At 51.7% G+C, this 67,153-nt stretch overlaps 5 protein-coding genes across 16 annotated transcripts; 3 read left to right on the forward strand and 2 right to left on the reverse strand.

The window, feature by feature from the left end:
- CD37 (CD37 molecule) lies at window positions 5,701-10,802 on the forward strand. Of its 3 annotated transcripts, XM_018062768.1 has the most exons (9): window positions 5,701-5,899; window positions 6,003-6,075; window positions 7,094-7,218; window positions 7,346-7,420; window positions 7,931-8,035; window positions 8,720-8,956; window positions 9,297-9,380; window positions 9,652-9,772; window positions 10,408-10,802. In XM_018062768.1, exons 1-9 carry the CDS (start codon window positions 5,831-5,833, stop codon window positions 10,797-10,799), a joined length of 1,281 nt encoding a protein of 426 aa, XP_017918257.1. In that variant the 5' UTR covers window positions 5,701-5,830; the 3' UTR covers window positions 10,800-10,802. The 3 variants fall into 3 exon arrangements, with proteins under 3 accessions (XP_017918257.1, XP_005692765.2, XP_017918258.1); XM_005692708.3 differs by lacking the exon at window positions 9,652-9,772; XM_018062769.1 differs by having other exon boundaries at window positions 9,652-10,578.
- Window positions 10,799-25,099, reverse strand: TEAD2 (TEA domain transcription factor 2). Of its 2 annotated transcripts, XM_018062766.1 has the most exons (13): window positions 25,021-25,078; window positions 23,133-23,370; window positions 22,683-22,747; window positions 22,145-22,207; window positions 21,017-21,028; window positions 20,680-20,787; window positions 20,522-20,580; window positions 18,046-18,110; window positions 16,851-16,999; window positions 14,149-14,322; window positions 12,937-13,098; window positions 12,118-12,270; window positions 10,799-11,607 (listed from the first exon to the last, which is right to left on the reverse strand). In XM_018062766.1, the coding sequence occupies exons 2-13, from the start codon at window positions 23,362-23,364 to the stop codon at window positions 11,494-11,496; spliced, it is 1,356 nt and encodes a 451-aa protein (XP_017918255.1). In that variant the 5' UTR covers window positions 23,365-23,370; window positions 25,021-25,078; the 3' UTR covers window positions 10,799-11,493. The 2 variants fall into 2 exon arrangements, with proteins under 2 accessions (XP_017918255.1, XP_017918256.1); XM_018062767.1 differs by lacking the exon at window positions 21,017-21,028 and having other exon boundaries at window positions 25,021-25,099.
- On the forward strand, window positions 25,150-30,926 carry DKKL1 (dickkopf like acrosomal protein 1). Of its 6 annotated transcripts, none has more exons than XM_005692715.2 (5): window positions 25,150-25,201; window positions 26,835-27,009; window positions 27,413-27,553; window positions 27,686-27,778; window positions 30,537-30,926. In XM_005692715.2, the coding sequence occupies exons 2-5, from the start codon at window positions 26,854-26,856 to the stop codon at window positions 30,846-30,848; spliced, it is 702 nt and encodes a 233-aa protein (XP_005692772.1). In that variant the 5' UTR covers window positions 25,150-25,201; window positions 26,835-26,853; the 3' UTR covers window positions 30,849-30,926. The 6 variants fall into 6 exon arrangements, with proteins under 6 accessions (XP_005692772.1, XP_005692770.1, XP_013826959.1 ...); XM_005692713.3 differs by lacking the exon at window positions 25,150-25,201 and adding an exon at window positions 26,385-26,561; XM_013971505.2 differs by lacking the exon at window positions 25,150-25,201 and adding an exon at window positions 26,385-26,561 and having other exon boundaries at window positions 27,686-27,727.
- Window positions 38,853-63,278, forward strand: CCDC155 (coiled-coil domain containing 155). 4 transcript variants are annotated; one of them, XM_018062775.1, is made up of 20 exons: window positions 38,853-38,983; window positions 40,576-40,713; window positions 44,023-44,127; window positions 44,544-44,730; window positions 45,175-45,239; window positions 46,428-46,494; window positions 46,729-46,890; window positions 47,170-47,287; window positions 47,621-47,671; window positions 53,632-53,709; window positions 53,976-54,032; window positions 54,501-54,560; window positions 55,298-55,362; window positions 55,529-55,616; window positions 55,890-56,012; window positions 58,271-58,329; window positions 60,084-60,129; window positions 61,584-61,648; window positions 61,732-61,842; window positions 61,951-63,278. In XM_018062775.1, the coding sequence occupies exons 2-20, from the start codon at window positions 40,671-40,673 to the stop codon at window positions 62,087-62,089; spliced, it is 1,689 nt and encodes a 562-aa protein (XP_017918264.1). In that variant the 5' UTR covers window positions 38,853-38,983; window positions 40,576-40,670; the 3' UTR covers window positions 62,090-63,278. The 4 variants fall into 4 exon arrangements, with proteins under 4 accessions (XP_017918264.1, XP_017918260.1, XP_017918262.1 ...); XM_018062771.1 differs by lacking the exon at window positions 61,732-61,842; XM_018062773.1 differs by lacking the exons at window positions 60,084-60,129; window positions 61,732-61,842 and having other exon boundaries at window positions 61,951-62,070.
- Window positions 65,864-66,862, reverse strand: PTH2 (parathyroid hormone 2). Its single transcript, XM_018062776.1, has 2 exons — window positions 66,741-66,862; window positions 65,864-66,239 (listed from the first exon to the last, which is right to left on the reverse strand). Exons 1-2 carry the CDS (start codon window positions 66,860-66,862, stop codon window positions 66,065-66,067), a joined length of 297 nt encoding a protein of 98 aa, XP_017918265.1. The 3' UTR covers window positions 65,864-66,064.

The following is a 67,153-nucleotide window of genomic DNA, read 5'->3' on the forward strand; positions in this document are numbered from 1 at the left end:
CATAAACAAATAAGAATTTCTGAGCATGGGAGTGCTGTTAAGAAAGCAAAACGGAGTGTTATGAGGCGACAAGACAGAGAACTGTAGACAGTAGTCAAGTAAGACCTCTCTGAGGAAGTGATATTTGGCAGAGACTTGAAGGAGATGAGGAAAGCAACTAGGAACAACATGAGGAAGAGCATTCCAGGCAGAGGGAACAGCAATGACAAAGGTCTGGAGGCAGAAGTATACTTGACAGGTTCTTGAAACAGCAAGTAAGCCAATATAACTGGATCCCAGTGATTGAGGGGAAGATGGGTATTAGGTGAGATAAGAGAAGTGATAAGGGTCCGAGTATTTTATGGAGGCCCTTGGAGGTCATGGTAGGAAGTTGGGTTTTTTTTCCTGAGTGAGATAAGAAACTATTAGAGGGTTCTGAGTCAAGAAGTGACTCATGTTTTAACAGGAGGATCCCTATGGCTTCTAGGCAGACAATAGGATGTGTGTGGCTAAGGATAGTTTCCAGGCATTCCTTGGTTTATATCTGCATAACTCCAATCTCTGCCTCTGTCTTCTTCTCCTCTAGGAGTGCCTTTGCTTTGAGTGTCTCTTTTAAGAACATTTGTCATTAGATTTAGGGCCCACTCAGATTATCCAGGATGATCTCATTTTGAAATCCTTAACTACATCTTCAAAGACCACTTTTCCAAATAGGGTTAAAAAAATGAGTAGGGTCACATTCACAGGTTCCAGTGGTTTGGACAAAGACATATATTTGGGGGACCACGTTCAACCCACAAACAATAGGTCTGGGATGAGGACTGAGAATATTAACAAATGCCCAGCTGAGGCTGATGCTACCTGTGTGGGGACCACAACCAGTGATATAGAGAAGTCAAGTAAGATGGGGACCAAGAATTGACCACATGGATATCATTGGTGACTTTGACCAAAGTGGTTTTGGTGTACAAGTCAGAATGAAAGTCATATTGAGAGACTTGGAAGAGAAGAAGTAGCAGTGAGCATAGCCATATTTTTAATGGATTTTGTTATCAAGAAGAGGAAGAAATGGGACAGAGGTATAGAAGGATGTGTGGTCAATGAATGACTTTTTAGATGGAAGAAATAATAGCATGATTGTGTGCTAATAGGAAAGCGTTGGTAGGGAGGGAAATTTTGATGATTCACAGGATAGAGTCAACCATGTGATACCACACTAACAGAATGAAGGATAAAAAAGCGTATGATCATTTCATTAGAAAAAGCTCTTGAGAAAACTCAACATCCTTTCATGATAAAAATTTCCAATAAATTAGGTATAGATGGAATGTACCTCAACATAATGAAGACCCTATATGACAAACCCTCAGCTAACATCATACTCAATGGCGAAAGCTTAAAAACCTTTTCTCTAAGATCAGGAACAACACAAAAATGCCTGCTCTCACCATTTCTATTCAACATAGTACTGGAAGTCTTAGCCGCCAACAATTAGGCAAGAAAAAGAAATAAAACTTATCCAAATCAAAAAAGAAGAAAATTATCTGTTTGCAGACATGATCTATTGTAGAAAACCCTAAAACCCCACAAAAAAAAAAAAAACCCTGTTAAAACTAACAACTGAATTCAATAAAGTTACAGGATAAAAATCAACACACAAAAGTCAACTGCATTTCTATACGCTAACAACAAACTATCTTTAAAAAAATTATGAAAGCAATTCCATTTGTAATTGTGTCAAAAACAATAAAACACTGAGAGACCTGTAAATTGAAATCTATAAGACACTGAGGAAAGAAACTGAATAAGACACAAAAAAATGCAAAGATATCCCATGTTCTTGGACTGAAAGAATCAATATTGTGAAAATCCCCATAGTGCCCCAAATAATCTACAGATTCAGTGTAATCCCTATCAAAATTCTCATTGCATTTTTCACAGAAATAGAAAAAAAACTATCTTAAAATTTGTATGGAACTACAAAAGACCCTGAATAGCCAAAGCAATCTCAAGAAAGAACACAATGGGAGATATTGTACTTCCTGATTTCAAACTTTGTAATATATACAACGGAGAAGGTAATGGCACCCCACTCCAGTACTCTTGCCTGGAAAATCCCATGGGCAGAGGAGCCTGGTGGGCTGCAGTCCATAGGGTCGCTAAAGTCGGACACGACTGAGTGACTTGACTTTCACTTTTCACTTTCCTGCATTGGAGAAGGAAATGGCAACCCACTCCAGTGTTCTTGCCTGGAGCAAAGTTATAGTGATCAAAGCAATATAGTACTGGCATAAAAACTAGGACATAAACCAGTGAAACATAATAGAGAGCCCATAAATTTACTCATGCATATACAGTCAACTAATTTTTATAAGGGTGCCAAGAACACATGATAGGAAAAGAACAGTCTCTTCAATAAATGGGAAAACTACGTATCCAGATGCAAAAGAATGAAACTGAACCACTGTCATACACTACTCACAAAAGTCTAAAAGGATTAGACTTAAATGTAAAACCTGAAACTATAAAACTAGAAGAAAGCATAGGAAAACAGCTCCTTGAGTTTCACCAAATTGGTCTTGGCAGTAGTTTATTGGATAAGACACCAAAAGCACAGGAAACAAAAGCGAAAATAAACAAGTGAGAGAACATCAAACCAAAGATCTTTTGCAAACCAGAGGAAACAATCAAGGGCTTCCCTGGTGGCTCGGTGGAAAAGAATCCACCTGCCAATGCAGGAGACACGGGTTCCATCCCTGGGAAGGTCCCACATGCAGAGTAACTAAGTCCATGCACCACAACTATTGAGCTTGGGCGCTAGAGCCCGGGAGCTGCAACTACTGAAGCCCAAGTGCCCTACGGCCTGAGCTCTGCAACAAGAAAATCCACTACAATGAGAAGTCTGCATACCGCAACTAGAGAAAAGGTGGCGTGGTAACAAAAACCCAGCCCAGCCAAAAATAAATAAATACAATTTTTTTAAAAAAGGAAATGATATATTGAAGTATTCAAAAATTGATATGAAATGATATATTGAAATATTCAAATATTCAATATTGATATATTGGGATCAAATATTTGCAAACCATATATCTGATAAAGGGCTAACAACATTCAAATTACATAAATAATTCATATAACTCAACAGCAAAAAAAGCCAATAACTCAATTTGAAAAAATGGGGGAAGGATCTGAATAGACAATTTTTTTCTGAAGAAAACATACAAGTGGCCAACAGAGGCATGAAAAGGTGCTCAACCACTAATCATGTGTGTGTGTGCGTGTGTGTTTGCTCAGTTGCTCAGTCGTGTCCAACTCTTTGCAACCCCATGGACTGTAGTCCACCAGACTCCTCTGTCCATGGGTTTTCCCAGGCAAAAATACTGGAGGGGGGTGCCATTTCCTTCTCCAGGGGATCTTCCTCACCCAGAGATTGAACCTGCATCTGTTATGTCTTACATTGGCAGGCAGATTCTGTACCACTAGTGCCACCTCGGAAGCCCCACTATTCATGAGGGAGATGTAAATCAAAACTATCAAAACCATGCAATACCACCTCGTAAGAGTTAGGATAGCTGTTTTCAAAGAGAGATATCAAGTGTTTGCAAGGATACAGATAAAAAGGAATCATTGTATACTTTCGTGTGAAGATAAATTGGTGAAGCCACTATGGCAAACAATATGGAGATTCCTCAAAAAGTTAAAAATAGAAGCACCATATGCTCCAGCAATCCCACTCTGGGTACATATTTAAAGGAAATGAAATCAGTTTCTTGAAGGGATATCTTTTCACTCATGTTCATTGCAGCATTATTCACAATAGCCAAGATATGGAAGCAATCTAAATGTCCTTCAACAGATGAATGGATCAAGAAAATGTGATATATATATTTCTAATATATGTATTACAATGGAATATTATTCAGCCATAAAAAAGAAGACAGTCCTGCCACTTGGGACAATGTGGATGAACTTGAGGGGGACATTATGCTAGATGAAATTAGCCACAGATGGAAAGTTAAATACTGGTATCATTTGTATGTAGAATCTTTAAAAAAAAATTTTAAGTCCAATTTCATAGAAACAGATTATAGAATGGTAGGATGGGTTGGAGAGTAAGGAAAATGGGGAGACATAGGTCTAAGGGTATAAATGTTCAGTTATAAGAGGAGTAAGTTCTGATCTGAGGATCTAAATGTACAGTATGGTAACATAGTTAATAATACACTATTGTGTGCTGGAAAGTTGCTGAGAGTACATTTAAGTGTTCTACACACACACACACAAACTGTTTACTATGTGAGATGAAGAACATGTTAATTATCTTGAGCATGGTAATCATTCCACTATATATATGTATATATATGAAAAGTGAAAGAAAGTGAAGTCGCTCAGTCGTGTCCGACTCTTTGCGACCCCATGGACTGCAGCCCACCAGGCTCCTCCCTCCATGGGATTCTCCAGGCAAGAGTACTGGAGTGGGTTGCCATTTCCTAATACACATATATAAAATTTTCCTGTATACTTTAAATATACATAATCATACTTGTCAGTTATTCCTCAATAAAATCGGGGTTAAAAAAAAGAAAGCCTAGAGTTAAAAATCAGAATATTACTAATATGAATTGATTTTTGATGACATTAATAAGAAAATAAATTACATTCAGAGCAAAAAAAAAAAAAGAGTGAATGAGATTGCTCAGAAGAGAGAGAGGGAACTGGCTCTCTAAGGAGGTCTGGTTTTCCTGGGTAGATGTTGAAATGGTAGGAACATCCATAATGTTAAATAAACATCGATGGGGATTTGGGACTTGACAAGTGAGAAGCCTGCAGGATGTCAGGGGAGATTTCAGAGGCTGCTGGCTGTGGAGCTCAGGCCTAAAGATGATCAGGTACTGCAAACCTGGATCTAACGGCCAAGGTCCTGGGCTCAGTCTTGACTCCTGTGGGGCCTCCCCTTCTCGGGGCCTCGTTGCCAAAGCAGGAAGTACTGCCCTAGGCTCAGCTTCCGCTCTGGGTGTTTTGGTACTGCCAAATCACCCCTTTGCACTGGGGATCTTCCCACTTGGGGCCTGCAGCACTTTCACTTCCCCCAGGTGCCCAGCCCCTGCCCCAGCACATGGGAGCACCTTGGTCTACTTTGTGGCTAAGAACTGGACACAGATTCCGAGAGCGGGAAATGATAGGAAGGTGGGGGTGGGGTAGATAAACAGAGGAAGGAGGGCAGGCTCGCAGATAAGGGGCCAGAAACCAGAGAGGAAGAGGATGCAGACCTGGTGGGGAAGGGGACAGAGATCTAGAGGTATAGAGAGTGAATCAGATCCACAGAGAAAAGAACAGAGACCCAGAGACTGCAAAAGCCAGGAAGTGGTGGGGGGTGGGGGGGGAGGGCAGAGATGGCAGAGCTTTGCAGGCAGTGAGGTCAGAGTGTCTGTGAGGTCGGCTGCTGTCCAGGGCCAGCCTGGGGTCCTGGCGCCCAGAGTAGGTGGGCTGCAAGTACATCAGGATGCCCTATGGGTCCCCCAGCCTGAGCCATGGAGATCTGGGAGGAACTGCCTGGCGTGTCCTTGGTGCCCATCAATTTCAAGGCCCCTCAGGTACTGGGGTGTGCGTCCCAGTGGGGCAGGCAAGGGGAGATGGGGATGAAGACCCAGAAGAAAGTCACCCTGCATGTAGAGAGGCGGGGGGTGGGGCTCCAGCCCCAGCACTTCCTCTTTCTCTGAGTTCTTCCTTTCTCTTCTGTCTCGGCCTCTCCCCCTCTCTCTCTCAAGGTCTCTCTGCCTGTTCTCCCTACTGCCACCACCCCTTCTGTCCTGTCCCTCCCACCGGTGTCTCACCCCTCTAGGAGAAGATGTCAGCCCACGATGGCTGCCTCAGCCTTGTCAAGTACCTCCTCTTCGTCTTCAACCTCTTCTTCTTCGTAAGTTGCCTCTTGGCTCTGGAGCCCAGGCCCCAGCCCCTTGCCGTAGCCACCCCATTTCATTTCCCTGTGTCGCCCACTAGCCATACTCTCCTCTCCCCAGGTCCTAGGCAGTCTTATCTTCTGCTTCGGCATCTGGATACTCATCGACAAAACCAGCTTCGTGTCCTTCGTGGGTAAGGGGGCTGAGGCAGTCCGGGGCTGGGTGGGGACGTTGTTGGGGGGGTTGGAGCGGTCTTCCTGGAGCAGATATGAACAGGGCTCCACTCCTAGGGGACTCCTGGGGTCTCCCTCACCCCAGGGAGGCCCACGGTGCCCAGCTTTCTTGTCTGATCTTAGGCTCTGCTCCACTCCTTGCTATGGCCACAACTTCTGAGCCTCAGCTTCTTCCTCTGGCAAATGAGTTGTGCGTACCAATAACAATAATAGTGGCCATTTCTCAGGCACTTAGGTGCCAGACAGCTAAGTGTCACATCTTAGGTGACAAGTAGGTGTCAGATCTTGGGCAGAGATGCTTATCAGATTCTCCCATAAGTCTTCCCTCTCTTGAGGTTCAGAGAGGGGAAGTCACTGGATGTCACACAGCAAGGAAATAGAAAAGCAGATTAACACTAATAATCATTGCAGGAAAATAACACTGGGGTAGTAGTCAAAATCCCAATAACTCATGTTTAATAAATGTTTATAAGATTTATTAAATATGAGGAGGCCTAGAGGACTGGTATAGAGGAACGGACTGAACACATGTCTCCCATGTGTTCCTCAAAACAACTCTAGGAAATAGATATCATTATTCCCTAGGTCTCAGGAGGTTTAGGTGGCTGATCCAATGCTGCAGAACAAGTGATGAGGCTGAAACTACCGAGGGTGAGGAGGGGCTGAAGGAGGAGAGACTGAGAACAAGAGGGAAAGACAGAGACCAGGAAGAAAGAGGGACAGAGATCCAGAAAGAAGGGAACACAGACCTAAAGACAGAGAGGGCCAGAGACCAGAGAGAGGTGGGAAGAATTCCAGGAGGCAGAGATTCAGTGTAGGACAGGGACAGAGACTCAAGAGAAAAAGATGCCGGGAGCCCAGGAAGAGGCCCCCTCCCCCAGGTTACTGTTCCCCATCTGGGAGAGGTGTGGGTGGGGAATAGGGCTGTCTGGAGCTGTGCACATGGAGCCCAATGTCACTGCCTCTCATCTCCCCCAGGCTTGTCCTTCATGCCCTTGCAGATCTGGTCCAAGGTCCTTGCCGTCTCAGGAGTCCTCACCATGGGCCTTGCCCTCCTGGGTTGTGTGGGGGCCCTGAAGGAGTTCCGCTGCCTCCTGGGCCTGGTGAGTTCCCCTCCACCCTTCCACCTCTAGGATCATTCACATCTTGTCCTTAAATAGAGCCCCGGCAGCCCCTTCTTCCTGGAGAGTTCAGCCTGACCTGCCCACTCTGTCTTCCTCCCTGCTCCAGTATTTTGGGACACTGCTGCTCCTGTTTGCCACACAGATCACCCTAGGAATCCTCATCTCCACTCAGAGAGTCCAGGTGAGCTCACCTTCTCCTCTCCTCACCTGAGCTAGTGGGTGGGGAGGGGGAGAGTGGAAAAAGACAGAAGCAAAGGCAGACAGAGGCTAACACAGACCAAGATAAATAAGAGAGATAGAGAAGACAAAGTCAGAGACTGGTAGAGAGACACAGAGAAGGATCTAGAGACAGAGAGGGTCAGAGAAAGACTCACCAACACAAAGGAAGACAGAGATCCAAAGGGAAACAGAAGTGAGGAAAGAAAACACTTGGAGAAACAGCTCCAAGAAAGAGACAGAAACTTAATGAGATCGCGGGAGACAGTGGAGACACAGACAAACGGTAGAAACAGGCAGAGAGCGGTTTGGAGGGATAGAGACATAGCTAGCCATTCAGTGAAACACCGAGGCTGCCACGAAGATGCTCAGAGACTACCAGAGGCTGGAACGGCTACGGAGTGGCTGGAGTGGGTTGGAGCAGAGGGCAGTGGGGAAGTAGGTGGGGGATTCAGCCTCACTCTCGGCCTGTCAGCTGAAGAGGAAAGTGAAGGACGTTGTACAGAAGACCATCCAAACCTACCGCGCTCACCTGGAGGAGACGGCAGCGGAGGAGAGCTGGGACTACGTGCAGTTCCAGGTGCGTGAGGCCCCGCCCACCAGGATCCTTCCCTCTAGCTCTGGGATTCTGACTTGGCTCCGCCCTCTGCCTGGAGGAGACTTGGCCCCGACGGGATCCGAGCCCCTAGCTCTAGGACCCTAACCTAACCCTACCCACCCAAGCCACCTCCAGCCCATGGCGACTTGGCCCAGTCTCCCAGCTCCCAACCCCTGCAGTGACTCCGCCCTCAGTCCCAAGGCCCTAGCCTGACCCCACTCCCTGCCTAGTAGTGACTCTGGTTCCCAAGGGACCAGGCCCAAGTGAGATTCCTTTCCCTGGTCACTCACACGGGCCCCACTCTCCCATCCATTTTCCCCCTACTTACAGCTGGTTTGTGCTGCCTACCCAATCCTCCAAAGCACGGTTCTGCGGCTCTTTCCCCAGGCCCAAGACCCCCGCCCCCGTGACTCCTCTCTCCCAACCTCATGTACCCCTACTGTCCCTTGGCCCTGCTGTGACCCCACCCCAGCCCACAGTTCTGTTAGCCCTCTACTCCCCAATATGACCCAGTACCCAGTCACACCCATCACCTAGTCCCCTCATCCCCCAAAGCATCTTGCATCTCTCTAGTCCTTGTTCCTCTGATTTTCTGTTGTTGTTGTAGTTGCTTTACAATGTTGTGTTAACTTCTGCTGTACCCTGTTCCTCTGACTCTTCTCTCAGCTGCGCTGCTGTGGCTGGGAGTCTCCTCAGGACTGGTTCCATATCCCCAGCATGAGAAGCAACGAGTCCGAAGGGGACCGCGTGCCCTGCTCCTGCTATAACTCATCGGCGACCAACGACTCCACAATCTTCGATAAGATCTCCTTCCCCCAGTTCAGCCGGCTCGGATCACTGGCGCGGCCCCGACACAATGCAGAAGTTTGCTCGGTCCCCGCGAATAGCTACATCTACCAACAGGTGCGGAGGATGTGGAGCGCAGGACCAGAGGGGTCTGACAGGGTGGGGCTACGGGAAAGGGCTGTGCTACAACAGGGGCAGAACCCCTACAAGGGGCGGGATCTTTTAGAAGGGCGGGGCCTAAAGAAAAGGCCCAGGCGAAAGGGTAGGATCTGGAATGCTGATACCTGGGGATGGGGTCTTCGGCTTGGACGGACTGAAGCCCAGAAACTAGAGACCACTGATAACTAGGGAATGGGGTGGTACCTGAAAGAGGGGTTAAGGCTGGACTGAGGACAGTGGGCCCCGGGCTTGAGAATCCCAAAAGGAACCTACCTATAACCTATCCCTGTATCCCCAGGGCTGCGAACAGAATCTCTCCAACTGGTTGACCAACAACCTCATCTCCATAGTGGGCATTTGTCTCGGCGTGGGTCTACTCGAGGTGATCTGGTCCCGCCCCCACTCGCGATTGGCCTAGATGGCCCTGCCCCAAATTGCACGTCCAACCAGTCTCTGGGAAAGGCGCATGCATTGATAGAAATACAGCCAAACCAGGCCTTTCTGGGACTCCACCTGGCCTAGCCTCTGTGAGCCCTGATTGGTTGCACGGAGGAGCAGGCGTTCCCGCCCTTCCTCACGAGGCTCCCATTGGTCCTCCTTGATATCTGCGGATATACCTTGCTATTGGCCGCAATCTCCCCCTTTCCCCGCAGGTGAGTGTAGCCGGGCTGAGCCTGCTATTACCGCGCAGCCTGTTGCACCGCGAACCCCAGCCGCAGGTGCCGGGTGCCTACAATTCGAGCTCCGGGCCAGGCCCGAGCACCGACGGCAACGGTGGGCGCAGCAGCGGGCGTAGCGGCAGTCTGTGGGGTGGCTGGGGCATGGCGGACGCCTGCCCCAACTGGGGGGACAAGGCCCCGCTGGGCAAGCTGCCCAAGGTGCTGGGGCCCTGGTCGCTTTGGGATCAAGACGAGGAACAACTTGAGACCGGGAGTGCAGGCGCAGAGATGGAGGCCGAGATGGAATTAGAGGCAGAGACGGAGGAGGAGATAGATGAGCCTCCAGAATAAAGGACCCTGGGCTTTCTCCAGATCACACTCCTTCTCAGACTCTAGACCCTATGCTAGACGAAGCTGGGCTCCGCCTACCCCACCCTATTCGCCCTTCTTGCTTCAAACTCTATTCCCACCCCTCCCCAGCCTGCCTATATCTTTGGTGTCCCCACCCAATTACCCCTAGCCCTTTTACACTAATGCCACCACATTCTCCAAACTGCCGTCCCTGAGTCTTTCACCATCAGACCCATCTCCTACCTACTCCCTTCTCCACACGTCCCAAGGTGAAGCCCCGCCCAACTCGCGGGTCCTCGTTTTCTGCCTCTGGCCCCACCCCCTAGATTTTTTTCCCTAGGGACCCCTCGACTCTCCTGGCACCCTCTCGACCTCTGACCACGTCTCCTTTCTCTGTAGCTCAGCTTCATGACGCTCTCCATATTCCTGTGCAGAAACCTGGACCACGTCTACGATCGGCTCGCTCGGTACCGCTAGGCCCCGCTCTTCCCCAAGCCCCACCCCGACCCCCTCAAGTGTCCAGGGTATTTAGTTCCCTGTCGCCTGTAAATATTTGTTCAATCCCCAGTTGGCCCCAGCCACTGAGCCCTCATTCCCCTCGAGGGCCCAGGTGTCTGCCTTTCCCGCTGCTGTCACCTGCCCCCCCACCCACCTGTGGGACGTGGGGTTTCCGGCCACCAGCTTCCTGCCCCAAAAGATACCTCATTTCCTTGCCTCAGCTGTCAGCCTACCACCTCCCACTAGATTTATTTTTAGCCCAAGCCCCAAATAAATCCCCTACGTTTTGGTAAAAATAGCTTTATCCTCTGTCAAAACACAAACCAACACATTTGGGGGCGGGGCGCGGGGGGCGGGGGAGAGGAGAGGGAGGCAACACAGTCTAGCCCCACGGCACATTTAGAAGAGGGCATGAGATTAAAAAGCCTCACCCCACTGCTTGCCCAGCTGAGAAAAAGTCACGACCCTAACACCCACTTATAAATATCTCGTTATATTAAAAAAAATAATAATATATTTCCAGGGCCCACCTGACTCTGCCCCTGCACAGAAAAGGTTAACCTTCAATATTCGATATCAGGGTTCCCGGGATGGAGGTGGTAAGAAGAGGGAGATTGAGAAGAGGGCGATGTGGAAAAACAGGGAGGGACGAGCCCATGTGTCACTGGGGCCCTCCAAAACATCCAGAACAAAGAAAAGGGAAGGCACCTGTCAGAGACAGAAACCAGTGCTATCCCAGGGGTTGTCTCACTCCTGTCCTCAGTGCCTAATGCTCTGGGGTGATCTGTCCTTTCAGACACCCCTGTGAGGTTCCAAGATCAGGATCCATCCTTCCCTCTCAGTCCCAGCCCATTCCACTCACCACCCAGCTTTTACAGTCCTAACAGGGAGCAGTCCCCTCCCCACGTAAGAAGCATGGGGAAAGCTGGAGGTCCTGCCTGGGAGGAGAGGGTATTCTGGAGGGTGAGCTACTTTTGGGGTCCCCCTTCAGTCCCTGACCAGACGATAAATGTGGTGCTGGGCCCCCCGCTCACTGGTGGAGACTTCAAAGACGTAGGCGGTGCAGAGCAACAATTCCTGGGTGTCTCTGTTTGTCACCACCTGTCAAGGAGGCCAGGAGAAAGGGGTTTATGCTTGGAACAGAGGGCAGGGAACACTGTGGACCCCCCAGCCGAGATGTCATGGGATAAGGGGTCCCCACCATATCATGTTCCCCCAGGTCGACGGGATGCCCCACATGCCAGGCTCTAGGTCTGAGGGTCTGCAGGGAAGGGCCTCACATCAGATGGTCTATCATGTTACAGGGTCATCACACTCCCAGAGTTAAAGGGCGTCCTACCATACATAACATGTTCCATGGGCTAAGGTTAGGTTCCCTGTGAAGGGGGGTCCCCTAAGCTGAAGATCCACTGTAGGGCGTCCTTCAGGTCAGCTTTCCTCTTATGAGAATGCTGTGGAACCCCCACCATATCAGTTTCCTGGGTAAAGGTGTCCCCTAAGCGAAGGGTCAAGAGTGAGGTGCCCCCGTGTCAGTTTCACAGGCTGAGGGTCAGTCGTGGGCACTCCCCTCCACATCAGGGGCCCTGCTCAGGCAGGGAACCAGAGAATCACCTGCAGGATGGTGAAGTTCTCCAGGACGCTGTTCATCATATAACGCTCCGGCAGCTGCCGCAATTTGTGCAGAAAATTCACCAGGTACTCGCACATGGGTGAGCGCAGCAGGCGGTACACGAACCTTCCGTCCTCCAGCTGGGCACGCTCCGTCTGAACCAGGGGGTTGGGAAAGTAGGGAGGACAGTGACTCAGAGACACAGGGGTTCACCCCCAGAGTCCAAACCCACTCTGTGCGACTTCTCAGATGCCACACCCACTCCCCACTGCCATCTTCTCTCCATCGCCCCATCCGCAGTGACCAAAGATGAAAGCTTAAACCCTCAGGTACCCAGTTCAGGATTACTGAGCCAGCCTCTCAGAGCTGTCCTCTGAACCCTCAAAGACCTCTGAACTCATGTGATCTCCAGGTCCTCAGATACCCTCAAACCCTCCAGAGATCCCTTCATGAGCTCTCCAAAGCCTGTATGACCTCTGTACTTGAAACCCCTCAAGACCTCAGCAACCTCTAAGTGTGACCCCTAACTGCCTTGCCCTGAGGATTCTTCCATATCCACAAGAACTTTTTGAATCTTAGTGACAGTAAATCTCTGTACCACACAGTAACCTCAAACCCTCAAAGTGACCCCTATAGATAACTTTGGAACTCCATATTAGCTCTAAGTCCATGTGTGAAAGAGGCTAGGGTACCCCCACCCCACCATGCAGACCCCCAAAGGCCCAGAGCTGTTGTAGCTCCTGGTCCATTTAGTCTGCGCCCTCCCGAGTAGCAGGTGGCTGGGTGCCTACCCACCCAGAGCGCCACCCCTCCAGCCTCACCTCCACCTTCTCCACCACCTGCTTGCCGAAGGAGCAGACCTTGGAGGAACAGGTGAGGGTCATGTGTTCCAGGCTCTCATACTGGCTGCTCACTCCATAGAAGCCACCGCTGCTGCCGCCTGCCCCCACCTCCTCACCACTCGGGCCCCAGTTCAAGTCCGCCTGGGGGATGGGGAGGTATAGGCAAGTTGGAAGGGATGGCCCTTATAAACAGTGGGAACTCTTCTCAAGTAGGAACTCTGCTCCACAGCCTGGTGGCGCCTATTGCTTTGCAAGCACCCATCTCTCTTCTTTAACAAAGTCCCCACCTCTCCAGTTTCTGGAAAAAAACCCCACCCTTCCTTCCAGCAGTTGGGTCCCTCAATGTCCCTGACCCTCTCTCCCCAGTAACTTCCCCATCAAAGAGGCCCGGAATTCAAGTTTTTCTCCTGAAATCTCCAGCTCAGGAGCTCAGCCCCTGCCAAGAGCCTGGTTAATAAGGAGGTAGTTATTCCCTAGCAACCAGAGGCTCTCCCTCAAGGCCCTTCATGACCCTGGTTGCTAAGACAAGCGCCTACTCCCTAGCAGCAGGGCCTGGTGAGGTCTGGGGAAGCCCGACGCCTCTCTGGAAAACTCTCCCAGGCCCTTTCAGCCAACTCTCAGAGGTCAGATCCCGTCATAATCCCAGTGGCCAGGTGGACAAACAGCCCAGGGTTCGAACCCTCACCCCTTGCAGCGGAAGCATGGAGTCTCAACCACCGGACTGCCAGGGAAGTCCAAAGGCCAAACATTCTTAGCAACAGGGCCTGGTGGAACCCAGCAAAGCCTCATCCTCTCTTTAGAAACCAAACACTCCAGGATTCATTTGCTAAGGGGATAGGGCCATTCATCAGCAACGAGGCTTGGTGTGGTCAGGTGGGACACAGGGAAATCTGAAATGCCACAAGCCAATCCCCAGGGCCATATCAGTCGCACGACTGGGTGTGGCAAAGTCTAGTGGAGTCTGCGGAGGATGTAGGTCCCCACACCTGCACTGGTCCCATCCATCCCGCCCTGTGGGCAAAACTCCTTCCTGTTCCTTGCTGCTAAGGGAGCTGACACTGGGAGCCATGAGAACTGGTAAGGCTCAGGCTGACCTGGGCAGGTCCTGAGACTGTCTCCCTTAGAGCCAGTGGCCTGAGCCGGGAGGCCACGTGATTTATGAGCCCTTTTGTTTGCGGTGGGGGAACTCACCCAGAATTTGACCAGAAAGAAGGCATGGGGGGGCCCGCGATCATACAGCTCCCGCAGACCACCCTTTTTCTCGGGGAATTTGTCGTAGATCTGCCGGACGTCCACACTCTCGAGGGGGGGCGCTCCAGGGCTGGGGCAGTGCTGGCTGATGTGTACAAACAGGTGCCTCTGGTACTGAGGAGGGACGGCCAGGGGTAAGGAGTGGGAGGCGGGCTGGACCCCCAGTCCTCACTGCCCAAGCCCATCCCTCACCCCATCACCATCTGCCACAGCTCCTGCTAACTGTTCCACTGGGCCCAGCTCTCAGGCACCGTCCCCACTCCCTGCTGCCCTTTTACTCCCCTGGTCCCTCAGTCCCCAAGCCCTGTCCTTAGTGCCCAGTTCTCTGCCCTGTCCCCACAGCCCTTTCCTCTCCCACCCTCACTCCAGCCTTCTCCTTGGCCTCCCAGCCTCCAATCTCTCCTCTCCAGTTCATCGCTCACATGGCTCCAGAGCTGACCAACCCTGCTCATAATCCTCCCATGGCTCCCCAGTGCCTCCCAGGACAAAGCCCACCGCCCCTCAACCTGACCCTATATTTAAAAAGTTTTCATCGATGGATGGATGGGAATCCACACAGCCCACATCAGAACTTCCTATCTGTTCCTTTTTTTTTTTTTTGGCTGCACCAGGTCTTAGTTGCCATATGTGGGATCCTCAATCTTTGCTGTGGCATGTGGGATTTTTAGCTGTGGCATGTGGGGTCTAGTTCCCTGACCAGGGATTGAACTCGGGCCCCCTGCTTTGGGAGCGTGGACTCTCAACTAGTGGACCACCAGGGAAGTCCCTCTGTTTCTATTCTTATCACTTCTGTTCATACCCTGAAAATATTCCCCTTCTTCTTTTCCAGAACTAACCCCCCTCTGATCTTCCCAGGCTCAAATCCATCCAAATCTGCCTTTTCCTGGAAGCCTCCTTGGATCGCAATCAGATGGCATCTCTCTACCCTCCCTTTCCCATGGTTCCCCATAACCCTCTAGACAAAAGCCTGGATCCCTCACTCAGCTTGGCAGTGTCAGCTTCTCCAGAACCAGCTCCCACCATATTCGATTATTTGTTTTCCTGAAAACTTCATGCTGTTTCTCTCTCTGTGTCTGAAGCATCCAGTTCCTGACATGGCAAAATCCTATGTAACCCTCAAAACTCAACTCAAATGTTGTCATCTCAGGGATGTCTTCACTCACTCCCCAGATATGATTCCTCTGTACACTCAGAAACACATGAGCTATCCCAGCACATACTTGACATCTATCAAAACTGCAGGCACTATTCTGGGTCCCAGGGCTACAAGGCAAAGTCTCTGACCTCAGGGAGCTACTGGCAGAAACAGGAAAATTTTTACATCTTTCCATAGATGATAGAACCTTCAGAGAGTGATGTATGCTATGAAAAACTAAAGCACAGGGATGAGGGGAAGAGTGATGGTAGCTGGCATTTCCATAAAGTGGCTTGGGAAAGCCCATCTGAGAAGATAATCAAGCAAAGCAATGAATGGGTGGAAGGAGAGAATGGGGATATCTGGGAAAAGCACATTCAGGTGTAAAGGCTCTGAACCAGGAGCGGGTATGGCATGTTTCCGAACGGGCGTGGAGGTCAGTATGGCCAGACCAGAGTAAACAAAGGTGAGAGGAAAGGAGGTAAGATCAGAACAGGAATGAGGGTCAGACCACCCAGAGCCTTGGAGGCAACTGAAGGACGCTAGCTTTTGCTCCAAGTGAGACGGGAGGGTTTTAACCTGATCTGACTTGGGTTTTACCAGGACCACGATATACAGAAACTGGTGTTTAGATCACTATGGCAGATACTGCTGTGTTTACAAACCCCATTTCCTTTTCCCACCACTAAACTACACTTCCTAGGCTCCTTTGCAGTTAGATGTGACCGTGTGACTAAGTTCTGCCCAATGGGATGTGAGTAGACGTGATAGTTGCCACATCCAACCCAGATTCATAAGACTTGCATAGTTCTTGACTCTTTGCCTTCCACCATCTGCCAGCCAGATGCAGAGCATCCAGCAGCATCTTCTTGAGTCCTAGAAAATGGCAGAGCCACAAAATGAAAGAAGCCTGGATTTCCCAAATCATTCTGTGGAAGGCTCCTAACGACCAGCCATATTGAAATGTTAATGAGTGAGAAACTTCTATGATGTTCAACCCCTACAGGTTGGGAGTTATTACTTCTAAGAGTCAGTCCACTTGGGCTGTTATTGCCACCTGTCTCTATCCTAAGCCAGGAAAGCTCACACCTAGAAACAGATTTTCTTCCACAGGTTCCCAGTATCCACCACAAAGCCTAGTGCACAGTTGGCATTCAAAAATGTTTACTTAATGAATGAGTGATGTCCTGAGGGATTTCTCTGGCTTTCCCAACCCATGACCCCATGACCTTCTAGTTCCTTTATTTTAGTAGTTCTCAAAGTGTGGTCCCTGGACCAGCAGCACCAACATCACCTGGTAGCTTGTTAGAAATGCAAATTCTCACATCCTACACCAGATCAACTGAATCAGAAATTTTAGGAGTGGACCTAGCAAACGATGTTTCAACAAGCTCTCCGTGTTATTCTGATACATGGTAAAATTGGAGAATCACTGCTTTATGCTTGCCCTTGCTAGAACCCTCTTCATTCCAAAACCCTCCCATGACTATGCCAAAATTGTACTCACAGAGTCAGTTGCATCCGGTGGTTCCACAAAGGCCGAGAACTCTACCAGCTGCAACCGAGCAGTGCCCAGAGCCCGAGCCTGCCAGGCTGGGGGTGATGGGGCAGGTGGGGGCAAAGCGGGAGGTGAGAGGGCTTGGGGGGGCTCGTACCCTAGAGAGAGAGAAGAACAAACAGTAAAAATTGCTAATGTTGATGGACTCTGTCAAGCACTGTTCTCTCTTGCCTGCCTCCTCTTAGAAGCTGAAAAAGCTAAATACTCACTTTCCCAGCCTCCCTTGCAGCTAGAGGGGGCCATGTGACACAGTCCTAACCAATGAGACGTTATGGAAAATCTGCTGGGGGCCTTCTGGGAAGGAGTTTCTTCTTGAATGAAAAAGATAGAACTTTGGGAGGAGAGACCGTTTGGTTCTGGCCAAGTCCTCCTTGGGATATGATACCTGGAGTCACAATAGCCATCTTGGGATAAGACAGAGGCCACTAGAGAGATGCCAGCCCTGGTACTGCTGAGCTGCTGAACCAGCATAGGAGCAGTCCACCTCCAGACTTTTTGTTACGTGGAATCATAAAGCCTTTACTATTTAAGGCACTATTAATTTGGATATTCTGTAACTTGGAGCCAAAAGCATTCCCACTTGATGAATCTGTGAAACCTGAGAGTTCTTTCACCAATGTGAATTCTTAGGACCACCCAGCATGGACTTCTGGAAATCATCTTTGCTACCAGGTGGACAGAGCCTGCCAGAGAATGAAGCCGCCATAGAGGAAAGCAGAACCAAGCAACTCCTGTTGCTACCATTTGAGCTCCTGTATCCAGCCATGCCTGAAGCCCTAACTCCTGAAATGTCAGTTATCTGAACCAATAGAATCTCTCCTTTTTGTTTTTTTTCTTTTTTGGGTCATCTAGCTTGATTTGGATTTTTATCACTTGCAGCTGAAAGAATCTCGATTAATGTATCAGTGTCCCTGATATCCTTCAGGTTAACAAGTGATCAAACATAAACCCAGTAGATCTGGCTACAGAAGCGAGGATCTCAACCACTACAAATTCTGGGACATCTTTCCACACTCCCACAGGCCCTGCCTCAGAGCTAGATCTCAATAAGACAGTATCCCCTAATTCATGGAAGGTAGAAAGAAAGGCAGCTGGAGCTGAGAAGAGAGGGGAAAACAAGAAAGGGTGGAGAAAAGGCTCTTACCTGGGAGGTCAGTAGATGGAGGAGTGAGTGACAAGGAGAATGGTGTCTGCGAGAACGGCTTCACACTGAGGGAGAAAGGAAGCTGGGGGTCAGCAAGAAGGAAAGATACCAATCATACCAGCTAACAATCACTGAGGCGCCATGGCAAGCCAGACCCTGTGCAAGCACGTTATGGGCACCACTTCCTTGAAGACTCACAGCCTATCAAGGTAGGTGTGATGATTGCTCTTCTCATTTTGTATAGGAGGAAACTGAGACAAACAGGGGTCAACTGACCGGCCCAAAGTCACACAGCTGGTATGGCGGAACCTGGGTTCAAACCCAGATCAGCCCCAACCACAAAGCCTGTGATCTTAAGGGGCCCCCAACTTTTCTGGCTCCAGGGGCCGGTTTCATGGAAGACAGTTTTTCTCCAGACCAGAGGTGGGAGGGAGGGGAACAGTTTCTGGATGATTCAAGTACATTACATTTATCGTGTGCTTTATTTCTGCTCCTGCCTACATCAACTCCACCTCAGATCATTAGGCATTAGATCCTGGAACTTGGGGATCCCTGGTCTCGAGGATATTCTGGTACCTCTCACAAAATGGCAGAAAGAGAACACAAATGGGGTCTCAAGAGGTGGGAAGAAAACAAAACGTAGGAAACTTGGAGAAAGAGGAGGCTGAAGGCTCAGGAAGGTGGGGAGAAAAAGACCAGCGGGACATAAGGCCAAAGTTCAGGGTAAGGGAGCAGTACAATAGAATCTGAAACAGTGCTGTCCAACTCACAATAGCCAAACATGGAAGCAACCTGTGTGTCCATCAACAGATGCACGGGTGAAGAAAATGTGGTACATATATACAGTGGAATACTACTCAGTCATAAGAAAGAATGAAATAATGCCATTTGCAGCCACACGGATAGACCTAGAGATGATCAGACTACGTGAAGTAAGTCAGACAGAGAAAGACAAATACTATATTATAGCACTTACATGTGGAATCTAAAATATGACTCAAATGAACTTATCTACAAAACAGAAGCAGTCACAGACCCAGGGAACAGATTAGCAGATACAAACTATTATATATAGGATGGATAGACAACAAGGTCCTACCACATAGCATAGGGAACTATTTTCAATATCCTCTGATAGACCATAATGGCAAAGAATATGCAAAAGAATGTATATATATGTATAACTGATAACTTTGCTATATACCCAAGACTAACATTGAAAATCAACTATACTTCAATTAAAAAAAATTTTTTTTAATAGACACTCTGAAAAACATAATACTGAGAGAAGAAAACTGGCATATGGATCACACTTCAATTTTGTATTTACATAGGTGATGATTTAATTAACATTCACTGTCCCACATTTGACTATCAACTCCATAAAGATGGGATCCCAGTACCCAGTGCAATGCGTGCTGAACCACTCTCCTTCCAGCCCAACCTCCTCCCCTGCAAACCTGTGGTTCCTCTGGCCCCCAGAGACTTGTTCAGACAATTTTCTGTGCCCACATACAGCAATAGCTCCCAATGAACTTTCTTCTCTCCCAGCCTGGATCCCACAGCTTGTCTTTCTCTGGTAACACTCACCATGCTCCTGCCTCACCATCCTGAGGCCACACTGCTCCACCAATGCCCACCTAGCCTGGATCCACTCCCACCTCTCTGGGCTGAAGACTCCATGAGCCTCTGTGGCCCATTTCTAGTCTTCTAGACTCAAGGACAGGGAAGCCTGGCGTGCTGCAGTCCATAGGGTTGCAAAGTGTTGGACAAGACTAAGCAACTGAACAACAAACAACAGGACTAGAAGCATATCTTATCACCCTCAGGGCTCTCCGAGATGAAAAGGGGCCCATTTCCTTCCTTCTGACCCTGAAAGAAGATAAGGATCCCTGCTCTACCCTCAGGCCCAAGAATCACCTTTATGGGATGAGAATGAGCCTTCCTATGAGCCTCTGGGGCTCCCACTCATTCTTCTGAACCTGCAGAAGTTCCCTACACTTTGGATCTACAACGGCCTTTCCCATGAGCCTCTGGGACTCAGACAATCTCTCTGGGAGGCCACTATCCCCATGGGCATCCTACAAGACTCTCACATTCATCAAATCCCACACTGAGCTCATTTCTGCCCCAAACCCACTCCTCCCCCAAGCTGCACATCTCTGGATGGTCCCACCTACCCCAGTCACCAGCCAGATCCCAAACACTGTCCTTGCCGCCTCCCTCCTTCTTACCCCAGCAGACCCCAGCCTCATTTCTCCTCCTCCTGTCTCTCTGTCCCCACTCAGACCAGCTCCTCTTCTCCAGACCACTGCCCCAACCGCCTCCCTGGGATCCAAATCCAGGCAGCCTGACTCCAGAGCCTACGTTCACAGAGTTAGGAGCTGGAAGGTGGAGCGAGAAAGGTCTGGGCAGGGAGGAGGGAGGGGGTTGTAGGGGGATGGGGAGCAGGTGCTGAGCTGGAATAAGAACTTACTCAGGAACATTCCATGGGGGCCCAGAACTCCCCGACCAAAACTGGAAAAGCTCCGGGGTCTGAAGAAAAGACAAAGAAGGGTGGCGTCAATCAATTTCCTGTTGCAACTGTAACCCCATCCCTCCAGCCCTGAACCCCACAATTCCCACCCAGGCCACCTGAGGACCGGCGGGACCCAGTTTGGCCTGCAGGGAAGGTGCTGAGATGAGCTGGGCAGAGGACATGGTGGCCATTGTCTGGAAAGCCTTGTCCTTGGAAACCTGGTCCTGGAGGAGAGGTTGGAGGTCCATGTTAATGGGGAGTCCCAGTGGATACAGGAAGGGTGGGACAAGGATAAGGCAGGGCAAACCTGGGGAGATGCAGAGCTGGGGAGTTAAGACAAAGCGTTGGGGCGGGTTCAGGTCCCTCTCACTACAGCCCCCTGCCCCTCCTGGCCTCCTCAGGAATGTCTGTCTGGGTAAGGAAGCGAGTGGGAGGATGGGCAGGGGGACTTACCACATTCAGGGCCTGCCCATGGGCAGGGGGTTGGGGGTGCCAAAGAAGAAAAGAAAACATAACTTAGCAAATGAGGCCTGGACTCCTCCCACCCCCACCACACACACCTTCCTGCCCTCCCAGCCCCTACAGCCCAGCCACCCTGAGCTGAGCAAAGGGAGGAAGGGGGAGCAAGGGATGAATATGGAACAAGAAATAGAGAAGGCCAAGCCCAGAGGGGGAAAGGGGCTCCCCCATCCAGAATATAAGACAGCAATGGGGGTTTCTAGGTTTCAGAAAGAGCCGGAAGTGGAGGTTTCTGAATACGCAGACCACAGGAAATGAGACTATTAGACCCGGAGGGAAGAGATGCTGAAGGTTTACCAGCCCAGACAGGGCAGAGGAGGAACAGCAAGCTCCAGAAAGGACCAAAAACTGGAAGTGAAGGTTTTCAGACTTAGTAAAGGGAAGGGGACCTTCTGGGTACAAAAAGACCAGGTAGCGGTGGTCCCCAAGTCCTAGGGAAGAGCAAGAAAAGACCTCAACTCGGATGAGAAGAAAAATGAGGATCTCAGGCCAAGAGGGAACAGGAAATCCAGAGGATGCAAAAAAAAAAAAAAAAAAGAAAGAAAGGGATATGAACATCTCCAAAAGGAAATGAAGACTTCTGGGCAGAGAAAGTGCAGGCGGGCCACACGGGAAGATGAACCAGGAGACGAAGAGGAGATCTTCACAGCACAAGAGGGAAAAGAGCAATGAGGATCCCAGGGAGAGAAGAGGGAGGGGAGGGGAAAGAAGACAGGAGCAGTCAGAGGAGAAGCCCAACGCCCCATCCTTCTGGCCTGTCCTAAGCTAAATCTCAGTCCCCCTCTCTCTATGACATTTTTCTACCCAGGGTCTCCGTTCACCCTCTGGCTGGGCCACAAACCCCCCACCTTGGGTCTCTGCTCTCCTGCTCTGTATGCCTCTCTGGGTGACTCTGTCCCCCTCTCCAGGTCTCTGCCCCCACACCCTGGTTCTCCCTCTTTCTCTGGGTATCTACTGCCCTCTCTCTCTCTGGGTCTCTGTCCCCCTCTCTCTTGCCTGTCCTCCTCTCTCAGAGTGCCTGCTTCCTTCTCAAGGTGTTTATCACAGTTCCTTGACCTCTACCTTGAGCTTGGACTGGATTTCCCTCGATTTCCTTCGGGCCAAAACCTGGATGTGACTAGAGACCTGAAGGGAGGGACAAAGAAGCAGAGTCAGGCCACAGCCACTCACGCCTTGCATCCCCTACCCCTTCCCTCCCTCCCCGCCTCCAGGTGCCTCCACAAAGCTGGTGAATATGAAAGATGACAAATATACAGAATGGGTCCGTCATCTCAGCACTTCGGAACAGTTGTGTCCATAAAGACCTTTCTCTTCTCACGAACATTACTAATCATCCCCAGATCCAGTAAATCCAGGTCTTATTTCCCTCTCACACCTTGTTCTCTTTGGCCCTCTGTTCGGTCTTACCCTCTGGTTCCCATGCAACTGCTAAGAGAACTATACCAAAATAGGCATAGTTAGTGCACACTAACCAAGGTGCCAAGAGGAGAGACAAAAAGCACATGAACAAGCCTCTCCTCTAACCTGCATCTGCCAGTAGGATGAGAGCCTAATAAAACAAGCCCACCCCAGACAGAAGCCCACCAGACAGTCCTGAAACCTGTTTGCGAGTTCGGGTCTTTCCCGTTCTCAGCTTGATGTAGCGGGCAATCAGTTCATTCCGACCTGAAAAGTCAAGGTGGAAGAGAGTTAGACCTTCAGCAGAACTTCCCAACAGAGAAGACACCAGGAAAGGAGAGAGACGCAACATTTCCTCAGCAAGCCGCAGGCTACACAGGAGAGGAGTTATGACTCCAGGCTTTGGAGCCAGGCAGCCTGGGTTCAGATCTCAGTTCTTCCACACACTGGCTCTGTGTGGCCTCAGGCAAATCACTTAGCCTTGCTGGGCTTTGGGTTCCTCATCTGTGCAAACGGTGATGCTAACTCCTACCTGAGTTATCATGAGCACACAATGTGCTTTTAGGTGAACAGTGATTAGAGCTTCCGCCAATGTTCCTTAATATTTTTATTAACCAGTAGGGGCTAAGGCAAAACCGAGGGCTGGACTCACCATACATCTTGCCTTCATCAGACAGGATGATTTTCCGCCGGCCACAGGGCGGGTAGATGGCCAGTGCCTCCTGGAAGCTCTGCTCGATGTCTGGACTCCAGACACCTTCTGCGTCTGGGCCCCCGTCGCCCCCCGCCCCCTCACTGCCGCCGGTGCCCTCCTCGCTTCCTTCCTCACTTCCTGTCCAGCCGCTGCCATCGTCCAGAGGGGCCCCAGCCCGGGGTTCCCCCATCTGGGCCTGGAGGAACACAGAGTTCAGCAAGGTTCCCCGGATCCACCCAGAGAGACCTCAGAACAGAGGTCCAGATCACTGGGTCTGAGGGGAGAGGCTGGGGGCACCTGGACCCCTGGATCTGGGGGAGGAGGGGGCTAGAAGCTGAACTCCTCGATCTGAGGGAAGCAAGAGACTGGGAGCCTGGATTCCTGGGTCTTGGAGAAAAAGGGGCTGGATTTCTGGGGAAGTTTAGGGTGAGAGGGTTCTCCTCTGTGTTCTCAGTGGAGCCTGGATTGTGATGAAGTCTTGAAGACCCCAGTACAATGCCTAGGGTCCAGGAGGGCTGAAACTTTGTGGCTGTGGATTACTGGTTTAAAGAAGATAGGCGTCAGAGCCTAGCTGCAGGGAAGGGGGATGTGGGTGAGATCTTCTCAGTCCCATGCCAAGAACAGGTGCCAGGGTGTGAGCAGCAGCTGCTAGGAAAGGAGGGGCACCGGCCCTAGGAAGGCTGAGGGCAGATCCAGACATAGAGACTCAGAGAGGACAGAGATTCAGAGAGAGGAAACACGGACCTAACTGTCGGGGAACAGAGACCCAGAGGGAGGGGGACCAGAGATCCAGAGACAGGGGGACAGAGACCTAGAGAGAGAAGGACAGAGACTCAGGGCAGAAACTCAAGCCAAGACCAGGAAAGACCCACAGAACCACAGACTGGGGGGCAGGGGCGCCCTGCCATCAGCAGAGCCAGAACAAAGGGCCCAGGCGTCCCCTCCCCCAGTTTCCCACAACCCCTATCAGGGGAGGGACTGGCCAGCGAGGGCGCCTCCCCTCTGGCCCCCAACCCCGCCCCTTCCCTCCCCTCCCCCTTCCCCCCTCCCCCCCTTCCCGTGCCGTGGGCTCTGATCCAACTCAAGTTCCCAGTGACTTTCCGGAGGCCGGGAACAGGGGGAAACTTTTTCCAATACAGTCAGATCCCGCCTCCCTGGCGGCTCCACGTCTTCCACGGCTTTCCCAGGACCCCAGAGTCCGGACTCCCATCCCCCTCCTCCCTCGGACCCCGGAGCCCCGGTCCAGACAGACAAAGACCCCAGGCCGAGCCCAGTGGCGCTGCGGCATTCAGGACCCCCGTAGGCCAAAATCCCAGCCCAGCTCTCCCCCATGTGGCCAGACAAAGGGACGGAGGAGCCGAGTCAGAAAGGTTCCCCCTAATTTCCCGCCCCAGGTCCCAAACCTCCAGAGAGACAAGATGAAGATCCAGAAAGTCCCGGAGCCCCCTTTCGGCCACCCAGGAGGCCTCCTTTCTCCATGAGGAGGATCAGGCGTCCATAAATGACACGCACAAACCAATTCGGTCAGAAACAAGCATGGGGCCCTTTCTCACTTGAAACCGACACCTCCACAGACACTCACACCCCCCAGCGTCCCCAGCCCTTACTCCCAGGCGCACACTCCCAAACTCAGACACATCAACAGACACTCCAACTCTGGTGAAAGTTGCAACTCCACACTTAGACTCGGTCAAGAGCGCAAATTCCTGCCCCCCGGCCTAAGAAAGGCGGCAAGCAATTCAGAGACCGTCCCACGAACACCTCAACTCGTAAGGTGTAACTTCCCACTCGAACTCACACACCCCAAAGCACGATCCCCGACTCCCGCCGGCGCCTTCCTACCTACCTCCCGGCCTGGGGCTGGGGAGCCGCGGGCGGGCGGGGCTGCGAGGGAGAAAGTTGCCCGGGAGCTTTGTTTGGGAAAAGTGGGAGGGACCGGAGGGGGGGCGGGTCCCGGCGCCGGACAGCGGGAAGGGGGATCCTACGGTGACAGTTTCGGGGAGGATTTTCGCTTTGGCCAAAGAGAGGTGAAGTCTAGCTGGGGCCTGTGAGAATTCCGAGATTCTGATGCTTGGATCCATGAGAGAGGAGGGGAATAGAGGGTCTGGACACCTGGGTCTGAGGGAGAATTGATGGGGGCCCGGAAACCTGGGACTGAAGGAAGAGGAGACTGGGGGCTAAGATTCCTAAATTTGGAGGAGGAAGGGTCTGGGGCCCTGGCCTCCCAGCCACCCTCCAGTGTAGTTTGTGTGTTGCAGATGTGGAAGTGACTGATATTAATAGAAACACAAAAGAATCTTCCCTGTTCAACCTCAAGTGTATTTTTGAAGCTAGAAGTATGGAGATGGGTTTCTTATTGATTTCCATTGGTTTCTCTTGATTGATTGGCCTCCTTGTGACCTCATCAGAGCTAAGGGTCTTGGGCAAGACGACTGGGAGTTTATTGGAAGTTCACGAAGATGCAGACTCCCGCATCCACATGCACTAGTGGACTAGAGGTGGCCGCTGTCCCAGGACCAGGAGACAGCGTTGGCTGCCGGAGGAGAGAGATGAGAGTCCCTTAATTATATCCCTTAAAGATGAGTGACTAGACTAGAGGGGCTGGATCAAGAATCTCATGTCCTGAGGAAGAAGGGATCCCAGGTTCCGGGTTCCCTGTAAGGTGGGATATAAGGCTGTTTTTAGGGTTTCTAGGGAGGAATTTTTTGGTGGAACCGTAGAGTTCAGCATCCCTACATTGCCCTCTGTTGAGCGCATTAATCGTTTCAAAATCTAAAGAAGACGAGAAGGGACAAGGAGAAGCTTTCAAAGATAGATACAAAACTAAGCAGTGGGCGAATCAGAAAGACTGTTCGGATACCTGTATTTCAAGAGCAGAGGAAGCCTAGGAATGGAACTGAGGGCTCTAGGGACAAGATCCAGGGCACAGAGGCGTGGCCTAGGTGTGAGGCGTGGCCCTAAGTCAGGGGCGGGGCCACCTTCGACTGGAGCGAGACTCCAGCACGATGGCCAGGATCAGAGAATACGGGCCACACTGAGTCTGCAGAGCAGAGGTCAGCCGACAGGGACGCGGTCTGACTGTGGGGGTGTGAATTTGAAATCAATGCCCGGCTCTGGCTTAAGGGGCGTGGCTCCTACCTCAAGGGTGAGACTACCCAATAGCGGGCCGGCCTCAGGGGTGAGGTAAGCAGATGGGGCGTGGTCAGACAATAGGGGCGGGTCCAGGGCTCGCGGAGCCCCTCCAACGCTCCAGTATCTGACCTGGGCTCGAGAACAGAACTGTTTGGATTTAACAGTCCGTGGACGGCGGTAGTCTTGAGTCCGGTGACCGCGCTGTGGTCTAGTATAAAGGCGGGGCCCAGAATAAGGGGCGGGGCGTGGGAGAAGGTGAGGAGGAATGAGATCTGGATAAGAATGTGGGAGAAAGAAAGAAATGAGATAGATCCGTTGTGTGAGACCCAGCCCTGAAGAGCCGGGTCTGGGGGGAGGGGAGAGACCGGACTGGACTGGGGAGGTTGGAGTAGAAGGTAAGGCTGCTGCTGCTACTGCTAGGTAAGGGGAGGGGGGCAATTGGCCGGAGTCTGAGGAGTTTCCGGACCAGAAGTCGGGAAGTGTCCTTGTCGAGGGAAGGGGAAGCTCTGACCCCTGTCCTCGCCGCAGCCTCCCGGCCCGCCCCGCCATGTGGCACCAGATATTCCAGTTGCTGCTGCTCTCCTCTGCCTCGGTGCCCCCCTCCACTGCAGCCCCGATCCGAGATGGTGACGTCCAGGAGAGCTCCTCAGGTTTTCTAGGTCTTCAGAGTCTACTCCAAGGCTTCACACGGCTTTTCCTGAAAGTAAGCGGTGGCCTGGGCTGGGGGAAAGAAGAGGTACAGAGAAGAGAGGAACAGGGGTGACAGATGGTAACTAAGAGGTGGAAAGAGTTCAGAGAAGAAAGAGTGGGAGAGGGATTTTGGCCAGGTAGAAAGATAAGACAAGGAGAGAGAGAGTCAAGGGGCAGAAAGATGGATGGAAAGACCGAGAGACAGGAAGAGAGGGAGGGAGACAGGAGAGGGCAATAGGGACAGAGAGACAGAGACAAATGAGGGGCAGGAATAGAAAGGTGATGGGACATATGGGGGCAGGAGGTGACTGAGTTAGGCCCTGAGGGTCAGAGGATGGAGGGGGACCCTAACAAGGCTCCAGGTGTCCTGGGGAGTCTGGAGTTTCCACAGCTCACTGATTCCTCCTCTGGCCCAGGATGACCTGCTACGGGGCATGGACAGCTTCTTCTCTGCCCCTATGGACTTCCGGGGCCTCCCTAGGAACTACCACCAAGAAGAGAACCAGGAGCGCAGGCTGGGAAACAACACTCTCTCCAGCCACCTCCAGATTGACAAGGTGCCTATGCCAGGAAGTCCCTCCTGGAGTATCCCCAGGATCCCTCATGTTGCAGTATCTGGCGGAGGTGGGGGTGAGGAAGGCAAAGGAGGAAGGCAGTTGTGTTCTCACTCTCTCCTCCTGTCCTCACAGGTGACCGACAACAAGACAGGAGAGGTGGTGATCTCTGAAAAGGTGGTGGCATCCATTGAGCCAGGAGAGGGGAGTTTGAAGGGTGACTGGAAGGTTAGGACACACCCCTGGCAAAGTGTCCAAGCCAAAACATTTTCTGTAGTTTAGCAAGAAATGACAGATTAATGACTTAACTCTCCCACTCCCTCTGTGCTGGACTTCCTCTCTCTGGGCCTCAGTTTTGTCATCTGTCAAAAGGGACTAACCAGCTTTCGGAAATGAGGTTTACGACCTCAGAGATACATCCTCTCTTACTTTAAACCCCAGAGGATTTTGTAAACCAAAGTGCATTTTTCTCCAAATAAGATTCACCCTCATAAACCTCAAAGAGTGTTTTGAGTACCTCAAAGTACTCAAACCTCCAAGTATTTTTTAAGCTGTCCCAAAGAGCTTGGTAAATCTCTCCCTTGTAAACGTCAGAATGTGATTTTTAAAAAGAATTCCTCAGTTCTTTATGAATCCTCAATCCTTTGTTCATCTCACTTTTGTAAACCTCTAAGAGCAATTCTGATCACAAAGTGCTTCTTTTTTGAACCTAAAAAGGTTTAAGAACCCTCAAGTGCTTAGTAAACCCACATGGTTCTCCCACACACACTCCCAGTTTTTTATTTTAAAAATTTCAAATCTACAGAAAAGTTAAAAAAAAAAAGTACAATAAACCTGTATCCCTTTTCCACAGAGCAGGGTTTCTCAACAGCGTCACTGTTGGTATTTGGGGCCATGTAATTTTTTTGTTGTGGGGGCTGTCCTGTTCACTATACAATGTTTAACAGCATCCTTGCCTCTACCGCTGGACAGAAGAGGCGCCCACACCCCCTCCAGCTGTGACAACCAAAAATATCTCCTTGACCTGATTCACTACTTGTATAACATTTTACCAGACAGACTCTTACCTTTTTATTTTTGAACCATATGACAGTAAATGATTGACATCACACTTCACCCCTAAACCCTTCAGCAGATATCTCCTAAGAATGACACATTCACCTCCATGACCATAGTTCCATTTTTACACCCAAGAAATGTTACATTGATATCCATTATCTCGAGGCTTCCCAGGTGGCTCAGTGGTAAAGAATCCATCTGCCAGTGCAGGAGACGCAAGAGATTCTGGTTCAATCCCTGGCTCAGGAAGAACCCTTGGAGGAGGAAATGGAAACCCACTCCAAAATTCTTGCCTGGGAAATCCCATGGACAGAGGAGCCTGGCAGACTATAGTAATGGGGTCACAAAGAGTCGGACACGAGTGATCAACCCAGCACTTACACACACACACACGTCAGTTATCTCCGTATTTGTTTTCTAGGGCTGCCATAACAGTCTCCCAGATTGGGTGGCTTCAACAACAGACGTGCATTTCTCATAGTCCTGGAGGCTAGGTGTCCAAGATCAAGGTGTCAGCAAGGTTGATTCCTACTGAGGGCTGTGAGGGAGACCCTGTTCTTTGCCTCTGCCCTAGCTTCTGGTGGTTTACTGACAGTTACTTAGTGTTGTTGGTGTGTAGATGCATCAACCCCATCTGTCTTTATCTTCGCATGTGGTTCTCTGTGCATTTCTAGGTCCATATTTCCCTTTTTCATAAGAAACTGGTCGTGTTAGATTTAAAGCCCACTCTAATGACCTCATCTTACCTAATGAAAACTACAGTGATCTTATATGCAAAGAGGTCACATTCTGAGCTACTAGGGCAAACTCTTTGGCACCACGGACGAGTTTCATGGAAGACAGTTTTTCCAGAGACCAGGGTGCGGGTGGTTTGGAAGAGGAGTCAAGCACATTTATTGTACATTTTATTTCTACTATTATTACTTCAGTTCCACCTCAGATCATCAAGCATGAGATGTCAGAGGTTAAGGACCCCTGTACTAGGGTCTTAATGGACCTCAACACATGAATTGGAGAGCAGGGAATTACAATTCAATGTGTAACCATCTCCTATAAGGCTTCCTAAACCGCATGGGACTGAAACACAGACTCTGATTCAGTAGGTGGTTGGCGGAGGACTGCTCGTTTGCATACCTAAAGGCTCCCAAGTGATGCTGATGCTGTGAGTCCACAGCCCTCACTTTGAGTCACAAGGACCAAACAGACACTGACACGTCTCTGCTGGACTGAAAGCTGTCCACAAGAGCTCATATGATTTTTGATCCAGGATTCAATCAATTTTGATCCAGGATCACCCGTTGCAACTATGGTCATGATTCATTAATCCCAAAGAGCTTTGTACATTTCAGATTACTTTCTAAACCTCAGGGGGATGCTTCATCTGGAAGTGGTTTTGAACCTCCAAAATGTGTTTTCAAACCCAGAATATATTATAAACATCAGAGTATTTTTAATTCTAAAACACAAGTCCTTTGTAAATAAGGCAAAGTGAGCTTTATTGGACTGGCCCAAAAGTTTGGGTTTGTCCATAAGCTTGTATGAAAAGGGCTTTCCTGGTTGCTCAGACAATAAAGAATCTGTCTGCAATGCCAGAGACCTGGGTTTGATCCTTGGGGGGGTTGGGGGGGAGATCCCCCGGAGAAGGGACTGACAACCCACTCCAGTATTCTTGCCTGGGAAATCCCATGGACAGAAGAGCCTGCTGAGCTACAGTCCATGGAGTCCCAAAGAGTAAGGACACGACTGAGTGATTAACAGACTTCTATGCTGCTGCTAAGTCTATAGAGCAACCCAAACAAACTTTTTGGTCAACTCTGTAATTCCCAAAGTATTCCCTAGATGGCAGAGTGGGTTGAGTAGGCCAGGGGCGCATCCTGAGGCTGACCCTTGGAGTTTGATAGGGTCTCCTTGTCCCCCCCTTCACCAGGTTCCTAAGATAGAGGAGAAGGAGGCCCTGGCGCCGGCCCCAAAGGCCGTGGACAGCTTCCACCCGGAGCCCCATCCCCGAGTGGCCTTCTGGATCATGAAGCTGCCGCGGCGGAGGTCCCACCAGGATACCCAGGAGGGCGGCCACTGGCTCAGTGAGAAGCGACACCGTCTGCAGGCCATCCGGGATGGGCTCCGAGAGGGGACCCGCGAGGACGGACTGGAAGAGAGCGTGCAGAGCTCCTCTCACTCCAGGCTGCCCGCCCGGAAGACCCACTTCCTGTACATCCTCAGGCCTTCCCAGCAGCTGTAGGGGTGGGGTCCGGGGAAGCCTGCTTGTACCCTCCACCAGACCCCAGCACCATATGGAAATTAAACCTTTTTTCCAGCAGCACTGTCTCCTTTTGGGATCTGTCCCCAGGCCTCAGCCAACCAAGTCTAGCTTTGAGCATGGCCTTTGGCTGAGCTGTAACTTCTTGCCAGCGTCCCCAGGTTGTTCCCTCATTCGGACGCCATCTGTCTTCTGACTGAGCAACTCTGTCATCTCCTCTGTCACGTTTGTCCCACCTGTACCCTCGGCTTCCATCTCTGTTACCGCCTGCTCTGCTTGCCCTCAGGCTCCCAACTCTTACTCCAGTCCTTTCTGTCCACTCTCCATTAGCTTCCTATCACTGCCACACAAACCTAGCTACTTAAAACAGTGCAAATGTATCCTCTCACTAACCCATAGTTCAGAAATCCAGGATGGCTGGGCTGGTCCTCTGTGCAGGTCTCACAAAGGCAACATCAAGGTATTAGCCAGCAGGATTCTTACCTGAGGCCCCGAGATGCCTGTGTTTCTGAGATCATTCAGGTTGTTGGCACAATCAAGTCCCCTGAAGGTTCACCTGAGGTCCCTACTTCCTTGGCTGTCTTCTGGGCCACCCACTCTTAGCTCCTGGAGGTCTCTCTCCAGTTCTTGTATGTGGATCCCACACCTCAAATCTCACAAAAATACACAAAAATTTTCTCTGAATTTCCCTTCTGCCCCATCTCCCTTATGCCTTCCTCCTCCTCTTCTAGCAGGAGAGTTTTTTGCCTTGAAGGACTCACAGGACTGGATTGGGCCCGCCTGGACAACATATGAAACAGGTTCCAGGAATTAGAGGGGGGCCATCTTTGGGGAAGGGGGCTTCCTGAGAGCTCAGCTGGTAAAAGAATCTGCCTGCAGGAGATCCTGGTTCGATTCCTGGGTCTGAAAGAGCCCTTGGAGAAGGGATAGGCTAACCATTCTAGTATTCTTGGGCTTCCCTGGTGGCTCAAACGGTAAAGAATCCACCTGCAATATGCGAGACCTGGGTTCAATCCCTGGGTTGTGGGAAGATCCCCTGGAGGAGGGCATGACAACCCACTCCAGTATTCTTGCCTGGAGAATCCCCACGGACAGAGGAGCCTGGCAGGCTACAGTCCATGGGGTCGAAAAGGGTTGGACACAACTGAGCGACTAAGCACAGCACGGCATCTTTGGGGAAAGCCATTATTCTGCCCACTGCACGTCCAGACTGTCACCTCCAGCCCCCAACTATGCATGTGCACTTCCATCTCACATCCACACCATTTGTTTCCACTCTCATCTTTTTTTTTCCTGGCCATGCCACACAGTGTTGGATCTTGGTTCCCAGGCTAGAGATCAAACCCATGTGCCCTGCATTGGAAGTGCACAGTCTTAACCTCTAGACCACCAGAGATGTCTTCCTCATTTTTATCTTCTCCTTCCTTCTAAAATCATATGCTGACTCCATCTTGACTCACTTTGTTTCTCTTTCCCTTCGTCCCTCTGTCTGTCCCTCCATGCCTGTCACTTCAGACTCCATCTTTGAGAGCTAGGCTTGCTGCCTCAGCCACCTGGAAACTCACAGTCCCTGTCTTGGGCACCCTGTCCACCTTGCCCACTCCCTCCAAATCCTCAGAGCAACTCCTATTCCCTCCAGAACACCTCCCTCCAGACGCACCATTGAGAAGGCACATCTGGGTCTTTAGGTGCTGGGTCCTGCAGGGGAGGCAGACACAACGTGTGTTTCCCTCCCCCCTCAAAGCCCAGGTTCCAGTTGGAATCACCCTGCGCAGAGACTCAGCACATTCAGGAAACTAGCCATGTGTGTGTGTAAATAAAAGAGAACTTTCTTTTGGGGGGAAAAATAGATTTTTTTTAAATTATCCCAAATAAGCATCAGTATGTCTTCATGAAGAATATCAAAACCTGAATGGCCTTTCCATACCTTCTCTCTCCAACCTACCCCCAGTCCCATTCCCTTTCCCACCATTGACAACTATTTGTGTTTAACGTGTATTTTTAGTAAGTGTATTTTTGGTATATTAGTCAGCTAGGACTGCCCTAAGAAAATACCACAGATTTGGGTGACTTTAACAAGAGATATTTATTTTCTTACAGTTCTGGGGCTGGAAGTCGGAGATCAAGGTGTTGACAGGTATCATGTCTTCTCAGGCCTCCCTCCCTGACTTGTAGGCAGCCATCTTTGTATCTTCATGTGGTCTTTTCTCATGCACGCACACATCTGTGTCCAAATTTCCTCCTCTTATAAGGACATCAGTCATATTGGATTAGGGCCCACCCTAGAGAACTCCTCTCTTTTTTAAAAAGAAAAGTATTTATTTCTTTGGTTTTGAGGGGTCTTAGTTGTGGCATGTGGGATCTTTAGCTGTGGCATCTGGGATCTAGCTGGCCAGGGATTGAACCCCAGCACCCCCCTATATTGAGAGCACAGAGTCTTGACCACTGGACTACCAGGAGGTCATGAGAACTCATCTTAATAATTCTTTTTCAGATTTTTTTTTCTAATGTGGACCATTTTTAAAGTCTTCATTGGGTTTGTTACGACACTGCTTCTGTTTTAAGCTTTGATACTTTTGGCTGTGAGGCATATGGGATCTTAGTTCCTTGAACAGAGATCGAACTCCATCTCCTGCACTGTATGGCAAATTCTTAACCACTGGACCTCCTGGACCTCCAAGGAAGTCCCATCATCTTAATTATCTCTTTATAGATCTTTTCTCCAAATATGATAGAATTCTGAGATACCAGCAGTAAGGGCTTCAACATATGAAATTTCGGGGGACACATTTCAGTTCCTAACAATAAGTAGTCTTATTTAATATAATTCCTTTTGACGCATGTATCTTTAATTTTCACTGGAAAAGACCCTGATGATAGAAAAGATTGAGGATACAAAGAGAAGGGGACGATGGAGGATGAGAGTTGGATGGCATCACCGACTCAATGGACATGAGTTTGAGCAAACTCCAGGAGGTAGTGTAGGACAGGGAAGCCTAATGTGCTGCAGTCCATGGAGTTACAAAGAGTTGGACAAGGCTGAGCCACTGAACAACAAAAATTTTTAATTTACATTGGTGGTATTACGTCATTCTGGTGGGCCTTTTTTCTTTTCAGTACCATCTTTATTTATTTTCTTGGTCGAATTGTGGAACATGTGGGATCTTAGTTCCCCAGAGAATGAACCCACACCCCCTGCAATGGAAGCACAGAGTCTTAACCACCAGACCGCCAGGGAAGTCCCTCAGTACCATCTTTAAGATGCCTCCATATTGCACTGGTGCATCCAAAATCCACCCAATCCATTGAATAAGATTCCAGGTCAATCTCGCCACCCTCTCAGTGATCCACACCTGAGTTGCCTCTGATTTCCCACCATTACAAATAACGCTACAATAAACACTGGTAGAGAGCTTCCTCGGAAAAGGCAATGGCACCCCACTCCAGTACTCTTGCCTGGAAAATCCCATGGACGGAGGAGCCTGGTAGGCTGCAGTCCACGGGATCGCTAAGAGTCAGACACGACTGAGTGACTTCCCTTTCACTTTTCACTTTCATGCATTGAAGAAGGAAATGGCAACCAGTGCTCTTGCCTGGAGAATCCCAGGGACGGGGAAATCTGGTGGGCTTCTGTCTATGGGGTTGCACAGAGTTGGACACGACTGAAGCGACTTAGCAGCAGCAGCAGCAGAGAGCTTCCTGGGGCTTCCCAGGTGGCGCATTGTTGAAAGAATCCACCTGCTAATGCAGGAGGAAGAAGAGACATAGGTTAGAGCATTGGGTTGGGAAGATCCCCTGGAGAAGAAAATGGCAACCCATTCCAGTATTTCTTGCCTGGAAAATTCTATGGACAGAGGAACCTGGTGGGCTACAGACCATGGGGTCGCAAAGAGCCAGATATGACTAAGTGCAGCACAGAAGCAGCAGCAAACACTAGTATATAAGCCCCTTTGTGGTCCAGAAGAAGGACAGGATGGAGGAGGGGCTCTAATCAGCAAAAGAATTGCTGGGTTGTAGGAGATGTATCTACTTATTTTGATTAGGTAGAATGTTCTGACAAGTCTGCTCCTCCTAGCAGACCATACATGCGTGCTAAGTTGCTCAGTCGTGTCCAACTCTGTGACCCCACAGACTGTAGCCCTCCAGGTTCCTCTTTCCATGGGATTTCCCAGGCAAGAATACAAGAGTGGGTTGCCATTTCCTCCTCCAGGGAATCTTCCAAACCCAGGGATCAAACCCACATCTTTTAAGTCTCATGCATTGGCAGGTGGGTTTTTTACCACTAGGGCCACCTGGGAAGCCCCCAGTCCATAAGGATGCCATAAACCTTAACCACATCTGGCATCTGGGGAAACAGATGTTTGTCTGCAGAACAGTTGAAGTATGCATCCGCATGTGATCCAGATACTGACATTAAGACACAGGTTTTAAAGTAACTATGATGAATACGTTCAAAAAATAGATGAAAAGATGGAGAATTTCATCAGAAAACTAGAATCTAAAAGAGAGGGGAAAATAGAATAAAAGAGAGGGGAGAGGGAGATGGAATCCAATGTATATTTTAGAACTTATAAATTAAAAAATCAGTAGATGAGTTTCACAGCAGATGAGACACAATGGGAAACAGATCGGGAGACAATATCTAGACTGGGGGCTTCCCTCGTGGTCCAGTGGAAGTCCACACTTTCAGTGGAAGACGCCACACTGTGAATGCAGGGGGCAAAAGCTCAATCTCTGCCTGGGGGATGAAGATCCCACATCCTGTGCAGCCCAAAATAATAAACTCAAAAAAAAAAAATCTAGATGAATCACGCTGAATAAGGAGAGAAAATACAGGGCATTTCCTGGTGGTCTAGTGGTTAGGATTCAGCGCTTTCACTGCTGTGGATCTGTGTTCCATCCCTGGTTAGGGAACTAAGGTATCCCAGAAGCCAGAAGGCACGGCAGAAAAAAAAAGGGAACAACTTATATCCAGCTTTTAGGCAAACAGAGAAGGGCAGAGACCATTTTTATATCTGTTTCTCGACTGTCTTCGGCTCAAAACGATCCTTATGTCATAGCGGGATATTTTGGGAGTAATATATTCTGCTACCCTTCACTGTATATAATATTAACATACAAAAATCAATTATATCCCTAAACATTATGAACAAAAAGATTTTTACTGAAATTTTTAAAAATATGATTTGAATCAGCATAACAAGCAAAATACCTAAGAATAAACCTAACAAAAGATTTGCTAGATCTCTAAACAGGAAACTATGATACATTACTGAGAGTAATTAAAGAAAATCTAAATAAATAATTCATAGTAACACTATTCATGGCTTCCCTGGTGGCTCAGTGGTAAAGAATCAGCCTACCAATGCAGGAGACACAGGTTCAATCCCTGGTTTGGGAAGATCCCACGTGCTGCAGAGCAATTAAGCCTATGCATCATGACTATTGAGTTCGTGCTCTAAAGCCCAGGAACTGCAACTACTGAAGCCTGTGCACCTAGAGCCTACACTCTGCAACAAGAGAAGCCACTGCGATGAGAAGCCCTAGCACTTAGAATGGAGATTAGCCCCCGCTCATCCCAACTGGAGAAAAGCCCATGCAGCAACAAAGATCCAGCACAGGAATAAACAAATAAATAAAATTTTTAAACAGTATTCATAATTGCCAAAAAGCAGAAACAACCAGTGTCCACTGAGAGTAAAATGGTTCAATTGTGGCATATTCATAGAATGGAATATTATACAACAGTGAAATGAATGACCAACTGCCATAGGAGGGATTTTATAATGTTGAGCAAAAGAGGCTATAATTAAGGGTGGTCACCTTTGGAGGGGCAATGATTAGGAGGAAATGGGAAGACTTCTGGGCTGCAGGCAATATTCTCTTTTTTTATATGGGTGGTTTCATTACTGTATTACTCTATTAAAAGCTTAGTTGACCCATAACTTAGAATTTAGCACTTTATGTATGTTACAACTATACTATAAAACAGTTTAAAAAATTATTTTAGGTTTTACAGAATTATCTTCCTCAAAAAAAGGGAAATAAACAAGTACTAAAGAAATAAAATGAAAAATAACAAAAAAGAAAAAAATGAAAGAATGAAATCATACTAATAAAATCAGCAGGGTCCACCATCTGTCAGCCAGTGCTAAGAAAACACTAGGCAAACATTCTTATTGAACTCTATAAGACTCCATGAGGTGGATATTGTTTGTTCCCATTTTAGAGAAGAAAGGGAGGCTCGGAGAGGTGGAATCACTTGCCAAAGTCACACAGCAATGGCACTGTTTTCTGATTTCAAACCTCACACTTTAAACCAATCACCACATCACTTGTTAAACAGGTTCTTCCCCAAGTGTTATAACAAGCCACCACCTAACAGCCAAAATAATAACTATCACCCAACAAGGATTACTACTTCAAGCCCTCAAGGTACCTAAAAAGCAATCATCTCCATTTCTAGGTGAGAAACCTGAGGCTCAGAAAGAGGGTAAGCCTTTGTGCCAAGGTTACAGGTAGAGAGTGATGGAGTCAAAATTCAAACCCAGGAATGTCTGACTCCAGCCTTATCATCATTCTACACAGTCCAACAGTTTTGAGGCATAGATTCTGTCCCTTCATTCATTCGACAAAAAATGTTTGCGAACCCATCCTGGGCCAAGGATATTCTAGTTCCCAACAACCTTCTACTGCTAGGAGCTCACATTCCAGCAGGGGATGACAAAGACAGTGTACAAATACAGACTATTTCATGGTGGAGAGACGAGCCTCGAGGACGAATAAAAAACTAAGTAGAGAGATGAGTCTGAATTATAGACTGTGTGTCAGAGGAAGGACTCTCTGAGGAAGTAACAGCTGGATTAACCATGATGGGATGAATGGGAGAATGTAAAATGATTTCTGCGTCTGGGCTAGCAAAGAAGCCAAGTGAGTAGGACACGCGTGCATGCTAACGCGCTTCAGTCGTGTCCGACTCTTTGTGACCCTTTGGACTGTAGCCCACCAGGCTCCTCTGTCCATGCGATTCTCCAGGCAAGAATACTGAAGTGGGTTGCCACGCCCTCCTCCTAGGGATCTTCCTGACCCAGGGATCAAACCCGCATCTCTCAAGTCTCTTGCATTAGCAGATGGGTTCTTTACCACTAGCGCCACCTGGGAAGCCCGGGTGGGACATCTTTTATCCTAAATGCCTCTCGTTAGGAGTTTGACAGGCTACAGTCCATAGGGTCTCAGAGTCGGACACGACTGAAGCGACTAAGCACGCTCAGAAGTCAATTTGAGATGTAATCCTCGAGACATAAGAGACGCGGGTTTGATCCCTGGGTCGGGAAGATCCCCGGGAGGAGGGCATAGCAACCCACCCCAGTATTCTTGCCTGGAGAATCCCACAGACAAGGGAGGCTGGTAGGCAACAATCCACAGGGTTGCAAAGAGTAAAGAGACGATTTAAGTGGCTTAGCACGCACCTCTCTCTAGCCCGAAAAGCTGAGGTTATCTTTCCTCTACTCTTTCCTAAAAGGAAGGAATGAAACCATTTGGGAAAGAATCCTTCGGGGACCTATTAATACATTGTGACTGGAGCCGCAAAAAAAGGCATGGGAGTAGTGAGGTACGACAGACAGGACATCATTGTGACGGTGACTGGCAGCCTGGCACGGAACAGAGGGCAAAAAAGACACGGCTTGGTGGCTGATAAGAAGTAGGAGGTGGACAAAGGGTCCTCTGGACAAGCTTCCCTTGCCTGGGCGCAGAGAAGACCCCAGCCTTAGGCACTTCCAGCAGCCTTTATCTCTTCCGCCTTTATCGATTCAGCCAGTACGCATGCGCCCGCTCCACCAGTGGGGGCGCGCCCGGGCAGTTCTACGCATGCGCGGCCTCGTGGGTAACCGTAGCGACGGGAGAGCGCCTTGTCCCGGTGTGCGCCTGCGTCCCGGGGAGGAGCCCGGGAGGGGCGTGGCTTAGACCCCTCGCGCGCTCCAGTCTCGCTCTGGCTCCTTTTTTTTTTTCCGGTGGGAACGGCGCACGCGCGTCTCTTCAGGACCCAACTGTCGTTTGTTTGTCGTTCGTGGCCCTCATTTGTGTCCCGAGACTGGAACATTGCGACGTGGCTCCAGGTGCGCCCAGGCCGTGGCGAGGCTCCCAAGAATAGCCGTGTCAGAGCCCCTCCCGAAATCCTGGCAAGCCCCCAAATTCTAGGGGAGAGTCCCCAGTATCAGGGCCTTCCAAGTCTTGTTAAAAGTCTTAAAATCCTGACCAAACTTCCTTAGAGATCCTGAAAGGAACCCTCCAGGAAATCTAGTAGGTGACCCCTGAAATCCTGTCAGAATCTTCTAGAAATACTGTCAAACTTCTCCCTAAGAGAGTGTCTGCTGCTGCTATTGCTAAGTCGCTTCAGTCGTGTCCGACTCTGTGCGACCCCATAGACAGCAGCCCACCGGGCTCCCCCATCCCTGGGATTCTGTAGGCAAGAATACTGGAGTGGGTTGCCATTTCCTTCTCCGAAGCATGAAAGTGAAAAGTCAAAGTGAAGTCGCTCAGTTGTATCCGACTCTTAGCGACCCCGTGGACTGCAGCCTACTAGGCTCCTCTGTCCATGGGATTTTCCAGGCAAGAGTACTGGAGTGGGGTGCCATTGCCTTCTCCAAGAGAGTGTCAGAGCCTCTAACTGCTCCCAGGACTCAGGGGAGGCTCCCCAGAGGAGCTGGGAGCCTGGGCCTGGGAGAACCAGGAAAGATGCTGAGTTCCCCTGGGCCGTGAGGGACTGGAGGTTGGCCAGGGTAGAGAAAAATGACAAGAAGGCAGGAGTTGCAGGAACCGTTCTGTGCCACACCAGCCCAAAAGGCTGGGTAGTTAGTCCTGAGGTTACTAGGGAACCATGGGAGGGCTGGAAACAGGAGAAAGACGGGGTTCAAACTCAAGCAGAAGGCCAACAGTTCCAAATACAGGCTGATGGGCGAGATTGTAAGTAGCCCAGGGCAGTGTGGGAACCCAGGGACATCACCTAGCCCAGAAACGGTTTCTAGAGGAGGGGACGTGGGAGCTGAGACAGGAAAGGCAGGCAAGAAGGATGTCCCAGGCAGAGAGCGTGAGGTGGGAAGAGCCGGCCCAGTTTGGTCAACAGCACAGGGTTCAGGGTTGCAAGTGGGTTTGAGGGTTCGGGAGGCAGGTAGGATCAGGCCAAGCCGGGCCTTCAATATCAAGTCCAAGGTCTAGGCTCTGTCCCTGGGTTGTTTGGGAGCCATGGAACAACACTGCGGGGGATGGGCAGGTCAGCACTTGTGAGGGTGGACTGGAGCTGGAGACTGGAGGCAGGAGGCTGAGGAAGAGGCTGGGCCAAGGAGCCAGGAGGGGAGGTTGAGACCTGACTGAAGCTGTAGGGGAGAGGAGGGGACAAGGGAGAATCATAGAGCAGGAGGGACAGGGCTGGGGAACTTGACAAACTGTGGGGAGGAGGGGTGGCAGGAGAGAATGACCCCCCACCCACCAGCCCCGCTTTGATCTCTGCCGCCCACTCCTTAGGCCCCCATTTTCCCAGCCCACATCTCCAATCCATAAAACAGGTCTGAGCGAAAGCTGCTCTGGTCGAGACAGGGGTGGGCAAACAGGTTCTGAGAACCCAGAACGGCCTGGGGCACAGGAGGGGCAGGGCCAGTCCCCACCCTCAGGACGCTGGTTGAGGAGGCCATTCCCCCATTTGTCCTTCTAGGAGCTTGGGGAGCAGCCAGTCCCTTTTTGGTCCCTTCCAGTGACGGAGGGGAGCTGTTAGCTTCTCCACCAGCTGCAGAGCAGCCAAGGTGGCCCATGGACATGCCAGAGGACCAGGCAGGTGGCCCCACTGCAAAAAGTAAGTGACGGGGTCCCTGTTTGTCCCCATGGGAGGGTGGGGAGGGAGCAGTGGGTAAACAGGGCACCAGGTTGTGACTCAGGAACTTGGAAGAGCTGGCTTGCGGTGGCTGAGGCTCCACTTTGAGGCAGGGTGGGATGCAGAGAACGATCCTTGATGAAATGCCTGCTGTGTGCCCACCTGTCTGGACACCTTATTTGTTCTGGGGAGGCCAAGCTGCAGGAATAGAAACCTCTGTATGCATGTGCCCCCTGCCTGCAGCACCCCCTCCAGTGACCTACAGACTCACCATCACTTCTTGCAGATCTCTGCTTTCTGTAAAGGAGCTGCCCTGTTACTCTCTCTCCCCTTTCCTTCTTTTCTTTTCTTCAGAGGATTGACATCTCTTCATCTGTTTAGACTCTGTCTCTCCGACTAGAACATGAGTTCCACAGGGCAGGGTCAGTTTTATTCACTCTGGTATACCCAGTCCCTGGAGCAGCATTGGCCAACATGCAAACTATATATATATATATATATATATATATATATATATGTATACACACACACACACGTAATTTTAAGTTTTGTTAGTAGCCACATTGAATTAAAAAGAAAAACAGACAAAACGGATGGCAATCATAGTATTATTGAACCTAATACATCTAAAACAGTGTCCTTTCAGCATACAATCAATGTAAAAATGTACTGAAGTTACTCTTTTTTTTTATAAGTTTTCAGCATCTGGCATGTACTTTACACTGACATGAGTGTGTGCATGCTTAGTCACTTCAGTTGTGTCTAACTCTTTGCAGCCCTATGGACTGTAGCCCGTGAGGCTCTTCTGTCCGTGGGATTCTCCAGACTAGAATACTGTAGTGGGTTGCCATGCCCCCCTCCAGGGGATCTTCCTGACCCAGGAATCGAACCCACATCTCCTGTGTCCCCTGCATTGCAGGCAGATTCTTTACCCACTGAGCCACCTGGGAAGCCACTTTATACCAATAGAGCATCTCATCTCACTCTCACCACTGTTCAGGTCTCAAGAATCACTGTGGCTGTCGGCTGTCCTGCTGATCATGCTGCTCGGGAGCAATACCTGACATATAATAGGAACCCAGTTACTAACTTTTGAATAATCAGTTGGACACAGACCAAATGGGTGTGAAAGTGGCTTCAGGAGGAAGATGTTGGGTTGTCCTTTCTGAAACTCATCTACTAAACAGTGAGAGAGCCAAGGGAGACTCCCACCCTAGAGGAGAGACAGGGCCCTTTTCTTAGAGGCTCCTAGCATCTAGCCTCAAAGCCGGTGTCTTCTCGCTGGCCTCAAGAGGCTTGCCAGATAGGAAGGCAGGAGGCGGACACCTGGGCAGGCTGACCAAGTGACCAGCATCTGAACGTGTGAACTTCATGTGCGCCAGCAGAGGGCGTGCGGCCACCGAGGAACTTGTGGCCGCGGGCTGAGCCAGCTTTGGGAGACTCCCAGAGAAAAGGGAAGGACACACCCAGGAGAGATGGAGACTGAGGAAAGCAGGAGGTGGAAAGAGAGAGAGAGTGACAGTGGAGGAAGGAGAGAGAAGCCTTGGAGAGTCGCTGAGTTACGGGAGAAGCAGCACAGAGACGAGAAGATGGGGGTGGAGGACGTGGAGACAGGCAGGTGGGACTTGAGGGCCAAAGAGATAGGGAGGAGAGTGGAAAGAGTCGGAGACAAAACTGGAGAAAGGACAGGACAGACAGAGAGGTAGAGACACTGAGGAAGGAAAGAGAACAGGAGAGAAGCAGAGTGACTTCTTCCTGAGGGGCCCTGGGAGGCTGAGGGTCGCATCTGCGCTGTAGATCCATGCAGCTCCTCAGATCCCACGACATCTGGAGCCAGGCAGTCCTGGATGACCTCACTGGGCCGCAGGGTCCTCCTGTATAATGTAGGGGGGCACCATGTCTCCCCTAACTGTAGGTCTTGCTCCCTTTCCTTAGAAGCCGAAGTTCAAACCCCAAGGGGCTAAATTTTTAGCTCAGTACAGAGAACCCTTGAAGAGTTAGTGCGATGAGAAATGGCAATCAGATGTTGAACATGTGACCTTGGGCAAGTTTCCCACTTGTCTGTGCCTAAGTATCCTGGTTTGTAATCATAGCAGCCTAAGTATCCTGGTTTGTAATCATAGCAGCCACTGTGGTTCATGTCAAATGCTCAGAAGAGGCGTGGCTCCTAGTAAATGCTGAATAAATGATCAGTTTTATTATCGAGCTTCCAGATTTTATTAATATCTTATCTCCTCTCTAGGAGGGAAGTAACCCCCACTCACCCACCCACGCATTTTCCATAGGAAGAAACTGAGGCTTAGAGAGACTGAGTCCCTTGCCCAGGTTGCACTTGAGTCTGCCAGACCTTGCAGCCTGCACTCTGCTATACCCATCTGTCCAGGGGCAGGGCAGGGAGCTTCAGCAGTCACTTCCAGCCCCTGGAAAGATCCAGTGGGTCCAGGGGTAGAGAATGTATAGGCGCCTTCTATATCTTGGAGCATTTTTTGAGTGCTGCTTTGTGTGGGCACAGTGGATACAGCAGCAGACAGACCCCAGGATGTTCACATTGTGCGGAGGTGGGAAGCAGGAAGTGCTCTTCACTTACACAGACCTCACCCTCCCAGCCCCAGGGAGGGGGAGGATCACTCTATCCACCCATTTTACTAGTGGGAAAACTGAGGCTCCAAAAGGCAAAGAGACTTGCCCACAGTCCTGCAGCTGGAACTCTGAGGTCGGAACCGCACCACCACTCACCCTGGCTGGATTGTCCCATCCCCCTTTGTTTCAGGCCCCAGCCCGTGGGCGCTGATGATGCCAGCCAGCCTCAGGGATGTGGGGAGGAGAGACCCAGCCCTGAGGCAGGCTGAGAGACTGGAGATGCTGAGGGCAGGCGGGATCGATCCAGGCTGCCCGCGCGATATTGGATTGTTCCTGGTTCCTGGGCCCCCTTCACCCTCCGCTTCTCCCAGAATCCTCTCTTCTTCATCCTCCTCTGTCCCTCGCCCCCTCTAAGCCAGGGAAGAGAGGGAAAAAGGCTATAAGAGGGTTTGTTCAGTATTGTGGGCGCCTGAGCCGATTGGACACAAGGGATCAGACAGCGGGGGGGCACTTCCTGGCCTGAAGGATGAGGGGGGGCCCACATTCCCAAATCGGGGGATGGGGAAGGTGACTCGAAGACCCTCACCTTGTGCCCCCCACCAGCCCAAATCCCAGGCAGCTTGGAATGAATTCCCTCCCCTCTGCAGGAGCCCCTCTTTGTTCTTCATCGTCCCCCTCCCCACAGATGGGCTGGCCCTCTTGTCTCCTCAGTGTACCTCTGGGACCAGGCAGAGGACGGGAGCCTGGGGACACTGCTCAGCTTAGAGGAGCAAATACTCAACTCCACGTTCGAAGCTTGTGACCCCCAGAGAACAGGTCAGAGAGTCAAGGAATAAGGAACGAAGCTGGGGGGCTGAGAACTGGGGGGCCGCAGACAGAGGGATGAGCTGGGGTGATGTGGTTGACTGGGAAGCTTCAGGAAGGAAATGGATAGGGGATGGTGAGGGGAGGAAACCTGGGGGAGGAGGGTAAGCAGAGGAAGGCGGGGCTTTGGAGCCTGGGGGAGGGGGAAAGGGCAGCCACTGTGGGCCTAGTGGGGCTCAGCTGGTCCTCTTTGGTCCAGCTCTGAGGTGCAGATGACTGGGCCCCGTTTCCAGGTGAAAACGTTGACTCGGGGGAAGAAGAAGGAGTTGCCCAAAGGCCACGGTGCAGGGGTGCCACCAGCCCAGCCCGTGGTCCCTACCCCTCTCCTTATCCTGACCCACCCTCCCTCACAGCCTCTCTGTCCCCAGGCACTGTGGCTGTGACCCATCTGCTAGCCTACCTGGAGGCCGTGACTGGACAGGGTCCCCAGGATGCTCGCCTCCAAACACTGGCCTGCAGCCTGGACCCCAATGGGGAGGGCCCTCAGGCCACCGTGGACTTGGACACCTTCCTGGTGGTCATGCGGGACTGGATCACTGCCTGTCAGCTGGATGGGTGGGTCCCCGCACCTCCACCCCCCACCCCAGCCCCCTCAGAAAACCTTTCTTAAGACCTAAGCTCATACCTGCTTACTGCAGCCAGCATGCTTTGGGCACAGGGACCTGCTGTGGTTGGAAGGAGGCTGAGAAGAGAGGAGAGTAGAGATGAGGTTGGGGTGAGGGAAGGGTCTGAGGGCAGAAATGAAAGGGGCTGGAGAGAGGAGAAGGGGGATGTTGAGAGGCTGACAGAGGCCCCTCCCTACCCCTCCAAGCACAGGCTTTGCCCCTCCTGCTTTTCCATCTGGCCCCAGGCGCTTGCCATCTGGCCTCACCTTCCTCCCCACGGTGCTTGCTCTCACCTGACCTGGCCCCCTCCCATCACCCGCAACCCCCTGTCGGAGGCTGGTCAGGATTGGGGGGGTTGGCTGCAGGGGCCCTAAGCCTCATCCCTTTGATACAGGGGATTAGAGCTGGAAGAGGAGACGGCCTTCGAGGGAGCCCTGACCTCCCAGCAACTGCCATCTGGTGAGATCGCTATATATAGAATGAAGCAGGCAGGCCTAGGGTCAGACAGTGGGGGGGACTTCCCATGGGGGCAGAGCAGGGGATAGGGCCGGACCCCAGAGACATTTGTTCTAACCTAGCTTTCTAGGCACCTCCATGACTGCCTCCCCACATGCCCTGAGCTTTGGGGTTTGCTTTTTTCCCCTCAACGGTTGTTTTCAACTCCTCCTCCTGACACCAGCCGTATCACGGAGGTCTCTCCCACCTCTTACCATCATCACCCTTCCCTGCACTCTACTTCCTGCATCCTCTGTCCCTTTGGTCTTGCCCCACCTCCCGCCTGGCCTGGGCTCAGGCTGTTTTCTCAGCCTAAACTGTCCATGTCTTCCCTCCTCCTTCACTCGGGGTAGGGAAGCCCTGGTGGGGAAAGCCTGGGATGCTGCAAGTGAAGGTCCCTTTCTCTCCAGCATCCTCAGCACAGTTCTGCATCCCTTCCCTGTAGAAATCTGATTATGACTCGTTACCTGCCCTCTTATTTTGTCAGTTGGTTTGCTCACCATTCTACCCCAAAGCCTTCAACACAGAAGGCGCTCCATAAAAAAGTGCTGGTGTTACTGGTGTTATGTTTCTCCAGACTTATAAAAACAAAAGCCGAAAAATAGAGCTTTCTTAACATTTTTTTGAACCTCCTCCGATCTGGCTTGGGGGCAGTCAGGGGAGGGTTGTGAGAAGGGGAGGAGATGTTAGCTCTAGGGGAGGAAAGACCCCTTTGGCGCCGAATGGGGAAAGGACAGGAGGGAGAGTCTGGAGGCCAGGGTGGAGGCTGCGGTGAGGGTCCAGGGGGAGAAGGCGGGGAGAAGGCGAGAGGCCTGAGGCAGGAGGAGGGAGGGAGCCAGGACAGCCCAGGGGCTGGGTGAGTAAGTGGGGGAACTGAGAGGAGAGACAAGGTTCAGGGCAGCTGGAATGCTGCCCAGGGTCAGGGTCGGGCGTGATGAATGTAGGGTAGTTGGGCCCCACGGGGAAATCTAGCCTGAGCTCAAGGTGCCCATGTACAAGAGGCTTTCTGGATGGCGGATGCAGCCCTAGGAGCAGGTGGGATCACCCAGAGTGAACGCAAGGGTGGGAGCCAAAGGAGGACCAAGGCTGGAGTCCAGGGGTTGCCAACATCTCGGGTCACCTGGGAGCCCACCACCCTCTGTCTCCCTCCAGGACGCCCAGAAGTTGAGGATCCAGCCAATCTGGAGAGCTTCGGAGGCGAAGACCCCAGACCTGAGTTGTACCTATCCTCAGCCTCTCCCTGCCCTCCCCTGCCCATGTCCTCCAGCGGCCTAGGGCCCAGGGTCTTCCAGGGAGTGGATGAGGGAAGCAGGCTGGGCTAATAGCTCAGGGAGGACAGGGCTGTCTCCTGTTTGTCTGGAGGAGCCACGTCTCCCCGCCACTGGCACCTGCCCAGCCTGGGGAATGGAGGCCAGGGCTGCGGACAGTGACCCTGCCCCTTCCCTGCCCCCAGGCCCGCCACCGCCGACCTGCTGAGCAGCCTGGAGGACTTGGAGCTCAGCAACCGCCGGCTGGCTGGGGAGAATGCCAAACTGCAACGCAGTGTGGAGACAGCCGAGGAGGGGTCCGCACGCCTCGGGGAGGAGATCTCAGCCCTGCGCAAGCAGCTCCGCAGGTAGGCCGGGCCCCGCGTCCACCCTCCTGCACCCTCCACGTCCCACCTGCCCACAGGCCCAGGTTCCCTCGCACTTTCTTGGTATTTGAGGTAGAAACTGGGTCTCTGTCGCCCGCTCTGTGTATTTCCTCCTTTTCTCGCTGGGTCTCTGCCCCTCTCTGTAGGTCTCTGTCCCCCCCTCTCCAGGGCTCTGAGATTTCTCTGTTGCTCTGAGGGGATCTACCTCTGTGACCTCTGTCTTCCTCTCTCTCCTGTGGCCCACCTCCCCGCCCCCACCAGTACCCAGCAGGCTCTGCAGTTTGCCAGGGGCGTGGATGAGGAGCTGGAGGACCTGAAGACTCTGGCCAAGAGCCTGGAGGAACAGAACCGCAGCCTTCTGGCCCAGGCCCGGCACACGGTGGGTTTCGGGCAAGGGGTACAAAGTTGTTCTCTTCTTCCCACTTTCTTGGAGTCTGAGCAACAGAGCTTGACTACAGAATAGAAAAGGGCAAAGGTCATGCTGGGCTCCCTCAATCCCCTTCCTGCTCACCCCAGACTTTGAGTCAGATGCTTGCCATCCCTCTCATGACAAAGGGGGACAGCAGGAGCCAGCAGGGCTCCTCAGACCCGTGCCCCCAGCCCTGCTCCTCCGTGACCCAACCTGTGCCATGTTCCCAGGGGTGGGAGAAGGGCAGCGTGGGGGCAGAGGGGCCCAAAAAGAAGCCTTTCTTCTCTCTCTGGGCTTGGTCAGGAAAAGGAGCAGCAGCGTCTGGTGGCTGAGATGGAGACTCTGCAGGAAGAGGTGAGCTGAGGCCCTCCCACCCCTTCCCCAGTCCTCAGGATCTTCCTGCCCACTGCCTCCACAAACAACCTTCAGTCTGGTGAAGGAGACCCCAGAATCATGGTAATGTGTGAATGTCCCTGAAGGTCACATGGCTGCATGTGAGGGCTGCTACAGCCTAGAAGAGTGTGGGGCACGGGGCTGACTCCTGGTTTTGGTGAGGCTGCCGACATAAGCCTGGGCCAGTCTGCCTCTCTGTCTGCCTCAGTGTCCTCATCTGTGATAAAGGGCAAAATATCGGAATCTCCATGGTTGGATTGTGTGAAATTTAAACAAGGGGATTATTACAGCTCGAGGCACAAGGCAGGACACATGGGAAAAGCTCACTAGAAGCTAGCTGTTATTGTTCATGTATTAGTATTTTTTTTATGATGGTAAGAAAACAGGCCTTACAGTCAGCCCTGATTCAAAGTCCATCCCTGCACAACAGACAACCTGTAGGCAGGTGACCTCCCCTTCCTGAGCCATAGGTTTATTCTGTAAGAACAGGGGAGAAGGGTATCTGTTCATTAGGATTGTTGTGGGAATTAAATGGCCTCTGTTATCCCAGAACCTCGCACATAACATGAACAGGCCCAGTCCAGCCTCAGGTCAGATTCAAGCCTCATTCTATCCGAGACAGAAAACATTATCTTAGTTAATTCTGGGTCCACTCAGTCCTTTTAGGGGGAAATAAACCCCACACACAAGGCGGCATCTAAGCTGCTGGAGACCCACACAGTGCCTCCGTGCTCCTCACTCAATGTCTGTTCTCTCTGCTGGTCACAAGACTGATGCTCTTTGTCCCATCTGGTCCTCAGCCTTAGTCACCACTGCGTGCTGGCATCCGCTGGGAGGCTGACATTGCCTTCTGGTCTCTGGATGTACCGTCCTCACTGCATGTGATGGTGGTGGCCCTCCTTTGGACCCCACTACCCAGGAATACCCTGGGGGTTCTCCACACCCTTGTAGGGACGCAGAGGAGGTCTAACTGCCTTCCTGTGACTTTGTGGCTACAGGGGCCTCACTGGGCCATCTATGCTTTTAACTCCGCATACCACCACCTCTATTTCCTACTCACATATGTTTCTGGTTCACAGACTGAGCTGGGAAACACCTCTCTCAGATTCCAGATGTACCAGAGGTTCTGTGATTCAACTGTATCCATCCTCCTCTCCAGCCCTCTAACCCGTCGCTTGGGGCTGGCCTGAAGGCATTTTCACTCTGTTTTTCTCTTCTTTGACTTGCCTGAACTCCCCAGCCCTGAGAATCTCTGCCCAGTCCAAGCAGTAACACTCATTCCGTCTGGTATCTGTTCATTAGTTGCCCAAAATCTCTTTGGCCTATGTCTGTAGTATGGCTTTTACATTCAAACCAAAAAGTGTTCCACTATTGTTCCTTGGCTCTTTCATGAAAATTCTCTCTGTTAGGGCAGTGAGAATCTTGCTGCAGGACGGCTGCCATGGTGTGAAGCATGGGCTGCAGGCAGGATGTGACTGTTCTTTCCAGGATATTTCTTTTTAAGAATAAGGAGAGGGACTTCCCTGGCAGTCCAGTGGTTAAGACTATGCACTTCTAATTCAGGGGACACAGTTTCAATCCCTGGTCGGGGAACTAAGACCCCACAAAAAACTTGAAAATTAAAAAAAAAAAGAAACTTTCCCTGAAGCCCCATGACGGGGCCTCCCTCATATCTCATTGGCCAAGAAGACATTAAATGATTATAGCCAAACTATTCCCTGGCGTGGGTAAAACAGCCACTGATAGGTCTGGACTACTTTCAGCTCCAGGGAAGAAAACGCCAAAGAAATGGCAGCTTCAATATGAAGAACATTAACTAACAAGAGGTTTTGAAGGTTCTGGGCTTGTTTGTCTGCCTGTGGCCATAGGATCCCAGATGGCTGCAGCAGCTCCAGACGTCATGTTCTCACTCAAAGCAGGACAAAGAGGGACAAATGCTCCTCTCGTGGCTCTCTCTATTCATCAGAAGGAAAAATTTTTCCCGAAGCACCCCCATTCCACCCCTGCAGCAACAAACTTCTGTTACATCTCACTGGATCACTTGACAAAAGAGGCTGGGGTAATATCTGACCTTCCTCGGCCTCTGCAGTGGGAGGCAAGCAAGTAAGAGGCGGTGAGAATGGCCTCTGGGTTAACTGACCAACCGGGTGTCTGGAATCTGCTAAGATTTCCATCTTGATTCACCCCTAAGCCTGGGGCTGGAACCTCCTCTCCCCCACCCCCGTGGAGAGTGGACCCCCCCAGGAAAGCAGGGCAAGTGGTAGTCAGCGGTGGTCTCTCCTTCCTGCCCAGAAGGCCTGCTGCCAGATCAAGTGCTCTGAGCAGCGCCTGGGACATCCTAGGCGCTCGATAAATCAGCTATTCTTGGTTCCCTCCCCCTACCTTTCCCCTCTGAGCAGCTGCCTACAGAGCATCTATAGATCAAGTTCTCAAGTTACAGCAGAATAATGCTGGAGTAAGGGACACTCAGACACTCAGCTTTCCTACAGACCCCACAGAGCGGGCGGGGCTCAGGTTACTGCAGAAGAAGGCAGAGCGGCTGAGTAACCAGGTTCCCTGCCGAGCGGCCCAGGATCCAGCCTGCAAATCCCAGCCAGGTGGACAGATGTTGACACAGCATTCCTGGCTCCGTCCTTCCTCCGTCCTTCACCTGTCAGCCCAGGCCCGCTGAGACACAGGGAGGAAGGGCAGCTGATGGAAGACTTGGAGCAGAGCTGGGTTGGAGTGAGGGAGGAGCTGGCCTTGATTTCCCCAGGGGCACCAGGAGGAGAGGTGTGGCCAAGGAAAGTTGACTGCCTCTGTGCTTCGAAATGCTTTCCTTATATAGAAACTCAGTGCAGGGTTTCCCCTGTGGTCCAGTGGTCAAGAGTCCACCTTGAAATGCAGAAGACACTGGTTCGAATCCTGGTCTGGGGAGATTCCACATGTCTCCGGGCAACTAAGCCCCTGCACCATGATGAGCCCACACTAGAGAGCCTGCAAGCTGCAACTACTGAGCCCACTTACTGCAACCACTGAAACCCCCACACCTAGAGCCTGTGCTCCACAGCAAGAGAAGCCACTGCAATGAGAAACCCACACAGCACAGCTGGAGAAAGCCGGCATGCAGCAATAAGTATTAAAACAACAGCAACTCAGTGCAGCTTGCTAGGTTTTTGGTGCCTGGAAGCTCTAGGCCAGAACTTGGTCCATTTTATTCTTAGGTCCCATTTTTGGCTGGTGTGAGCTGCCCTCTGTTGGCCCCCTTGTTTTCCTAGATAACTGTCCTCTCCCTTGAGGACTCAGCCTCTGCACAACCTCCTTGGAAAGCTCCCAGAGGGTTTTTGCAAGGAGGTTGTGGGCTCCCACAAGGTCCAGGTCCTAGGCCCTATCAGAGTCTCACTCGGGCATTATTATCATATGCCTCTGTGTCAGTCTCCACCTCCAGTGATGAGCAACTTGAGATGAGGGGTGAAGCTGGTTCCCCATTCTCACCCAAGCTCCAGAGGAGAGTGAGAGCTAAAAGTGCAGGATTTGGAATCAGACTTGAGTTTGACCTTATTCTCCATGTGAATTTGGTCAAGTTTCTTAGCCCCTACACTCCTTAATTTCTTCTGTAAAATAGGGGATGGTGACAGTGTAAACATGAATAGTTGGGACAGCCAGACTTTACATTCTTCCTGAAAGGCACAGATGATGCAGATGTGCCATTGTTGTTGGCATGTTATTGTTGTGCCATTGTTGTTTAACGATGTTGAACTTCGTTGTTCAATTGCTAAGTCATGTCTGACTGTGACTACATTACTGCATCACGCCAGGCTCCTCTGTCCTCCACTGTTTCCCAGACTTTGTTCAGATTCACATGCATTGAGTCGGTGATGCTATCTAACCATCTCATCCCCCGCCCCCGCTTCTCATTTTGCCTTCAATCTCTCCAAGCATCGGGGTTTTTTCCAGTGAGTGGGCTCTTTGCATCAAGTGACCAAAGTATTGGAGGTTCAGCTTCAGCACCATTCCTTCCAATTAACATTCAGGGTTGATTTCCTTCAGAATTGACTGTTTCGGTCTCCTTGCAGTCCAAGGGATTCTTGAGATCTCCAGCACCACAGCTCAAAAGCATCGATTCTTCAACACTCAGCCTTCTTTCTGGTCCAGCTGTCACATCTATATATGACTACTAGAAAAACCATAGCTTTGACTGACACAGATAGCAGAGCAGCACCCATGAAATCTTCCTGCCAAAATATTGAACAAAAATCAGAACAAGGCCCTGCATCTATCCATCAGTTTATAGAAAATAATGAGGCAGGAGGAACATGAAGAAGGTCCTGCACAGGAAACCAGAACACACTAAAGCAATTCTACAGGAAAAATAACCTGGTTTCTTCCGCAAATGAAGGGCCTGGAAAAGTGCCCGGATTGGGAAGGTGGGGGAATCACTGCCGGGTGAAATGAGACATTTCAACCAAAAGCCATGGTGGACCTTGTTTGGATCCTCACCCAAACAAACTAAGTGTGAAGAAAACATTTGTGAGACAACCAAACCCAAAAAAGAGCACTGGGTGTGCAATGATACGAAGGAGTTATTCTTAACTTTGTTGAGAGTGATCCTTGCATTGTGGTCTTTTCTAAAGGAAAAGTCTTCAGGTAGCAAATACAAATGCTGGAGCAGTTACAGGTGAAATAATAAGCCTGGGGTTTGCTTTAAAATAATCTGGTCAAGCAAAGCAAACTCTGTGCATAGAGAAGAAACAAACAGGAAGAATGTATGTAATTACTGAAACTGGGTGACAAATAATGGGGGTTCATAATTGTTTTTGGCTGAGTCGAGCAGCTTGTGGGATCTTAGTTCCCTAACCAGGGGCTGAACCCCAGGCCTTTGCAGTGAAAGTGCAGTCTTCACCACTGGACCACTGGGGAACTTCTGGGTTCACCACACCATTAGCTTTACTTTTGTGGGTTAAAAATTCGTAATACAAAGTTTTAGAAATATCTTTTTAATACAACACCGAATTTTGGTATATGCCAGGCATTGTTCTAAATGTGTTTGTATTCATTAACATATATTAAACATGTATTTGCATGAATTCCCATCTATATAACCTGGGCAAAGTTGCTCAGTCTTTCTGTGAGTCAGTTATTTTTATCTTATTTTATTTTATCTATTTTGGCCACACCTCGCAGCTTGCAGGATCTCAGTTCCTGTACCAGGAACCCAAGCCACTGTAGTGGAAGCACCAAATCCTAACCACTAGACCACCAGGGAACTCCCATCTTTATCTTTAAAAGAGGGCACAGAAGTAAGTTAACACTGGCAAGGTGCCCCATAAATGTTAGCAGTAATTATTAGTTCATTTAATCCTCACATGCATCCCATCATAGCTCCATTTTTGCAGCCGTTTTTATTTTTTCATCTGCAAATCAGAGCTGAGATCCTATAGGATTGTTGGAGGGATTAAATGGGCTGAAACATTAGGAAGTGCTGAGCATGGGGAATAGGGGGACGGATAGAGGAAGAGATAGATAGGGAGTTTGGGATGGATATGTACACACTGCTATATTTAAAATGGATAACCAACAAGGATCTACTGTATAGCACATGGGACCCTGCTCAATGTTATGTGGCAGCCTGGATGGGAGTGGAGTTTGGGAGAGAATGGAAGCATGTATATGGCTGTTCACCTTCACTGTTCACCTGAAACTGTCCCAACGTTGTTAATTGGCTATACAATTAAATACAAAACAAAATAAAAAGTGAAAAAAAAAAGTCTTAGAAAGGCTGCCATTGAAGGATAATTAAAGCCACATCTAAAAGGCTCAGAAAAAAGAGAAAGAGTGCCCAGCATGAGGCCTGATGCACATCAGGTGCTCAGTACATGTCTTCTCTGAATATTAACATGGCCATTTGCTGAAGTGATCGTGACCAGGGTCCCTTCTTCCAGAATGGGAAGCTCCTGGCCGAGCGGGATGGAGTGAAGAGGAGGAGTGAGGAGCTGGCCTTGGAGAAGGACATCTTGAAGGTGGCACCCCTCCCTAGTGCCTTGACGATTTCCTACCTCCCCGAGGCCCGTTTTTAGCCTCATCAGTTTCAGCCCCTTTGGTCTGGTGAGATCAGGGGCTTGACTCAAGCCCTGAGGTCCCCAGGGCCAGTGGGCAACTCACTGAAGTCCCCCTCGGGGTAGCTGACGTCCAGAGATGTGAAGGGAGGTTGAGGAGAGGAGCTCTAGAGAGCGGGATAGGCCGGGGAGGGCAGGCCAGACAGATGGACGGGCTCCTTCCTTGGCAGCGGCAGCTCTACGAGTGTGAACACCTCATTTGCCAGCGAGACGCCATCCTCTCCGAGGTGAGTGGGCTGGAGGGAAATGTGCCTTCGATGTGTCTCCTGCCCCAAGTCTACAAAGGAAAGTCCTCCTTGGCTCTAGGGCCTCCCAGGTGGCACTAGTGGTAAAGATCCTGCCTGCCAATACAGGAGACGTAAGAGACGCGGGTTCAGTCCCTGGGTTGGGAAGATCCTGTAGAGGAGCACATGGCAACCCACTCCAGTATTCTTGCCTGGAGAATCCCGTGGACAGAGGAGCTTGCCGGGCTACGGTCCACATGACTGAAGTGACTTAGCCATGCACGCATACTAGACTAATCCTTGGAGACTCAGCCCAGAGAGGTCAGAGGGTTTCCAGGGAAGCTGATGCTCTCTTCAGGTCTTGCTCTGCCCCCAGCCCATCGCACCCATCCGACCCCCCTTCCCCCCCGACCTGACCTCAGAGTTTTTGGTGGGTTGAGCCCAGCCTCAATCAGCTTTGGGCTTTCCCAGCGCACTCGCCACGCAGAGAGCCTGACCAAGACCTTGGAGGAGTACAGAGCCACAACCCAGGTAACCCCCTGGCCCAGCCACAGGCCCCGCTTCTGTTTTGCCATCTCTGGGGTGTCCTGCCTCCTCCTATGTCTGATGATCTTTTTCCAAGTCTCCACCTCTTGTTTCTACCATCACTGCTGCTTGACTGTTGCGTCTCTCCCCCTCCCTCTCTCTCTGCGTTTTCGCTTTTCCTCTGTCCTTCCTCTCTCTGTATCTCCATCTCCCACCCACTTTGATTCTCTGAGGGTGATTTCTCACAGTGTCTGCCCTGCCCGTTTCTGTGTCCCTGCCTGGCTGGTTTCGGTCTCTGCCGCTCTCTGGGTCAGCTCTCTGTCCCCTGGGGTGACTCCTCTCTCTGTCCCTTGTCTTCACAGTCTCTTGCTCCCCATCTGTGTGTGATAGGGCTGTTCAGTTCAGTCGCTCAGTCACGTCTGACTCTTTGCGACCCCACGAATCGCAGCACGCCAGGCCTCCCTGTCCCCTAGGTGTGTCTCTCGTTGTCCGATATGTTTCCGTCTCTGCTTTCCTTTTCTTAGTTTTCCTGACCGATAGGTTACGTTCTGGATTCCTGTTGCTCTTTATCTCTCGTTGGCTTCTTAAGTTTCTGCTACTGTTTCTTCCCCTTCTCTCCTTGTCTGTATGTGTATGGAGGATCCCAAAGAAGTCAAAGGAGTGGACCTGGCCTTGGAAGAGGAGCCCAGTCATGGGGCTGGGGAAAAGGCAGAGCCAGGGGTCCCTCACTCCTTCCTTTGCAGGAACTGAGGCTGGAAATCTCCCACCTGGAGGAGCAGCTGAGTCAGACCCAGGAGGGGCTGGATGAGTGAGTAGAACGATGGGGGAGGAGGAAGCAGGAGCGGAGCCCAAGGACAGGGAGCCCCCACCATGGCGTCCAGCCCCAAGGTGGGCAGGGCAGTAGCCTCAGCATAGGCTGGCTGACAGGTGGTTGGGCATGGAGGCAGCCTTCCCCCTCCTGACTGTGTGGCCAGGTTATCCGAAGGGGCCCAGGTGAGGAGAGCGGACTGCACCAACCTGCTGCCGCCGTCGCTGGGTGTGGAGATCCAGGCCATTCAGCAGGTGGGCCTGACACCCCCAGAACACCCTAAGCCACCACCAGCGGCAACTCTGACCCCGCCCTGACTCTCACCCCACTCCAGTCCTCCCAGGACCACCTCAGTCCTTAACCTCATCCCTATCCCAGTCCTTGGTCCAGGCACCAAACCCTTCCCGGTGCTGCCCCGCTGACCCCCAGGCACCCTCATATCACTCTCCCCACCCCCAACCTCATGCCTCAGCCCATCTCCATGCCACCCCTGACCTCTGCCTTCACTGGCCTCTCCCTGGCCTCAGAAACAAGAGGAGACACCCGTCGATTTCTCCAGCCCACTGTGTGGAGTGTGGCCGTGGGAGGAGGTGGTCAGTGAGGCGGATGGGGACGATGAGCTTCTTCCTGAAACCCCCTCAGGGGGGCAGGTGAGCACAGGAGGGCCCTGAGACTGCTGGGTCTAGGGGCTGGGAGCGGGGCCTGGGACGCGTTCACTGTTCCCCACCCCATAGGCAGGTGTGGACTGAGGGCCTGCTGGGTGCTGGCCTCAGAGCCCCTGGCCAGACAGGACACCACCCCTGCCCTCCAGGGACTGGCCTGCTGGTGTGGAAGTGAGCCAACCAAACATGCAGATATCATGGGGGTGGGGGTGGTTTCAAAAACGCTGTCCGGAATCACCTTATTTAAAATGTTACAAGGTGGGAAGGGAGGAAGTGAATTGTTCTTCCTGATACCATGTAGGTACTTTAAGCATTTACCTTTTAAAAAAACCTTTAAGAAAAAACTTAAGCCCACTATGTAATCCTGAATCCAACAATAGCCATCATCTGTAGTTACCTGAACAATATTTCAAACCTCATTTGAAACAATGAAGACAGCTCATATTCAGTGTTCACAGTTGAAAAGTGAGATTTGTAATCTGTTAGTGACTGGAGGATTTTTTTTAAGAAAATATTGCTAAAAGTTCTGTAAACAATGCTTTATTGTCTTGAAAATCATACTGCTTCCTCACAGCTCACCACCCTTGAAAGAGACAGTTTCTCTGTTCGCTTTTTCTCTGAATTGAGAGAATCTTCTGTTGGATTCCTCTCTGCCCTCTCCCACTGTCTCTGCGGGCTGTAGGCGCCCTCATCCCTCACCCTGTTATTCTTGGGAAACTGAGGCTCAGAGAGAGATCACACGGCTTGTGGGGAGCACAGCTGCATTCCTCAGGGGAAGCATGCATTTTAAAAATTATATTTAATTTTGGCTGTGCTGGGCTTCATTGCCACGAGGGCTTTTCTCTAGCTGAGGCAAGTGGGGGGCTACTCCCTAGTTGCTGTGCGCGGGCTTCCATTGCAGTGGTCTCTTGTTGTGGAGCATGGGCTCTAGGGCAAGAAGGCTCTGGGGCACAGGCTCAGTAGTTGCAGCACACGGGTTTAGTTGCTCCTCGGTATGTGGGGTCTTCCCGGATCTGGGATCAAACCCGTGTTTCCTGCAATGACAGGCAGTCTTTCCTGCTGAGCCACCAAGGAAGCCCCACAAGTGTACATCAGAACTTCCGCTGAGAGCGCTCAGACGCCTCCTGGAGGGGAAGACTGAGCCAGGCCTCTGCGTGCTGCCTGCACTGGGTCCTGGGGACCCCATGGGGCTCAGGACCTGATAGATCATGAAAATGGGCCATCCCAATGCAGGATGATCTGTGTGCTAGGGGGTTGGGGGATGGGCCCTGGGGAAGCCCAGAGAAAGGGAGTACCTGTGTGGAATAGGAGATATCACAGGGAAACTGACGCTTGAGTTTAAATTGAAGAAATAAGAGAGAGAAGTTAAATGGTGTGAGAAAGGAGAGGTCTTCCAGGCAGTGGGAACAGTATGCGGAGAGGACATGGGAGCGTGAAACCACATAACACGTTTGGAAGGTAGAGGGCAGTTGGGAGTGACTAGCCAGAGATGAGGTGAAGCCGGATCATGAAAGGAATTCCCTGCCAGTGAGGGTGAGAGGCTGTGCGTGGGGAGGGGCAGGTCAGCTCTGGATGTGCTGCACAGAAAGATCCCTCTGGGGCCACATGGGAGACTGGGAGGCCAGGGAGGAGGCTGGGGCAGTGGTCCAGAGTTAGAGGATGAAGCTGGAGCCAGGCCAGGGCCTTGGGATAGAGAAAAAGGGACAGGCAGTGAGAATTAGGCAGGGGAGACAGAGCTGCCAACTCACCAACAGGGGGCTAAGAGCTCTGGGTTTTGGAAAAGGGGGTAGACAGAAAGACGCTGAACCTACCTTGTGATCCCCTAAGGTGAGCACCCTGAGGGATGGGGGGTGCTGCCCCGGAGGTAGTGGGTGCACAAGGGTAGAGCTCAGTGATGCATTTAGAAAGGTGTCTCGGTGGTGGTTGAGGCCACAGGTAAGGCTGGATGTCTTCAGAGAAAATGGAGGGGGACCTGGGTGCCCAGAACTGGGAACCTGGGAGGAAAAGGGGGTTGGAAGGGAAATGCTGGGCCTCTTTGGGGCCCAGATGAGTGTGAGAGGCTTGTGGGAGTGTGAGAAGTTCAGGGGGACCTGAATTCCTGGTCCCAAAGGAAAACTACTGGTCCACTTTCGGGCTTCTGCCCCTGGAGGGAAGGTAGAGCCACCCTTGAGGGGGAGCCCAGGAGAAGGGCCGGTTTTAGAAGTGGGTGGGGAAGCCCAGGATACCTAGGCTTTTCTTTCCCACAGAGAAACTCGCAGGAAGAGTCAGCGCAGCCTCAGGAAGGAAGGGAGGAGCCATCCACGAGGTAAGGAGATTGGTCCTCCCTGAGCCATCCCTCTGGCCCCCGGGGTGACTCTGAGATGGCTGGAGTACAGGCCTGGAAGAGCCCCAGGGGAGGCTTATGCAAAGGCGTGACCTCTGGGCCCCTCGCTCACGCAGAGGCGATCCTGGGCCTGTGGACCAGAATGAATCAGACCAGCCTTACCCCCAGACCCTGGTAGTTCAGGAGGACATCTAGCCCCTGACCCCTCCCGGGGGGAAGACTTGAAAGAGGCGCTGCTTTGGGTCCTCTGGGAGTGGTATTCGTATAGGAGACCCCTAGGCAAGAAGACAGCCGTCAGGCAGATGGGACAGCTCACTCAGTCACTGTCACTGAACACACTTCTGTAAGGCTCCCAAGGAGCCCTGGTGCAAATGAGACCCAGATTGTGCCCCAGCAGAGCACTCAGACAGCTGGGATACCCTGGGGTCTCTGTGATCACACAGCCTGGGTTCAGATCCCCGCTTAGTTACTCTGTGATGGGATGGGGCAATCCCGCTCCCTGTGACTGTTAATCAACTATTACAAGGCTTATGTGCAGCTTCCAAAGATAGGGAAAGCACCGGATGTCTGGGCCCACCCTCCTCCACGGGGCCTCCGCCTCCCTGCAGGGCCTCTCTCTCCCTCCTCCCCTCTTTCAGGCTCCTGGCTGTGACAACTAATGAGGCTGCCTGCTACGGCCTCTAATTGGAGTTGTCTGAGAAAGCTGAGATTGGGCGGGATGGGGGCCCCCCCCGGCGCTGTAACCTCCCCGTGTGTCACCAGGGAATGGAAAGAAGACAGCACTGAGCAGCAGCGGGCACCAGAGCTGGTGTAGAGGCTGGGCATCCCAGTCTCCCTGGGGCAGGGGAGAGCAGTATGGTCCACAAAGTGGGAAGCTGGGAGTGAGGGAAGTGGTGAGTCCTGTGGGGCTCAGATACTGAGAGGGGCTGGGCCCCGCACCCCCACCCCACCGTAGAAATCCCAGGGGATCAGACAGCTGGTTATCTGACTGAACCAGAGGCTGGAGGCCTATGAGCCTGGGTGCCTTGCTGAATCGGAGTTGAGGAAACAGCTGTATCCTGAGGGTGTTGGGTCTGAAACTGGTGGCTAAGGCTGGATCACTGGATCCCTGGTCCCCAGTGAAGGTGGTGATGGGTGGTGCAGACATCTCAGCCTCCAAGGAACGTTGGGGCTGGGCAGCTTGTGTCTTGAGTCCCCAGAGAGGCGCGTGTTTCAGGGGCTCAGGCAGCTGTGACCACGGGGGCACAGAGGCTGGGGCTTGCACACCTAAGAGAAATGACTTAGGATGGGGGCGGGGTCCACAGAGTTGAGTTCTGGAGTCAGGGAAGCCTGAGCTGGAGTCCCAGTTCTCCAGGAAGACCCAATGAGACCCAGACTCCCTGAGCATGGCCCAGCCCACCAGGCAGGAAGCTGGGGCAGGGGGCAGGGTCTCAGAGATGTCTGAGACCCAGAAGCCTCTGATCACCTGGGGGACCTGCTGGGAAAGGAGCAGCTAAGAAAGCCAATAAGGTGGAGGGGCCCCTGACCCTTTAGGGGTCACACACAGACTCTCTGGGGAATTTGGTGAAAAAATACAGATGCTAACCTACACGCAACAGTCTGCTCGCGGGGCTCCAGGGCACCCTCCAGGTCCATGTACGTGAAGACCTCCTGCTTTAAAGGTTCTGCCACATAGCTGGTGAATGGGAGCCAGGCAGGGGAGACAGACGCTTGCAGTGACTTTCTTGTCGCCCCAGGTTGCCCAGAAGAGAGGAAGAGGAAGAAGCGGAGATCGAGGTCGTGGTAGGCAGTCCCCGGCACCATTCACTCCAGGCCCTCAGATGAGGCTTCTGTAGTCAGAGCTCCTCCCCAGCCCCTGCCCACACCCCCAAACAGACAGAAAAATCGTTTGGCCGAGAGTTAACAATGCCCTCGCTGTAGCTAATGAGAGCAGACAGTGCTGTAGAGGGAGGCTTCAGGCAAGTGGGCAGCTAGAATGTTCCCAGGGGACCCCCCCTACACACTGCACATGGGGCCGCAGCCTCTATGCCACAGACGTGGCTACACCCCAAGACTGCGCAAATGCGCACATATGTACGCCCACACTCCAGAAGAGCCAGACCTTCCCCAGCCAGCCCGGAACTCCTGGGGCACCGCATCTGTCATAGCTGCCCTGCCGGCACCACACACAGCAGCTCCTTTGCTCCTCAAAGCGGCAGGTGGCAATCCTGGTTCTCAGGCAGAGGAAGCAGAGGACGGAAACGTGGTGAGGTCAGAAGCCAGAAGGTGTGCCGGCTTCCGTTCTGGGCACCTGGGGTTCTTCAGGGTCCACGCTGACCAAGATGCTCTCCCTGGCCCACCTCTTTCCCACCACACCACACTCCCATCCGTGGAGACTGGGGCCCACCTCGGCTTCCTCACAGCTAGTGTGACGACGATCTTACCCAGCTCCCAGGGTGGGGATGAAGGTTAAGGATCGCATCATAAAGTGCCTGGCACAGAGCCGACACAGTAGGCGACAGTGGTGAGGACAGTGGCTGAGACCGGGGTGTTGCTGGAACTCCTTGTTTATTGTATTGTTATTGCCATAGTCGTCATCCACAGACCACAGGCAGGCCTGAGAAAGCCTGAGATCTGCAGAGGGGATACCCTTTCAGAAAGACACAGGGAAGAAGAAACACATGGGGGGTGACGTGGTAAAGTAAGGAGTATTGGGGGCTTTAATCTTAAAATACCTGCTGGGCCTGGTGCAGGGCAGGAAGATGGACCCAAGGAGTGTCCATGCTGTGCTAGGCCCAGGCCAGGGCTGGGTTCCTGGAGGAGACGGAGTCTTTGACCTCAGGGGCCTTGGGTGCTTCCAGAATCAGACAGAAAGTGGAAATAATAATATTGAATAGCTCACAGTCACTGGGTGCTGTCCACCAGGCGCTGTTCTAAGCCCACCTCCTGACAGTGTAGGTTTTGCCCACATTCTCTCATTCATTCTCCACTTCAGCCCTTTGAGGTGGGCGTTGTCATCACCGCTGTCTAGCAGATGGAGAAAGTGGGGCCTGACAGGTGGGGTGACGTGCAGGTGCCTCGCAGCAGGAAACTGGCAGAGCTGGGAGCCCAGCGCAGCAGCGTGTGTTGGGGAGGCTCTCACACTGAACCACTGTGTCCTGCCCCCTTCCGTGTGTGCACTTCTGTCCAGTGGGCTGACAGTAGCACCTCTCCTGGTTCAGCAAACCTGAGACCGTTTGTCCCCTTTGTCCTTCCAGGTGGACCTCCCCATCCATCCAGAAGACTCACACCCTGGAGACATCCTCAGAAATCCTCCTGAAAGGTAGCGGGACCCAGGGGCCTGGGACGGGACTTGGGGGCCGAGGGGAAGACCAACACCGTTGCCCTGCCTTCCTTTCTCCTTAGCAGCCCCTCAGAACCAGAGCTGCAGCAAGCCCTGGTGCCCGTGGTGAAGGAGCTGGTCCCAGTCAGGAGGCCAGTCTGGGGCCAGCTCTGCCTATGCCCCCTGCGCCTCCGGTGGCTCAGGTGCACGCCACAGCATCTCCAGAAGGAGGGTGGTGGTCAGACGTCTGGACACCACGGGCTCCCCAGGGCGCCGCCGAGCACTGTGCCGCCTCCCCGCAGGGTCAGCCGGCACCTCCTGATCCCGGCGCCGCTCCTGGGCCTGCTGCTGCTGCTGCTCTCCGTCCTGCTGCTGGGCCAGTCCCCACCCCCAACATGGCCCCATCTCCAGCTCTGCTACCTCCAGCCTCCTCCAGTGTGAGCCATGCCACACCCCTGCAGAGCAATGTCTAGTTCGGTGACTTCCTGGGGCTCTTTCTACTGTTATTCCCGTGGTTGTGCCACTGTGACTTGGGATTATCCCGCTGTCAGGGGCCCCAGATACAGTGCTCCAGGAGCCACACCTCTGTATTGGGTTTTTATGTGCAGTCTCTTGGGTTTTTAATGATAGCAAAATACTAGGGGTTATAGTTTCCTCACAAACCAAGTCTGAAGAAGGGCAGCTGTCAGCCCATAGCTCAGTCTCCACAGCATTGGGACAGAGTGCTGTAATTCTCTCTACCTCTCTTGGCCCTTCCCTTGTGCTCAGGAGATAACACTGTAGCTTCATAAGTGATGTCTGCAGGGAGAAGGGGACACACATCCCTTCCTTTTTATAAAGGAAAGCTATAGCCTTCCCAGAGCCAGCAGCAGACTCTGCCTTGTTAGCCAGAACTGTTCGCCATGACCACTCCTCGCTGTAAGGGCAGCTGGGAGACTCCTGGCAGAAAGAGGGAGAACGAGATGTAGGCTACCACGCGCAGACACACAGATGTCACCAACAGCCAGCAAGAAAGGATGTGCCATTTGTTCATTCAGCTCATTCTTAGTGACCATCTATTTGCCATGGCTAGATCTTAGAAGACAGAAAACCAGACCCTCCAATGCCAGGCTGAAGAGTGTTGATTTTTCTCCTGAGGATGACAGGGGTTTGGGGATGTTTTGTTACTTGTTTTTGGTTATTTACTTTGTAATTAAGCTGTAACTGACATACAGTTATAAATGGACAAATCCCAAATATCAGCTGGCTACATTATTGTACATGTAAACACCCGTGAAAGCAAAACCCAGGTCAGGATAGAAAGCAGTTTCAGCACCACAGAGACTTCTTCAGGAGAGCTTTGAGCAAGGGAGGGACCATGGTAGAGGTGGCTTCAGGCTCTGTGAGAGCTCAGAAAAAGCACCTAACCCCCCCTGGAAAGTTAGAGATTTCTTTCCAAATACGGGACAAATTTTGCATTTAGTCTTTAAAGATGGATAAGGTTGGTTATAGTGAGCAGAGGCAGCGAAGGGTATCCCAGGCAGAGGAAAAAATGAATGTGTAATGACCAGGTGGATGGAAAACTTGTCTGTGTGCAGAAAGCCATAGAGACAGCACTATGTTGCTTGAATTAAAAAAGAAAAATGAAGCCAGAGATGGATTCGATGCTTTAGAGTTGCGAGAAGTAAAGCAGGTAGACAGGAATCCATTAGGCATGGTGAGCACCAGCTTGAGCGGTGCTGCCGCTTGCCTGAGAAAGGGCTCTGATCAGAGAAGAGGCAGAATCAACTCCAGGTGGGAAAGGCACCGCCTGAGCCTGTGCAGGGGGTGGGTAATGGAGGAAGCTGCAGGCAGGAAGCAGGGAAAAGGTAGGAGGGCATGAGGCCTGAGCTGGGGTGGGTAAGTGGATGGAAAGAAGCGCAGGGCAGAGAGTGGTAGAGCAGGAAGGACCGCGCCAGGCCTGACAGGCAGTGAAGGGGGAACGCAAGGGCTGGCATGTGACCCAGTGACTGGTGGACAGTGGAGCCATTGCCAACGTGGGGACCCCATGCGAAGGAGTGGGTTTCGGGGGACACAGCTCATGTGGGGTGGAGTGTTCCAAGAAGGCTGGAGCCCTGAACCTTGAGCTCTTAGTCTGGAAATGCAGTCTGGGTATTACTAGCTATGATGGTGATTGAAGTGTGGAGACTGCTGAAATTTCCTGAGGAGAGGGGAGTAGTGTGAGAGGGGAAGAGGTTCCAGGCACCATTCTCTGAAAAGCCTCAAATGCTAGGAAAGAGATCTGGGGAGGAGAAAGTACAGGAAGAGCATAGGCCAGGATCCAACAAGACACGATTACCAAGCCCTTCAGCAAATAGAAGATAAGCCTCCTCATGACATTTTAATTCTATTTCTCCATGAAAGTAGAGGAATGATCAGACTTCTGAAGTTGCACATATTTGGGTTCCAGTTATTCTCCTGTCCTTTCCTAGCGCTGACAACCTGGGGAAATGACCTCAGTCTGCCAGAGTCTTTGTAAAATTTGGCCAACTCCTTGTATTTGTGACCTGTGCATGCTCAGTCATGTCTGACTCTTTGCGACCCCATAGACTGTAGCAAGCCAGGCTCGTCTGTCCATGGAATATTCCAGGTGAGAATGCTGGAGTGGGTTGTCATTTCCTACTCCAGGGGATCTTCCCGACCCAGGGATCGACCCCGCGTCTCCCAGGTCTCCTGCGTTTACTGCATCGGCAGGCGGATTCTTTACCATTGAGCCACCAGGAATACAGTTATTCATTGCTTAGTATTTCTGAGTAACAGGGAAATAGGCCCCACCCCACAGCCTAACGGCCAATTAGGGCGCGATCCGCCTCTCGGAATGCAAATTACCGGAGAACTTGCCAATCACAAAGTGCCAGCCCCGCCCCCTTCTCCCACGATGACGTGCCCAGCTCCTCTTTTTCTGAAGACCAATCAGAGCGCGGTCCGCGCGAATTGCCCCGGGAGCACGACTCAGAACTCTCAACGTCCGGTTAGGGGAGTGGGTTGCCATGGTCACCAGTGAGGGGCAAGACAAGGGCCAGCGGAGCTTCCAGAGACAGACAAAAAAAGCGAGGGGCAGATTCTGATTAGCTGCTTCCTCGCTTCCTTCACGGGTGGGCCAGATGTTTCCCCGCCTCCGTCCCATGCCTCCTGGAGCCTGTCACCTGTCTCCTTTCTCCTCTCTTCTCTCCTCCCGTCCCGACTGGCACCCGGATCTGGGAGTCGCGCAGTTAGAACACCACCCTGCAGAAACTGCTGCAGGCTGCTGCAAGAGGACTTTTCTATTTTTTTGAGGGGGGTGGGGTTGCGCTCAGTGTTGCTTGCAGGATGTTTGTTCCCGACCAGGGACTGAACGCACCCCAGCAGTGAAAGCGTCGAGTCCTAACACTGTATCACCAGGGAATCCTCAGAAACCCTTTTATGATAATACATTTTGCTTCCAGAAGGGCACTACACGTACGTCTTCTAATTGTATATCTGGTTTAAGTCTCATAATAGATGAGGAAAAGGGAGCTGAAAGGTTAGAGGCCCTTCCCAATACCACACAACTGGGTTTCGGGGAGCCTGGTTTTGAATAGCAAGTACATCTCCAGGGCCCCCACCCCATCCCACCGCCTCTGATCTTTCCACTGTGCCCGAAGTAGAAGTCGGGAAGTGATGAGAGAGTGAGAAAAAAGAAATTCAGGGAAAATGAGAGCTGGGAGAAAGAGAATGAGACCAATAGGAAGAAAGGGGGGAGGGGTGGGAAGAACACGAATGAGTCAGGCAGAGAACAAGTGATTAAGAATTGAAGGAAGGTGTTCACTTCAGCAGCACATATACTAAAATTGAAATGATACAGAGAAGATTATCATGGCCCGTGCGCAAGGATGACACAAATTTGCCAAGCATTCCCTATTTTTCAGAAAAAGGAAGAGTTTTAGGCATAAAGAAGAATAAAGAAGACGAAGAATCCCCAGAGGGCCGGGAAGCCAGGAGGAAGAGAATTATAGAGACTCCGAGAGAGGAGGACAGATACCCAGTGAGCTATAGAGATCCAGAGAAGGGCCAGTGACCCAGAGGGGGACAGAGACCAGGGAGGTTACAAGAGAGCGAGAGAAGGGGGGAGGATGGAGACTCAGGGTGGGTTGGGAGCAGGTATGCGAGTGGAGAGGGACAAAGGCACAGAGTGGGAGCAAGGGGCAGAGCTGGGGCAGTAGTGTAGAGGAGGTGGGGCGGAGGGGAGAAAGAGTGGAGGGAAAGATAAGAACAGAGGGGACGGAGGGGTAGAGGTCAGTGTAGCGGACGCAGGGCCCGCCCCCTGCACGTGTACACACACACACACACCCCACCACCACCACACGCACACGAGGCGCAGGAAGGAGGCGCAGTCGGGAGGCACAGCAGGGTCTTTATTGAGGTGGGGCGGGCAGGCGCTCAGGGCGCGTCCAGCACCAGCAGCTTGTGCATGTACGAGTTCAGCCAGTGGCGGCGCTCGAGGGCGGCCAGCAGCCGCGCGCGCTCCCGGAAGGCCGCGTCGTCCGCCAGCGCCAGGCTCCGCCGCGACTGGGGGGTGGCCGGACCCGCCCGAGCCCCGCCGGGGGTGCGGAGTCTGCCGGGAGATGGAAAGAGGCGGTTACCGTGGGTCCCAGCCCGCGGCCCGCCGCCTGTTCTCCCCGCGGTCTAACTCGAAGCCCTGTGACTGCACCAGCTGCGAAGGGACTCGGTCTCTGTCCCCGTCTCTTGCTCTGTGTGGGTCTTCGGCTCAGTTTTCACCAGGTTCCGAGCCTCCTGAGTACAGAGACCGAGTCTGATGCCCCTGTCCGGCCCCAGCGCTCGGCGCACGCGTGGCACACACCGCAGACCCAATAAAGGTTGCTCAAGGAACAAACTCGTTCCTGCTTCGACTCCTTTCAAGTCTCTCAAAGCCTTTCTCAGAATTCTTTTGTATCTCTTTGTTTTGCAGATTACCCACCTGTTAACCTCCCACCTCTGTCCTCCTCTCTAGGTCTCTATTTCCCCTTTCTGAGTCTTTGTTCCCCATTCTCTTTGGGTCTCTTTCCACCTATCCGAGTCCCCACCCTTCCCTGGGAGACTTGGATGTCCAACTCACCTGAAGACCCCCGCGGGAGGTAGGGCGACTCCTGAGGCCGTGCGGTGGCCCCAGGACACGAGAAGCAGGAGCAGCAGCAGCAGCCGCACCCGGGGGCTCCTGGGTACCTGGCAGGCCTCCATCACCTGCGGGGAGACAAGAAGAGCTCAGTGATGCCCTCGTCTGGGACCAGAAACCAGACCCCATCATCCACCCACCCACCCCCGAAGCCAATTTGCAGGGTGCCCTACCGCGCAGTGGGCTCCCGGCAGCGAGGCTGGCAGCCCCCTTATATCGCCTCCACAGCCCCCGCAGCGGCCAGTGACGCAGACCAGGGGGCCGGGGGCACCGGGTCACCCCCACCCCAGGCTCATTAGGAGCTGCCAGCGGTAATGAGGAGCCGGGGGTGGGGGGCCAGCGGCTGCCTTGTCGGC

The sequence above is a fragment of the Capra hircus genome, chromosome 18, assembly GCF_001704415.2.
Source record: "Capra hircus breed San Clemente chromosome 18, ASM170441v1, whole genome shotgun sequence".
In the NCBI taxonomy this organism is placed as follows: Eukaryota; Metazoa; Chordata; class Mammalia; order Artiodactyla; family Bovidae; genus Capra; species Capra hircus.

What these genes read in the sequence shown, in the direction of transcription:
- CD37 (XM_018062768.1), top strand. Translation starts at nt 5,831, where the DNA reads ATGTCAGCCCACGATGGCTGCCTCAGCCTTGTCAAGTACCTCCTCTTC. An exon ending in ATAGCTACATCTACCAACAG is followed by an intron (nt 8,957 to 9,296) that starts GTGCGGAGGATG and finishes CTGTATCCCCAG; the next exon opens with GGCTGCGAACAGAATCTCTC. An exon ending in TCGGCGTGGGTCTACTCGAG is followed by an intron (nt 9,381 to 9,651) that starts GTGATCTGGTCC and finishes CTTTCCCCGCAG; the next exon opens with GTGAGTGTAGCCGGGCTGAG.
- TEAD2 (XM_018062766.1), bottom strand. Translation starts at nt 23,364, where the DNA reads ATGGGGGAACCCCGGGCTGGGGCCCCTCTGGACGATGGCAGCGGCTGG. An exon ending in CACCGGATGCAACTGACTCT is followed by an intron (nt 14,323 to 16,850) that starts GTGAGTACAATT and finishes GTCCCTCCTCAG; the next exon opens with TACCAGAGGCACCTGTTTGT. An exon ending in AGGTGGTGGAGAAGGTGGAG is followed by an intron (nt 12,271 to 12,936) that starts GTGAGGCTGGAG and finishes CCCCTGGTTCAG; the next exon opens with ACGGAGCGTGCCCAGCTGGA.
- DKKL1 (XM_005692715.2), top strand. Translation starts at nt 26,854, where the DNA reads ATGTGGCACCAGATATTCCAGTTGCTGCTGCTCTCCTCTGCCTCGGTG. An exon ending in TCACACGGCTTTTCCTGAAA is followed by an intron (nt 27,010 to 27,412) that starts GTAAGCGGTGGC and finishes CCTCTGGCCCAG; the next exon opens with GATGACCTGCTACGGGGCAT. An exon ending in GTTTGAAGGGTGACTGGAAG is followed by an intron (nt 27,779 to 30,536) that starts GTTAGGACACAC and finishes CCCCTTCACCAG; the next exon opens with GTTCCTAAGATAGAGGAGAA.
- CCDC155 (XM_018062775.1), top strand. Translation starts at nt 40,671, where the DNA reads ATGGACATGCCAGAGGACCAGGCAGGTGGCCCCACTGCAAAAA. An exon ending in TGGAGAAGGACATCTTGAAG is followed by an intron (nt 53,710 to 53,975) that starts GTGGCACCCCTC and finishes CTTCCTTGGCAG; the next exon opens with CGGCAGCTCTACGAGTGTGA. An exon ending in AGGGAGGAGCCATCCACGAG is followed by an intron (nt 58,330 to 60,083) that starts GTAAGGAGATTG and finishes TTGTCGCCCCAG; the next exon opens with GTTGCCCAGAAGAGAGGAAG.
- PTH2 (XM_018062776.1), bottom strand. Translation starts at nt 66,862, where the DNA reads ATGGAGGCCTGCCAGGTACCCAGGAGCCCCCGGGTGCGGCTGCTGCTG. An exon ending in CCTCCCGCGGGGGTCTTCAG is followed by an intron (nt 66,240 to 66,740) that starts GTGAGTTGGACA and finishes ATCTCCCGGCAG; the next exon opens with ACTCCGCACCCCCGGCGGGG.